Source organism: Xyrauchen texanus, chromosome 2 (genome assembly GCF_025860055.1).
Source record: "Xyrauchen texanus isolate HMW12.3.18 chromosome 2, RBS_HiC_50CHRs, whole genome shotgun sequence".
Classification (NCBI taxonomy): domain Eukaryota; kingdom Metazoa; phylum Chordata; class Actinopteri; order Cypriniformes; family Catostomidae; genus Xyrauchen; species Xyrauchen texanus.
Window position 1 is genome coordinate 13,247,436 of NC_068277.1, and position 72,089 is coordinate 13,319,524.

Genomic DNA, 72,089 nt, shown 5'->3' on the forward strand with positions numbered 1-72,089 from the left:
GCGACAGTGAGAGGAGTGAGAGGAAAAACTTACTCGCCGGTTCCGGTAACCGGACAAAGCATTAAAGCAATATTTTAATAAACTTAAACACAAAGAAACACAAACATAAAAGCATACAGGGCAGCTGCCTGTAGCTTTTTATCTCCCAAACTATCACATCTCTTTGCACTTATCCCTCTTCTCGGCTGATTAGCCCAATTGTGGGCTGGGTGTGCATAGTCATGGCCCAGCCTCGCCCTCCTCCTTGTCACAAATGGGGAGGATCATTGTTTAAAGGTGAAGTGTGTTATTTCCTTTCAAGTCAGTCACTTCGACACTCCATCAGTGGCTGATGCTATAGGAACTCCTCTCATGAGTACCGATCTATGAAACCCTATAAAATCACAGCAATTACACATTGCCAAGTGGCATTTGTTGTTCCGGCCCCACGCACATGTATCGCATCATATAAAACTGCCACATCATCAGAATTTTAATCAAGAAGTGGATTATCTTACTACTCTCCATATACTTCGGTAGACAGTGTTTCCTTTAAACATTGATTGCACTGTGTTGCTTTGTGTGTTTTTCTTTTAGTGAAAACTCGTCCACCTTGGGATGGAGGAGCGGCTGTCGTCCACCAGGGGTTGGAAGAGTGGCTGAGGACCAGTCGACAGCGTGTCCGGGGCTGGCGAGACTGTCTCTCTCTCCTCCCTCTGCTTTCTTCTCTCTTTCTCTCTCTATTCCCCCATCCATCCTCTCCCTTTCCTGTTCCCACTTCCAGGCACGTGTGGGTCAGACCCGGAGACCATCCTGACGTGCCAAAGCTCCCTCCCAACAAATGGGGGGTAGGTCACAGCCCAATTAATTCCCCGGCCTGAGTATGGCAATGGGTGTATTTGGCGAGCAGGGTGGGGCAGAGCGAGGCCAGGAAGATAAGTAGTGAATGAGTTCCACCTGTGTGCCGCACCGGACTCGCATTTCAGTGAGGGGCGGTGGGAATATTTAAGGAGAGGAGACAGAGAGAGACCCATGGACGGCAGGGAAGCAGTGTGTTTGGTTTGTCTTTTAAATTGTATAATAAATGTTTACGTGTTTGTCAAGCTGGTCCCAGCTTCCTCCTTCCCATGCATTGAACTTCGTTACATTAACCAAGAAAGTTCAGAGGCAATGACAAACCCTAAGACATTGTTTCTTTTGTTCAGTTTTGTTTGTTTTTTTCGTGGGGAGGTGAGGTTCAGCCTTTGATATATTTAAAATTAAAATGCTAACAATCTAGATTTGTGTGGTTTTATTTACTTGTGGCTATCGCTGTGCTCTGGGTTGAATCTATAAGGGCTTAACACATTCCATTATTTCATCAAGTCTTGATTACTGCTGTGAAGATTCTCCCTCTCTTTTAGATAATCTGATGCTCTTAAATGAAAGCCTTTTCATTGTTCTACACTTTCTCATTTTCCTCTATTGTGCTCAGTAGACCCTTTACAAAAGTGGCTCATCAGAGTGAATACTCATATTGTATAACACCAGTACTTCTCTCAAATCTGAAACTGTTTTCATGAGTAAAGATAAGCAACTGATTTAGTATCTGGCTGTTCATCAATACTAGAATGTATTTAGAGCTGTGGTTTGAACTGGTGGGTCCCAACCCAAAAATGGGCTGTAAATCTGTTCTGATAGGGTCACCTAAGACAGCAGGGAAAACAAAGCTAAAAGTAAATAATAAAATGCAACTAACCATATAATCAGGTATAGTTAGGACAGCAAACTAAATAGGCCAATACATTTTTAAAAGGGGGTGGAAATCTCTTTCTATATTTTGTTGTTGATGTCAAAGGCTTTGCTTCCAATTGTAACTTTACTGTATTGTGGCTCAATTTCTTTCTTTCTTGCCAACATGGACAAGTGGCATGCATGCCCTCACCCTCAAAAAATAATAATAATAATAATATATATATATATTAGCATGAATATATATATATATATATATATATATATATATAGTATATATATATATATATATATATATATATATATATATATATGTATATATATATATATATATATATATATATATATATATATTCATGCTGTTTAACCAGAGGGAACTGGCCCCAACAGAGAGCCTGGATTCTCCCAAGGTTATTTTTCTCCACTAATCAACATCTTATGGAGTTTTGTGTTCCTTGCCACAGTTGCCTTCAGCTTGCTTATAGGGGTTCTAAATACAATTATTATTTAATTATTTAATCTCTATAAACATTTTCTAGACATTATAGATATTCAAGTTTCATTTTTGTTTTTTATGCAATGTTAAGCAAGTAAATGTATGAATTTTTCTCATATACCTGTTTTTCTAAATGTATTTACAGTGAGAAAAACACACATCCAAACCGAGAGGATCAAACGAAAGAAAATATATATAATATTGATGAATAGACTAAAAGATTAATCCCAGGATTTAAATTCCAACATTCCCTACACATTTAAAATTAATCTTTGCTCAGCTCTTACTCCAACAATAATACAGTGTCAAATTAATCTGGCAACATTTCAACATAAATGGGAGAGGCAAAATGCTCAATCAAGATGCCACATTAGTTGCGAATGTTACATCATTGCAAGCGTTCATTCTCTTCTTGCTGTCATCTAAGAGTTAGGACTACCCAGCTCACTAGCATCAATAAAGAGGACAAGAAAAAAAGTTGTCAAACATTCTCCATACAAAAGTGTATTTATCTTACCTGATGGACCATTAGAAAGGCAAGGTATTCATTTGTAAATTAAATTTGCCAACCAAATTAATGAGGGGAGGACTTTATGGATGAATACTGACTGTGGAGACTCCAAGTCGGGCATAAATAAACACAGAGAGGGCTGGAGAGGAAGAGCACTTTAGAAGTGGGAGAGAAGACCCTGTATTGAATTGTACAACAGGATAGTGTTGCTGAAGACACTTTGAAACTGTAGCATGCCGAACTACCAGCTGCTACTTAAAGGAATATTCCAGGTTCAATACAAGTTATTCCGAGTTTACATTACATGATTTTAAGCCTGATTTTCTCTTGCCGACAGTTTTGTGGAGATCGCCAACAAAAGCCTGAAATCATGGCCAAATCAGAGCTCGCTGTCGGATCGCAATCCGATCGCAATGTATGAATTATCAAAGATGCAATTTGAGAGAATTGCTGACACGTCGCCGATGTCAGTGAGATTTTTATAATGTTAAATATCTGGACCAGTCTGTGACTCCAAATCGTGCAGTGTGAAATATGTTTTGACTGAATACAACTGCAGCATTGACCTACAGCCAATGAGAGAGCAAGAAACAGGGCACGGGAAGTTTCAGTGGGAGGAGTCCTGATGTACCTGCAACAGAACATCAACTAGCATGGCTGAGGTATCAAGAAAGTCTCATTGGACCGAAGAAATGGAGGAAACATTAGTGGAACTTTGGCAGGAGCACCAGTGCCTATTTAATGTTCCCTCTGAACTGTACCACAACAGTGTGGAGAAAAAGAAGAGTTGGAGAGAAATTGCCAATTCCCTTGGACATTCATGTAAGCAAAAAGGTTAGCTACTTTTTCATATTCTAAACAAAAAAAACTATGCCTTGAGGCGATTAAAAAAAACACATAAAATTCTGAAATGCATAACATATGATCATGCATTTGTTTTCGTATCTCGTATCACTTCTCGCGTGCACTCTGTTGTTGAAACGTAATTTGGAGTCCAGGCAGAGTTGTCGGGGATTCGTCAATAGTGAAATGTCTTGAAATGTGTTCACCCCTGTCGTGGATTTGTCGTGTAATTTGAAAACTCTTCGACTTCAGTGACAAGACAGACAGTTTTGTAATATGAATGGTACCACGATCCGACGTCTTTGAAAGTTTTGTAGTGTGTAGGAGCCATTAGGTGGCCAGAGAAGATTTTTGCAATAATTGCTGTGTGAAATCTTATTGATAAAGAATGATTAGCCTTAAAAAAATCATACATATATTTATATAATTTGAAAGCCCTTGTTCTTCTCTTCAATATGGTATTTACAGTTCAGGTGTGTGATGTTATATGAATATGATATTCTGGCATAGAATGGAATTTTCCGAATTTTGGGCTCAGGTAGGAAAAAGTTAGGGTGTTACAATGCCATTTTGATCAGGAAGTTGTTCTAGGGCAAGTAGGTTGGATGTTATTCCATGAACTGGGCCGATATCAATCTCTGTCACATGATCTTCTCTGATATATTCCCCTTCCAATTGAGCAGAGAGTGAACTCAACCTCCTTCTCCATCTTGCCTGATAGCAGCATGCTTCATTGACTGTCTGCATCTCTGCTGACACTGAAGCCTTGCTCCCCAAACAAACGTTAAGGGTAAACAAGGAGGAAGAATTACATTTCTCAACCAGGAACATGAGCAACAAGATAACGTTGAGTGCTCAGTAATGTGTAATTTTTTTTCTTTACCTCATTCATTGCAGTACCTGTTCTACTTTGAGTCCATTACGGCCAGTGCAATAGCTGTGTGGCAACTCTGATCAAAAGCAATTAATCTCCTATTAAGAGAAATGGCTCTAAGCTACGAGTGTGCCTAGAAAGAGTGGTCTTCCATATAAACTATTTATGAGGACATTTAAAAAGCAAATAAGGAGGGATACATCATAGCGTGGAGCTGATTAAGGAACTGGGAGCTCAGCCTGAGGCTATCAGATCCGAACACAACTACCACTGGGTCTTTTTCCCAGCATTCTTCGACGACGGCAAAACAGCCAATCAGTGCTTTCCACTTCATTAAGAAACCACCAGGAAAGATGGCTGAAATCAACACGCTTATGCCAAATTGTTTAATTATAGATGATTTATCACCAAACTGTCTTTTTCTAAGTGTAAACCCTCTTCCCGCCGTGTGCTGCGATTGGCACATCACCTTCAAAAGCTAATTTACATTGAAATGAGAATTGCTGCTAATTCCTCTCATACATTCTGACACTACAACTCAGCACGCAACCAGGACCGGCCTGGATGCATTTACCTGATTAGCACGGCCCCTGCATACAGCAACTTCTTTATTATTACTGTGTTAATAGATGTTTTATCTAATTTACATTTATGCATTTATGCATTTGTCATTTTACAGTGCACTTATTACAGGGACAATCCGTAATGCAGAGCAACCTATAGTTAAGTGCCTTGCTCAAGGACACATTGGTGGTTGCTGTGGGGATCGGACAGGCAACCATCTTCTTACCAGTTCTGTGCTTTAGCCCACTATGCCACTACCACTTTCACTTCTCACAGAGTTTTCTTATAAAGATTAGTAGGATGCAGCCTAAAGCAAATACACTAAACTCCTGCCTCTTTACCACCACTGTGAAGAGGAAAATCGACTCAATATAATAGCTTTAATTATAATAATGTAGTTTATATGGATGTACTATAGTGACGCACAAACTTTTAAACAACGGTGAAGGAAATAAGCATCCGTAAACATTGATGGGAAAGAAGGACGTCAATCATTACATATTACCCTAAATATTTATTGTGCTACTTTGACAGTTCAAACCAGTCTGGCCATTCTCTGTTCATCTCTCTCATCAACAAGGCGTTTCCATCCACAGAACTGGATGTTTTTTGTTTTGGCACCATTCTGAGTAAATTCTAGAGTGATGGCTAGACGACTGTGTCAGAGCATATCCAAAATGGCAGGTCATGTGGGGTGTTTCCAGTATGCAATGGTTAGTATCTACTAAAAGTGGTGTAGCCGCAGACCAGTCAGAGTGCCCATGTCCACCGCAAAAAGTGGGCAGTTAGCACATGAGCATCACAACTGGACAATGGAGCAATGGAAGAAGGTGGCCTGGTCTGATGAATCAATCAATCAATCAATCAATCAATCAATCAATCTATCTATCTATCTATCTATCTATCTATCTATCTATCGACTCAATATAATATATATATATATATATATATATATATATATATATATATATATATATATATATATATATATATATATATACTGGCGGCCAAATGTTTGGAATAATGTAGAGATTTTGCTCTTATGGAAATACATTTTTACTCTTATTCACCAAAGTGGCATTCAACTGATTACAATGTATAGTCAGGACATTAACAATGTGAATAATTACTATTACAATTTGAAAACAATGTTCAGAACTTATTAAACTACTTCAAAGAGTCCTATTCAAAAAATCATTCACATGCAGCACTGACACCTTTGCAGATCCTTGGCATTCTAGCTGTCAGTTTGTCCAGTGATATTTCACCCCACGCTTTCTGTAACAAACTGTCTTGTCGGGAACTCTTCACACACCTTACAGACTAGTTGATCCTACAAAAGCTCAATGGGTTAAGATCCATAACACTCTTTTCCAATATCTGTTGTAAAAATGTCTGTTTCTATGCCCACTCTAACCTTTGATTTTTGTTTTTCTGTTTCAAAAGTGGCATTTTATTTGCAATTCTTCCCATAAGGTCTGCACCCCTGAGTCTTCTCTTTACTGTTGTACATGAAACTGGTGTTGAGCGGGTAGATATATATACAGAGAGAGAGAGAGAGAGAGAGAGAGAGAGAGAGAGAGAGAGAGAATAATTGGTCGCAACCTTGCATCACTTGCTGAGATCTACACATCTAGAAATGTTAACAGGGCTACAAAGATTATAAAAGATCATTCCCACCCCACTTATGGCTTGTTCCAAATGCTTCGGTCTGGCATATATTTCAAGGCTGTTCAAACCAGGACCAATAGACATTTACACAGCTTCTTGCCCAGTACTGTATCCTTACTCAACTAAAGCCTCTACAGATAAATGTTTTGATAATATATTATTCTCTTTTTACACAAACACACACACACACACACACATGAATATGCGCACACACACATGCACGCACACACGCACGCACGCACGCACACACACCCAAGCACTTTAATCACTTCATCTATCCTTATGCACATATGTGATAGTATATGTATTGTGTATATTGTGTATATGGTACTGTAATTGGAATATTGTGATGTCTTGGTGTCTGTAACTATCTTCTGTTACATGCTGAGCAGATGCCAAACTTGACCAAAGTAAATTCCTGTTCTGCACAAGTACTGACGAGTAAAATAGATTCAGATTAAGGTTCAGATGAAGCTTTGTCCCAGACCAAGACTTTCAATATTAAACTATGAAAATCCATTAGAACAATATAAATAATTCAATTTTTAAAACAATGATACTCCAAAACAAACAAAATAAATATTCAATATTAACTGTGAGTAAACCATTTCTTTATTTCTTTTTTCAAAAGAGTCAGTGAAGCTTGAAACTAAATATAGGACAAATTATGTTTGACGAAACAAAGAAACATAAAAGTAAACATCACTTGTGAACCGAATAAAAAAAAAGAGTAAAAGGAGTTTCCAGGGCTAAAAGTGGCTGAAGTTGAAAAAACACTGATGGATGGATGGATGGATGGATGGATGGATGGATGGATGGATGGATGGATGGATGGATGGATGGAGATGAAACCCATTGAAGTTGTCTGGTGCAGTGCATGAAAAACAAAGATTAAAGAGGTAGAAAATATCTGAATATTAAAAGGCCTCCACATGCTCAAAATGTGAAGAAAATGGGTCTTATCAAAGGGAAAAGAGAATCGCAGCACAATGGGGCCAAAAAGAGAAGCCCTGATGGAAATGGGAAAACAATAATGAGAGAATTAAATATAGCCAGCAGATGAAAAATAATAACATATCGACAAGTAGCACATTATAGGTGCATAATACCCTGATTCCTGATATTGATCAGGGCATGTGCTCAGTTCTAGCGTTTTGCCGGGACCCCCAGTGAGAGGGAGATTGCTTCAGATTTTGGCCACGTTGTTTATATAGCTTTATTTTGGCCTGCGGGAGCCAAATCACCTGAACATTGTATGATCTGCATTCTTCACACGATGGAAGTGGGGGTCAACATAGTTTAAAAATTGCACAATTGCATTAGTGCTTAAAAGGGCAAAAGATACCAACATCATACCAACAAACTTCCAGAAAGGCTTATACAAACAATACAATGTGAACTTCAGATGACTGCACCCAAGTAGACAAAAACAGACTATTGTGATAACATATTCATTGATTATGCACACACAACACCACACAAAAGCAACATCCATAACAGTATTTTGTATGGATTTCATACCATGAAAAGCCAGTTATAAGCAAGCTGTTTGCAGTGAATGCTCTTTTTCCTTTGTCTCTACTTGGACTTTATACACTGTAAACCTGTAATGCTATATCATGTATTGTGTAGGTTATTTTCTCTCCAGCAATGCATTCAAGAGAAAAGGACAATTCAAGTGAGTCTGATGTATGGTGTCAGTGGGACTATACTAGAGTGTGAAACTGTCACCATGTATATAAGTGTAGTGTGTTAACAACAGCCTCTTCTTTTGCCCAGAGACTGTAGGACCCATGATGGAATATGACATATGAGTAATTCCAAAGCGAGCATATGAAGACTGGATTAGATTAGCATTGGGTGGAAAACAGGTGGGCTTTTATTGGCTACGTGATAATGTCAGTCTCAGACATAGTCTGTGTCACACTCTGCAAACACAAAGGACCAGGAGCTTAGTGATTCATACTAAGAAATTTGAGTAACAGTAGCTTGTCATGAGCAACACATGACTGGAAGTGTATGCAGATGTAATGTATATAGTTGTGCGGTGGTAATAGCTTCTATTCAAGGGGCTTGGGTTATTGATGCCCGACTTGAGTAGTGCTAAGCCAAAAATGGCAGCTGTTTAGTGGGCAAAATTGATCTAAACTCAGCGAGAATTGTGGCAGTGTTTGCCAAGAAAGGGACATGCAGACTTGTGTGGTCATTGTTGTTTGTGGATGCGTATCAGGCATAAATAATTAATAAGTGTATGGAGTTAAAAAAATTAATTAAAAAAATAACTACAAATTAATGTCAGCCGACTTAATTAAAATTTTCAAACAATAATGAACATTCTGTTATCATTTACTAGCTCTTTTTCCATTGAACACAGAAAAATGATCTAGCTGCTCTTTTCCCTACAATAAAAGGGAATGGGGACTGATTCACTTTCATTGTATGGAACAGAGCAGCTTGGACTTTACGCTAAAACATCTCCTTTGGTTTCCACTGAATAAAAAAGCCATATGGGGTTGGAAAAACATAAGTGTGAGTAAATTATTACAGTATTTCATTTTTGAGTGAACTATCTCTTTAAATACTGAGGTTTGTCCTATGTTTACAGTGAAGTACAGTTTTCATCTGTGGACCCAGAAGGGTAGGAATGAATGACAGATGTTTACAATATAACAAAGAATTACAATTAGGCTCAGAGAGGAGTGTAGCTCAGTCATGATCCTCACTGAACTGTCATATGGGACTATTTGTAAATAATCAAGGCACAGCACCAGAAACATATTGGTTTCCATTATTATGAAATATGTGGGATTCCACAAAAACAAGTGATTTTTAGAGGCAGCCAAATTTGAATCACATGAACAATATGTTGGAATTCTAGACTAGAAGTTCTGCTCTGTAGATTTATTGTGAGGCTTTCAACGCATACAGCGTTTTTAAAGCACCTTGAGGAATATTAAATATGTATATGCACTTGTTGGCATGAGATGTACATTGGCCGCCAAAAGTATTTGATCACTTAAGCCACACTAACAAATGTATAAATTTTATTGTATAAAATGAGTTCAGCTACTCTCAAGTTCACACATATGACAGAGTAACCAAAGTAGATAATCACATGACCAACAGAAGATCAAAGAATCACAGATTAGCCTCTTTCTTTACTAGAAAGCATACAAACTTCAAAGCTTCATGGCTTACAGTGTTGTAGAAAAGTGGAGTAAATTATAAATGTTAATTTATTACATTATTATTAGTATTTATTCATGTTAAATTAACATGAATAAAATAAAAATGATAATAGTTATATATAATTCATTTAAACAGAAGCCCTAAAGTATGACATCATCTCATGTGGCTTATATCTGTTGGTTTTTCATTTGTACGGTATTTTAAAGCAACATCATAAGAGTTGTTTTACTAATGTGATCTGGCCATTGGCACAAGGCAGAAGGCCATTCGATTTGTTAGCTAGTGCTATGGCATTCATATAAATTTTAAGTAGGGCTGAGTACCGATAAAGTTTCCCCAATTTGATACGTTTCAGATTCAGAAGCTCTTACTCGATTCTGATATGATTTGATTCGATTCTGATTCATTTGACTATACTGAAATTCAATTAGACTGACCATTTTGCTCACATATAAAAGTAATTATCTCTCAGCTAATGTTTTTAACCAGATGCTATTTAGCAGAGATGGGCCATGGATATAGAAAGGAAGTCCCACCTTACAGGTAAAAGAGCCAATCACCTTTTAGATACAGACATCGCCTGTCAATCAACTCGAGAACGTGCTTGTGCATTAGCAATACAAGCAGGTAAAATTTTATGTTTTTAGCATAATCGGAGGTAAAGACACACATTTTATGATTCCAATGTTGTCAGATTATACTGCTGATTTAAAATATATTCTTTGATTGTATTCTTGACCAACCGTTTTGGAGATTTCAGTCTTCCCTCATTTAAGTTGATAGGAGCTGCACTTTCATGACTGGAAATAGCTGCCCGGGAGCATTCCAAGATGGCTGTCAGAAGACTTGCTAGAAAGACTTTGTTCTAACTTGCACATTACGAAAACATCAACTTTGATAACAACAGGGCCCATACTATGCAGTTCAATTGCTATTTATCTAACAGATTTTATTATGAACATAACCATAACAAAAGTAAACTAGAAGAATTAATACCAGAATTGTTCGATTGAACAACAGAATTGCATTCTAACCAATCCTATTCCATACATGCCAATAGAAGCAGTTACTAACCCTATAATCCAAAACAACTCATCATAATGCCCTCTATTTATCCCATAGAGATGCTGTGCACATAGAACTTTGCTGCTTCTGTCTTAAGTAGCAATACATTTATCAGCTGATGCCTTCCAGTGCTGCTGCCTGTGCATTTACAGCGCTTAGAAACTATATTTTTAGGCCAAGTAAAGAGGAGATTGAAAATTGAGTCAAGGAGAGAGGCAGAATAGAGGAGAATGAGTGTACTAAGCTGGACTGACAGACTCCATTGTAAGAAGAGCCAGTACCAGGGAGCGGAGGAGAGGAGAGGCTGTACCTTTCATCCTTCCAAAGAACAGACAGGGATAAGGTTTCTATAGAGGACATACGCGAGATGCAGTATGCAGTATTCTGCTAGCGCATTAGGCAGAAGCCACGGTGACTCTGCAAAGACAGCTATGAGTCTCTTGTAGGAGTGTGCATTAAGCAGAAATTTGATAGCCTAAATAAACTTGACAGAGCACATTCAGTTTGCATTAAATTGGATTTGCCCAATTTGTCTTCTTTTCATTCTTTTTTAAGAGAATCAAAATCCTGTGCTCGGCTGCTTTTGAGAAAGGCAGCTGAAACCAAAGAAACATACTGTGGAGTTTGTTTTTTGGCTAAGAGAAACTATGCTAAAGACAGGAAGAGCTGCATGGTGGGGTTCTTTACACTAAGTGTAAATAGCAGCAAAAATAATATTTTTTGCACTTTGAGTTAGATACTATTTGCACTCCTAATTAAATACTAACATGTAGCATCACTGCAGTGTGTTTATTTAGAGTCCCACAGACAGCCTACACCAACCCCTACCTCTAAACCTAAACCTAACCTTACCTTAAAATGTTTTACCATGGTTTTATTAACCATATCAGTGTATCTTGTTATAAAATAATAGTAATCACAAAATTAAACATGACTACCATTTAAACACCAAATTTCTGTGAGGCAATCTTTATATTAATTCTTATTTATTAGTATAAGGAAATACTAAGAGTGGAGACAGGAAACAGGATGGGAAAAAGTGGGAAAAATGGGCAACTGAACCTGGGTCATCCACATGAAAAATGCACATCCACACCGTCTTTATATACTACACAAATACACTGACACAAGGGAGTGAAGTTTGACTTCAATTTCTGTGTTTCCACAGACTGCCGTGTGGCAGGTGATATTTACACCTGGTGCAAATTACGTTATTACACGTCTCTCTCTAAAATACTTGATTCTGATTGGTCAGTCACAGTATTCTGCAGTGAAATAATTTTTAGAGCGATAAACTTTATAATTAAACGTTATCCCGGGCAAACTATTTCCTTCATAGCTGTGCTAGTTTAATTTCTCTCGTATCACACTCTCTCTTTCCTCTCACATAATAAAATACAATCAATAGAATAACATTATGTCATGTCTATTTATTAATTTATTTCGTATGTAGCTATGTAGTTTGTTTAAAAAATAAAATGAAAAGAAATTATAACGTGGCTCACTGAACACGCTCGTTGTGCCAGTTTCCAGTAATGAACACTTGCGGTGCTAAAACAACAATGACTATTATTCCCATTCACAAACATCCTATGTAAATGGACAGATTATCAATTCATAAACACTTATCTCCCTCTTCCTCATACAATGAAAACTTATGAGAGAAAAAGCACATGAATTTGAAGACGATACACTTTAACGTTTGCATTACATAACAACTAAACTTAGAAGACTGTACAAGTACCTGTATAATCAAATTGCATAGCTAAATTGATACAGTGTTGCACTTGCAATACCAAGGACCAAAAGACCACGTATGTCAACATGTGAGACGAAAGTGTTGTAGAAGCACCACAAAATGATGTGGTTGCTTTAGCAATTTAGTTTTTTAAATCCATCGGTTAGGGTAGAGAGGTAGATTTGTTTTACTTAAAAGTCAATAGAGTACCTAACTGTGGCAGGGCGGAGGGTGGGGCCGGGTCGTGATTCTACACACCCGGTCCCTTATCAGGCTAATAAGGGATAAAGGCCGACTGTGGAGGATGGTGCGGGAGAGAGAGATCGTTTATGGACATGTCCGTCATGTGTAACGCAGTTCAATGGAAAAGAGGAGGCGAGAACCGCCTTGTCAATATAAATAATATTTGAATGATTACCTTAAACAAAAGACAAACACACACACATGACGGACATGTCCGTAAACGATCTCTCTCTCCCGCACCATCCTCCGCAGTCGGCCTTTATCCCTCTCGGAGGCTTGATTAGCCTGATAAGGGACCGGGAGTGTAGAATCACAACCCGGCCCCGCCCTCCACCCTGCCACACTAACCCTAATCTAATCCATCTGTTTGGGGGAAAATTGAACTTGCTTTTGTTGCTACTCAGTTGGAACTGCCACAATACACGTAAGAACCAGGCTTGCGCCGTGGGCTTTGAGACAAAGCATCAAAGTTTTTAATACACATTATTAAACGCTGTTCCCAAAACACATTATAAGGGTGAGTGTAATGTCGCGGAAATGTTATAGACATAAATTGTTGCCTTAGAACCCACCAGTCAATGGAAACAATTATGTCATAGTGGTAGACTTCAAGACCAAATTGTTTTAAATTGAGGACAGTGATATTGCTCATATCACACAAATAAAATATCATCATATATTGAGCCAAGCATGTTTACGTTAATGAAATCATACAATGATCCATAGTGACACAAGAGCTTGTTTTGACATAAAACAAAAAGAAAAAGCAAAGATTGCAAGTTACTAGTTTCACTACGTCACTCTTTTCACAGTTCAGAAACACTTGAATGGACAGCAGCAATTAACTAATATGACCATGAAAGACAACAATCTTAACATAAATGCACCAGGCAAATATATTGTAAACACGGCAGTCATCCCTTAATATATATATTTTTTTAAACAGACACTGCGCCAAATCCACGTAGGTCATCGATGCATACACTATATCAATTTGAGTGCTTAGTAATGCATTAGTTATGTGAAATTAAACATGTTGACCCAAAACAAAAATCTAGTCTATTAGATAGCATGACTGAAGGAAGGAGCTTCTGGTTGGCTTACTCGTTTAGGTAAGCATGCTTACCTTGGTCATTGGTAGTAGCAGGGGTGATTCAGTTTGAATTAACATATAATGTTGAATGAAAGGTTGGTAAACAATGCTTTGAATCAGAAGTCAGGGAAAGCATAACATAAAGTACTTATACCTGAGGGTGCAAAAGTGAATGAATAAATAACTGTCTGTGCTGCTCAACTGAGATGAAAGATGACGAATTTGAACGAAAACAGTAGTTTATATTAACAATTGTATTTAAATATTTCATAGTGTCATTTTTCTTTTCACTCTTCTGTTATGTAAGCACCGTTTACCATGCTTACATGGTCAGCACGTCCTTGGTAAGAATCCACGTAATATAATTTTGCAAAAATATCACCACTGTCATGTAATTTTAATTTGCTATAACGACTGACTTACTGTATATTTCTACTGTTATGATTCATGATGACTGCTTAATGTTACAGTAGGTGACCTTAGAAGGCTTCTACAGTAAGGTTCATTGTATGACACCGTTTTGACAAGAAAGATGGATTTCAAATGCAGGAGGGATTCTCCCCAGGACCCCTCGTGTCAATTATGTTAAGGTGGTGTTAAGAGCAGCATGAGGTATGTAGACTAGGACATTTTTATTTTTAGAATTTTAAAAATCCATTTATCACAGTACGAGTGTGAACAAATTCACTCTGTAACACCAACAGTAGGCCTAGTGCTGCTAAATGCATAAGTGGTGATAATGACTGCTTTAAAGCTACACACAACTTTCAAAAAGGAATACCTTAAGGCCACATATAGGCCACATGCTGCCCCACATCTAAGACCAAAAAAACCCTCAAAAGCAGTGTAGTGCGTTAAAGGGATAGTTCACTTAAAAAATGAAAATTCTGTGATAATTTACTCGATGACCATTTGATCATTAATTATCATACGTGATGTGACTATTTCACTAAATCCGAAATTTTGTGATAACTATACACAAACATGTCAAATAGTAGCATTATTTTTAATAATAATTTTGGTTGTACCTTGCTGTCTGAATCATCACAGCAACAACACAGTGCACTGTGACTTTCTGTCCAGGCCAGAGACAGCGCTCGACACTCTGGAGAAGTGCGCGCGCACACACACACACACACACACCAGGCAGGTTCTTCCATTCAAACAGCTTGACAGAGTGCAGAACACAGGGTCTTCAAAGCTATTTTCAACATGGCGTATTAAAAACGTGATGGTTATAGGGAGTATCCGGTCAAGCCAACCGCGGTTTAAACATTTAACTAATTCTTTGATTGAGTCAGCCAGCGAGTGTTTACATAATGACAAAATGTGAGGCATTATATTTTGATTATGCCATTTTTTTTACTTTTTGTAACTACGTTATAACAGCCTATTATAAAAAATATGCGAGACACTGGAACAACGAGATGCAATGCAGCAGCCAAAGATGTCTGTCTGAGATATGTGTGCATAGATATGCAAATATAAATGTCTATATACTTGTCACCATTAACGTTAACTGCATATTTGTTTCATAGAATGAAAGTGAATGGTGACTGAGAGTACCATGCTGCCTATCTCCTTTTATGTTCCACAAAGAAAGGACATGTTCATACTAATGTGTTTTCCGCATAGAGGTTTATGCCTCTCATCCACTCTAGAATGCCGTTTTCTCTACCAAAAATGGTGAAATTACAAAATGCTCTTTAGTAGTTTAGATAGTTTGGAAAACAATCATTTGAAAGACGAATCAACATTCTACAACTTCCTTTACATAAAAAAAGTGCTGTTGGTGGTACACAAGTTTCGTGAAATCGGTCTTATTTAGAGCCAATAACCTGCACAGTTGAATTGGCCATGTGACTAATTTAGCTTGGTCTTTTATAATTAGAGTAAGTTACTATACCTATATTGTTGCAAAAAACAATTTCTACATGGCTCATTGTATGTATCATGGCAGTTTCCTGGTGAAACAAACATTAGAGGTGCTACAACAAAAAATACTCTTATTCATTTTCACAAAATTCACTAGTACAATGGCATTTTATCAGGTCGTAAATACTTACTTTTCGACCTGTTCTTCACACAATGCCATATTATGACATCCAAAAATCCAAAGAGCATGGATTTTATTTTTAATGTAAGGAATTAATTTTAACATTTACATTTACAAGCTTTTTCAAGTGTGATCAAATAGCACAACTGAGCATTGCATTTACAATCCACTGGACTGGATTACGAGTCCTGAGGATCAAGCGAGTCGGCACATGAGATGAAAGTTTCATAAAAGCACCATGAAATTACATGGTTGTTTCAGCAATTGTGTTTTTGATGTCACATTTGCTTTTTATGACACTATCGGTTAGGTTCGAGGTTTAGTGTAGGGAAGTATGTTTTGTTTATTTTACACTCGCTTTTAAGCACCACACAGTGGGCATTTGACCTCGGAACTGACCCAATGCGTGAATTAACCATGTAAGACATTTAGCAAACATTTCGCCAGAGTCATGTAATTTTCAGTAGATCAAACTGGATTAATTACTTTAAAGCCACAGGAAATAGAGGCCCTGACCATGCTGATTGGCTGATGACACATAAAGAACACACTCAGTCTCAAGCCCCTTCACTGGCAAATATCCAGGCGATGCATGGGCTGCGATGTCAATGGTATCAGAAACATAAACATGTCCATTACATGCTGTTAAGTCCTTTTGAAAGGCCGTCAATGGAGAAAGATGCGTTTTGGATGCATAATGGTGTAGTTACGGCATCTACCATCAGGGGAAAACTACCAAAGCTTAACCTAGAGCCCAAATAAAATTGTAATACCATGGTACTTTCATATATATACCATGGTACTGAATGATTACCATACTGCAATCATATTATTGCATTGGGTCCAAACACCAAGGTAATTTCATTGTTTTATTTTATTACTTTTTAGTGTTGTACTAATTCATTAAATGTAAATGTAAATACATCGTGAATTAAAAATTACATGCAAATTCGAACACCAAGAAATTCAACAAGCATGTATGGAAATTTTCACCATTCTTCTATAATGAAACCCAAAAACTGCATGAGAGAGGAGATGTGGTTTTGATTATCCCTAACAGAATGTAACGTATTCCGTTAATATCAAAAGAGCCTGAACGCATCATTAACACATTTAAAAGCTTAATCGTAACTCCTGTAGTAAACCTCAGCCAGGAACATTCAATAGATTTATACATCATCAGCCCCCACATAGTGCATGTCCAAAAGATTAGCAGGGCGAGGGACCAATAATTTTAAAAAGGTCATCATGATTATTCGAATCAGTCTGGATGGTCTTGAAGAATACCCAATTTTTGAGAGCACTTGCATTTACAGTAAGTTAGCATTTGATAGTTCAATGAAAAAGGACAATGCTTTTAAATGATCAAGCTCGTCCAAGCTTTAGAATTTAGAATTGATCGATGCATTTACCTGTGTGCCAGCTGTGATATCAGGCCAGTGCTTCTAAACAGTGTGGACCTACTTGACTTTCACTGTTTGTCTAATAGATAAATTAACTTTCAAACTAAATCATTAGCTATCTTTAAAAATACCTCTTAATTTCATAGCACCAACATTTCTTGCTCTAATGTGACCACATAATGCACAAAATAAATCATCATGGAAAAGAAAGAAACAATACTGCGATACAAAGAGTACAAATATCTCCCTAAGCACATTTATGGAAAAAGAACAGGCATAAAACAGATTGTATTGTTATGGGCAATAATACTAAGATATAAACCAGCATATGTTTAGCTTGCGAAAATCTACAGGTATTTCAATATTAACAACATAGTGTATTTCACAAAGATAACATGGCAACCTTGAAAGAGGTCTGCTGAGGAACAGCAGAGTGTAAGCCACCTGTCTGTACTCAGCTCCAAGATTTTACAGCTTTGTGGCCATATGCTGCTATAAAAACAACACAAGCAACATACAAGAAATGCTTCCTGCCCTTTCATCCTTACTTAAATCTCTGGACGGCATCATCTGAAAGCAGTTTAGTATCTGTGAGTAATAGGTCAAGAGGCTAATGGTTGAAAATTCAGACGTTTAATGCAGGCACAACAAAAGTTGTGCTGCTTTCATGAGCTCACTATGAGGCATGAGCAGCCGATGTTCTCATGTTTCACTTGAGGTAACTGACACTGGATCAGTCAAACAGAAAAGAGTTCAAACCATATAGATCAAAATAGTGTTCAAATTTCAAAAATATTTAAGAAAATAGAACAAAACTATGTGAATAATGAATACCTTATTATAAAAAATATATAACGAGGGAAATGAGACTAATATAAAATATTGACAAAAATGATAATACCTTTTCGAAATATATGGGCTCCTTTATTGGTAACTTTGTCAATAAATTTAGCCTATTTTGATTGATCCCACCTCAGTGACTCTCTGAAAAAAAAAGAGTTTGTGCATGATGAGTATATTGATATCCTGCAGCTTTTGTCATTTCGTTTATTCTTGTGTGCATTATGTATTATTGTGTTGTTCATTCTTAATTGGAAAAAATTCCAATTTTTAACATAGCACTTTAACAACAACAATAATAATTATTATTTATTTATAAATTAAACTAAAATATGTATTAATATATGCAAAATATTAATTACAGTATAAATTATAAATATTGTAATATTTTCTGATACTTATAAGAAATATACAAATAATAATAATAATAATAATAATACAATTAGACGAATTATTATGATTATTATTAATATGTATTTACAAAATATTTAAGTATTTTATAATTATCAGTAAATAAACAAAATATATTTTAACATTGTGATGAGGAGGAGGGAGTGGCCGGGCCGTTAGGTGCATGGCCGGCGCTGAGTCACCTTATCAGCCGGGAGAGGGATAAAGATGAGCCGGGGGCACCAGTTCGAGAGAGAGAGAGAGAGAGAGAGATACACACACGTGGCTGCTGTGTGTGTGCATCTATGTGTTTTATGTTATGTTCAGTTCTTTCATATCATTCAAGTTATGTTGACTGTTCTGCCGGTTCCCGCCTCCTCCTTGCCCATCTTTACCCATTACAAATATTTCGTTAAAATTCTACTTACATTTACAGATATTGTTTTTTTCTTTGTTGCAAAAAACAATTGGCGGAGGCGTGGCCGTGCACCGTGCTATAGAGAGTGAAGCAGGGGAGATGAGTGGCGGATGATTTCCACCTGTGCTTAACACCTGTCTTGTGATTCAGTGAGGCATGTTGGGGGCTTTTATGGAGAGGAGACAGCGGCAGTGAAGAGAGAGAGCCCAGCTGAGAAGCTGCATGTGTGTTGGCCGCTGCCGCTTGCATTCATACTGTTTTTGTTAAAATAAAAAGACATTCCTGTGTTGGAATCACCGTCTCCCACTTCCTTATTCCCTGAACCACAGGATCTTACCTCAATGGTGCCGAAACCGAAGTAGATAAGTCGTCATGTAGTCCTCGCTATTGGCAGACATCATCAAAACCCTCGCTGGTCCATTTGCCTTCGCCCGACAGCTCCAGGATGCCTGCCAGAGGTGGTCGTTAGCAGAGGACCGTGATGCTGGAGAATGCAGTCCGCCTGGCTGAGGACCACTTGACGGCATATCTGGGAGATGGCCAAGCTTTTTCTCTCTATCCTGCTGTCTCTTCCCCTCCCCTACCTCACCCTGTTCCCGTCCCTGCTCCCCGGAGACGGGGATTTATTTATTCCCCTGAAACCCCAGGGGTTTCCGGGCACCTCTATCCCACCTTCTGTGTCTCCTTCCCTTTTCAGTCAGGTTGGAGAACCTGTGGCTACAGGAGTGGGTGGAAAGTCTGGGCCGGTGTGCTGGTGCTGCAGAGTGCCAGGCCACTTCCAGGACCAATGTTCGGCAATGGATGTGGGGGTGTCGGTCCCCTAAAGCGCCGCATACCACCCCCGACCGAGCAGGGATGTACCAAATACCTGTGAGTATTCAAGGGGGTACATACCAAGCCTTGGTGGATTCAGGTTATAATCAGACCTTGATTCACCAATGCTTGGTTCAAAGGGAGTCTTTGGGAATAGCACGTAGGGTGAAGGTGAGGTGTGTGCATGGGGACATTCATGAATATCCCTTAGTGCCCATGGCCATTCAATTTCAAGGACAAAAATAGAGGTGGTGGTTAGTCCTCGTCTCACCCATCCTCTGATTTTGGGTACAGATTAGCCGGCATTTCAGTAGTTATTAGGGGGATTATGATGGGTCCTGCACCACTCTGTCTTTGAGTGTGGTTTACGATTCACTGGCTGGGGAAGCGGAGCAGGGGCCTTTTGCATCAGGATGACGCAAGGGAGGGGTATGTCCCGGCTACCCCAGCCCTTAGAGGATTCCCTGCTGGGGACACTGACATCATGCACAGAATGAGCAGTATGGCTGGTGGCATTGTCATGCTGGAGGATCATGTCAGGATGAGCCTGCAGGAAGGGTACCATATAAGAAAGAAGGATGTCTTCCCTGTAACACACAGCATTGAGATTGCCTGCAATGACAACAAGCTCAGTCCGATGTGACACATAGCCCCAGACCATAACGGACCCTCCACCTCCAAACAGGCTTCAGTATAATGCTCATTCCTTTGACGATAAACGCGAGTCTGACCATCGCACCTGGTGAGACAAAACCGTGAATCGTCAGTGAAGAGCACTTTTTGCCAGTCCTGTCTGGTCCGGTGAAGGTGGGTTTGTGCCCATAGGCGACACTGTTGCCAGTGATGTCTGGTAAGGACCTACCTTACAACAGGCCTACAAGCCCTCAGTCCAGCCTCTCTCAGCCTATTGCGGACAGTCTGAGCACTGATGGAGGGATTGTGGGTTCCTGGTGAATCTCGGGCAGTTGTTGTTGCTGTGATAGGTGTGATATTCAGATTTACCGATGCTGTGCAGGTCTTGTTACACCTAGTCTTCCACTGGCCACATCTGCAGTCCTCATGCCTCCATGCAGCATGCCTAAGGCACATTCACGCAGATGAGCAGGGACTCTGGGCATATTTATTTTGGTGTTTTTCAGAGTCAGTAGAAAGGTCACTTTAGTGTCCTAAGTTTTTATAACTGTAACCTTAATTGCCTACCTTCTGTAAGCTGTTAGTGTCTTAATGACCGTTCCACAGGTGCATGTTCATTCATTGTTTATGGTTCATTGAACAAGCATGGAAAACTTTGTTTAAACCCTTTACAGTAAAGATATGTAAAGTTCTTTGGATTTTTACAAAATTATCTTTAAAATACAGTTTCCTGAAAAAGGGACGTTTCTTTTTTGCTGAGTTTATAATTTAATGAAGTCCAAGCAATGTCACTTTGTGTGATAGTCTACAATATATCTTTAACAAGTATATTTGGTGATGTGCAAAGATGCTTCACTCAATAAATGTATCTTTAAAGTGTGAGAATCACCTTTGCAAGCAGTATTTTATTTCCGAGGTTCTCTGCATTATGCAGTGTATACAGGTACAGTATGCAAAGAAATGCAAAGAAACTTAATAATACATTTTAATGTGCTGCTCAAAAAATAAAAGGTTTCCTGATCTATCAAATGACCATCTTATAATATCTTAATATATAGGTATAATATATTATATATATATATATACACATTTAAATTCATTTAATATCTACAGTTCCCTGTGAAATACACTGTGAGGAGATACAGGGGAGTGACTTAATTACATCAGAGTTGTCACTTTACTAACAGCTGACTGGTTCAGCATCAGTTTGCGATCTGTAACCCAGAATAAATTCTGCTACGGAGCAGGTCAGCCGTGTGGCATAAGTTGCTCTGTCGATGAACAGCGGTAAACAACGACCCAACTTCTTGAGCCCGAAAGTTTGTTTAAACTAAACTCAAAATAGCTTCAAGCTTCAGAAACCAGCTTCATGCAACAAGCCTCTGAACATGGCACTTTAACAACACTTTAATATTATTATTAATATTATTATTATTCAGTTATTTATAAAGTATTAGATTATTTTTAACACAAAAAATTAATTAATTAAAAATATTATATTATTATAATATTATAATAAATGAATTATTATTATAGGCCCATTAATAAGTGATGTAGGTATGCTATGCATTGTGTACTGCAATAATACACTTTTGAATTTAATACTCCATAGACATTACACTCTGTCAGAATGTGTCACTTGCCATCTAGATCAACATTAGCCCTGAAAACACATATAATGTTAATATCCTCTCTATCACGATTTCAAAGCAAATTTATGGGCAGGTGCAGCACCATGAAATCACATTAGACCAACTCTTCCATTTTTAGATGAACCAGTGGAAAGTTGGATGAAGAACCACATTTTACAGGATTAAACACACACACACACACACACACACACACACACACACACACACACACACACACACACACACACAGTTGTATAAAGTATCCATTTGTCATACTTGAGTAAAAGTAAAGATACCTTAATGGAAATTGACTCAAGTCAAATTTAAAGTAGCTCATGAGAAAACAACTTTAGTAAAAGTATTGATGTAACTGATATTCAATTTACTTAAGTACCAAATGTACAAGTAAATTGCATAAATTATAGAACAGTTCATTAAACCCATGGCAATATATTTGATTGTTGGTGTTGTATTATTTACTTGCCCCTCATGCCATCCCAGATGTGTATGACTTTCTTTCATCTGCAGAACACATACAAACATTTTAGGAGAATATTTCAGCGTTATAGGTCAATTAAATTCATGTGAATGGTGGCCAGACATTTCAAGCTACAAAAAGCACATTAAGGGATCATAAAGTTATCCATACTACTGCAGTGGTTAAATCAATGTCCTCTGAAGCAGTTCATTTGGATTTGAGTGAGAGCAAACCACATTGTAACTAATTTTCACTGTATTTCTTGCCATTGCAATCTTTAGGCACGATCATGATTTCAAGCTTGATTTCACTCTCTAGTACTTGACGCATGTGCAGAGCTTTAGATGGCACTATAGGAAGTGTAATCGAGCTTGAAATACTGAACGCCAAGGAGATTGCTAATGTTAAGATTTATAGTCGAAAAAGGTGTTACATTTTGGTCTATTCCCACCCAAAACAATTGGATCTGTTCAGAAGACATTGGTGAAACCACTGGAGTCTTATGGATTAATGAGTTTTTTAAGGTCTGGAGAGCAAAAAACTACATGAAATCGGATTTTTCAGAATCCGATTCAAAATACATCAGGAGCTGGTTTCAAATGCGATTGAAATCAGATTTTTTTCAGATGTGTCTGTCCAGAAGCTCTGGCTGCTCAATTTGGATTTCAAATGGTCTTTTGCATCACTCTTAACGCGTCACACAACGATGGCGTCAAAAATCGGTGACTGCAGCATGGAACATCGCAACATTTACCAGTCTCCTCCATCGCTGAGTTTTTTCTTGTGCGATGGAGGAGTTCTGCACAGCGACTGGACAGGGTGCTTTTTGGAGAGCGAGATTTTTCCTGTATCTGTTTTGAAAGCATCATCACGTGGGAATGCCATGTCATTACCAAAGCAACCCATGCAGATAATGTAAGAACGCGAAAATCTGATTTGAGAAAAAATCTGATTTGTCTGCAGTATGAACATAACCTTAGTGAACAAAACAGAGACTTGTAGTGGTGGGCTCTTTTCATTTGGGCCAATAAGCAACAACCTGACAACCACCTAGAACACCCTGTCAACTGCAGAGAAATGTGCAAAAAAAAAACACAGAAAACAACTTTGCAAAAGCTTAGTAACAACCTGGCAAACATATACTGTAGCAGTGTGCCAAAACACACATCAGATCACATTGACAACTGCATAGCATGCCCTAGCAATCCACATACTGTTGCATAAATGTACTACAAAGCAAATATAACATTTTAGCAACCACCAGAAAAATCGTTTTGCTTCGGCAAAGAAAATTATTGTTAATTTTACATATGGGGCAGTGGTGGCTCAGGGTTACTGACCAGAAGGTCGGGGGTTCAAGCCCCAGCACCACCAAGATGCCACAGTTGGGCCCTTGAGCAAGGCCCTTAACTCCAGGTTGCTCTGGGGGGATTGTCCCTGAAATAAGTGCACTGTAAGTCGCTTTGGATAAAAGCGTCTGCCAAATGCATAAATGTAAATGTAAATGTACATAATAAAAATTAGAAAAGATATCACATAAAAAAAATTAGAGCATCAAAACATGACGGTAGCTATTTTTGGAAAATTACATAATAATGTCTCCTACTTCCAGTTCAGCATGAAAACTTTCACCAGGAAACAGTAGACATCTCATACACATTGTGATGATAATGTTGAGGCTTTTTAAAAGTTGATGGGCCGCAAGACCTGGTAGTCAAGGGCCCCTGGGCACTGGCCCCATTGGCCCGGTCCGTAATTCACCTATGCACACACACACATATATATATATATATATATATATATATATATATATATATATATATATATATATGATTCAATAGAACAATCATGGCAATCGTGACTTAAGTCAAGCCAGCTTCCAGTGGGGGAATACAGTCCCTCTCCAAAGGTATTTAGTCTTCATATTGTGGCATGTCCATCCACACTACTCTGGGGAATGCACACACAGACATGGTTAATAGGCTCTGTTAATGAGCCAGACCTTTATTATCAATCTTGTGAGCGGACCTCCAGTTTATGAGAATAGCACACTGTGGAACGTTCTGGAGAAAACTTGCTATAATTGTTATGTACATATATGGAATGAGCGTCCACAGAGGAACAGTGCTGTTCTCAGCATGAGAACAAGTGTCCTTGTAATATGGCGAGGGCTGCTAATTTAAACACACCCTTGCACTACACAGACTCGATTTCAGGTATGTTCTACAGGGGGAATGCCCTCTTTGTCCTCAATCACCTGGTGAAAATACTAACAGCTGACTTGCTTCTGAACTCCACTATGGCTATAAATCATGCTTCACCTCTAGAAGATTTGTCTATACACCCTCCTTTCCATTCTGTGCATCCATCTATAGATGTATAATGACAGGTTTATTGACATTTTAACTCTAAAATCAGTTTCAAACATTGCCCATAAAGAGGGACTTGCTTTGACATCATGATGAATAGCATGTCATCATAATTATCAGCAGCAGATTGGAAGAGGTTAATAGCCACATATGACCTATTAAACAAAGGCATGATTGATTAACATTAGATTATTTGCACCTAATGCTTCACTTTGAACCCAAGTCATTGTAACACAGAATTTTCAGCTGAAAATGCTTAAAATAAGCCCTGATCGAGGCTCTACCTCAATGAACATACTTCATCACTCAAATAAAGCCTCACACAAATTGGAAAGGAAATGCAGTTTCACTTGAAATGCATTACCTTATGCTGAAAGACAGTCTCCTACACAACAAATCAGCTCTCCTTGCTTATGAACAAGAAAACAAGTGCAACCGTAGGTGCCTCTTTAGCACTGCTGCCAAAGTGATGGAACATTTATCAGTAAATATCTTCTTTTCCACATTTTGCTGCAGTAGCCTAAGGATTTCATAGCCTAATGATGGTTTTTGTTTTTCCATTACATGGAAAAGAAATGCAATGAAATGTAATGGTGACTGAGGCTTTTCTATTCCATGGAATAGATAAAGTCATATTGGTTTGGAACAACATGAAGTTGAGTAAACGATTAAATAATTTTCATTTTTGGGTGAACTATCCTTTTAACTTTTGCTGCAAATCCCATCTGATATAAGAACTTGTCAACCAATGAGAATCTTAATAGAGGTGGATGCAGTTTTTTGGCAAACCAATTCGCTGTACTCCTTGGGTTCAAACTGACACGGCTCTTTCCACACCCTAAAGACAGACCTTACACATTAGTATCCATCAAATACTCCATCACGGCTTTCTCTAAGTTGTTAGTGCCCTTAATGGACAAGTAATATAACAACTCAAACCTTATATTGATGTCAGTTTGTGCATATCAGCAATGAGTCATCCATTTCAAACATTTAAAAGCAGAGGGGTCCAGGCTCGGACTTTATGGTCTTAGTATGTCTTTTGGGAATATGATTTGAAAACATTAAATCCTTTTCACTGCTATGTTTATGACACCCAATGGTATCTGTCGGTTCGACAATATGAAACTACACAGCTGTCAAAAATGGAAGTCTGTTTCCAGTGCTGGGTGGATTACTTGTGAATAGTAATCAGATACTGATTACAAATTACATGACAAAAAATGCAATCAGTAACGTAATATCATAGATTACATTTTTGGGGTATTCTAATAGGATTATTTTTTGTATTACTTACAACCTAATTCTATTTTATTTTATGTCACCTGAATATGAGTAGGATAATAATTTTAACATAAAAGTACAAAGAGGAAGAAAATGTATTCCATTCTTTATTACAAACAAAAAGAGCCTCACAAAAAGAGCTCCTTATGACATTTTTTTAAAAGTGCATTAAACATTGCATGAATGAAATAAACATTAAATCTAACAGCAATGACAGTGCATGGCCAAAGTTTATAATTCAAAACACTGAGATATCAAGTTCATTTTAAGTGCATAAACAATAGCAGCAATACAAACATTAATGACCATCAACAGCAATGACATGGCGAAGCTTTCATCTAAAAACACTGAAACACTTTAAATCCTTACTGCTTACTGTTAGTCCATCGCCTATACCAAAGTAGAGGTTCAAGATATTATCTTATGAACAGCAAGAATATTCTAAAAGAGCAGAATATTTAAAAAAGTTCCACCAAGTCACACAAGGAATGATTATGTCAAGTTGTATGTCAAGTTTTATGCAATGGACTCCAAAAGTAGAACGATAGGCGTTGTTCCATATTGCTGCACATTTTGCAGTTGAACTATGGGGTACCCTGCGGGTAGGACCCTTAGAGATACCATTCACTAGATCCTTTGAAGCAATTAAGTTCAATGTGTGAGCTGCACACCATTGGTGAGGTAGTATGAAATAATAATAACAAAAAAAAAACATATCTAGTTAATATTAAGTGCATAAAACCATAAAAACATTACACAAACAAACAGTAATGAACCTGAAATCAACATCCTCAGCTGAGGTGTTACCTTACTGTTATAACATAAAAGGAGCACATGTTCAAAATGTTCATCTGTGAGACTATTGCACTTAATATTAAATCATATTAAATAATATGATTATATTTATATGAAAATGATCAATACATTTGTCATATTCCCTGTTGTCTTTTGTTTTTGTACTTTTATGTTGAAATTCTTGTTAGTTTACGAGAGGTTCTCTCGTATTGCGTAAGCTAGCTTATGCTACGGGAAAGATTAATCTTTTCTGAGATATTGAAGCCAAAAAATTATCCTTAATTTTGTATCCATTGTCAACGCAGTGCAGCAACTGCATACCTTGAGCGGGCTAGCTAGCGAGCTCATAGGTTGCTCTGCAGCAACTGCTGCAGCCTATAGACGAACTTGAGTGAACTTGCGTCCAATGACAGGCGCCCGCGCCGTCACTGTATCAAAGCCCGCCAAAATGGGCGTGGCTAGAGTGCATATAAGCGTAAGTTCGTAGGCTGGAACCCTGATTTTCATCTATTCAGCGAAGCTCTTCGCATCTCTGAACTGCAGAAGCCGCGTCGCCGTTCGAGGGGCATCTAGTAAGCTTGGACAGCGCTCGAAGAAGCCGGCCGTCTTCGCCACCTTCAGCCGTCCTGCGAGCTACGCCATCCGGCGACATATCCTTTTAGAGCAAGCTAGTTCCTCAGCGAACTTCACAAAAAGAGCAACGAGCGTCTTTTTAAAGATGCCTCGCACCACCTGCGCCTCATGCCACGCCCTCTCAGCGCCGGAGACCGCCACCTCATCTGCGCTCTCTGCCTGGGACTGGAACATGCAGAGCTCGCCCTCGCTGACGGCGGATGCGACCTCTGCGAGGAGCTTCTGATGTCGACCCTGCGGGCTCCACTCGAAGCACTCAAAACCGAAGCCGCCGCGCCGCCTTTCGCATCTGCTCTGCATTCCATGGCCGTTTTACAGATCCTCCAAGCGGACCTTCTCCGAGAATGGGATGAGAAAGGCAGGCACCCAGAGGCTGTTTCAGATCTAAGGAGCGCGACGGATCTCGCCCTTCGCGCCACCAAAGCTGCAGCTCAAGCCCTAGGGAAGTGCATGGCCGCGCTGACTGTGACCGAGAGACACCTATGGCTAACGCTAGCCGATATGCGAGAAGCTGAGCGCTCCACGTTCCTCAACGCGCCGCTCTCTCCGTCCGGTCTCTTCGGTTCCGCGGTGAGTGGCATTGTTGACCATTTCTCGGAAGTCCAGAAAGCCACCCAAGCCATGAATCTCTTCCTGCCTTGTCGCGCTAGCTCCTCTGCAGGCCGCCCACGTGACCAGCCTCCTGCACGAGCCTCTTCACAGCGCCCAGCTCAGCAAAGCCAGACTTCTCAGCGTTGACAGGGCGGCCGCCCTAGAACGCGCTCAGACAGCCGCCGCAGACTGCCGCCCCCCACGGGCCTCGGCCTAAGATTGCGCTGAAACCTGAGCAACCGAAGTCCTCCTAGCTTTGTTAAGGAAACGACGGCTCAGTCCCGCCACGGCCGGACCACCGTCAAAGCTTCGCCCCCTGTCGGTCCCCTTCTCTCAGGCTACTGCAGTGGTGGATTCAGCAGCCAACAAGCCGGTGATACTGCCCGCTTGCCTGCACTCAAATGCCGTTTTCACAGCGAACAAAATAAATTTTGTGAAAAGCAAACATGCCTTATGTGTAGAAAATGTGCCCACAATCCAGTGTTCACCCCTACACACAAGCATTACACTTCCCGTGTACCTATCAGAGCCCACTCACATAAAGCAGGCACAGCCAGCTCGAGTGTTAGAGTCAATAAACGCGCCCACAAATCCGTGCGCGCGCCCTTTCTCTGCCCGCTCTGTCACACGGCCAGCAAACACCTCTCTGTATGTAAGTCCCATGCCCGTGACTATGCTCGCAAGCATCACTTCACAGATGTGACTCTTTCCCCATTCACCTCAATCGGGAAGTCACTCACAGAACAGCCTGTCCCTGCTGTCTGCGAAGCAGTCATGCATAAGCACAGTAAGCCGCCACACATTCTGTTCAGCTCGCTGTGTGCGGCAATCAGGGCTGACTTGGCAATTCACCCTCTAGCATTACGCTTCAAAGCATGGAAAGCTATCCCAGGGATATCCAAATGGGTGTTAAGCACAATAAAACAGGGCTATTTGCTACAGTTCGATCGCCGCCTCCCCGCTTCAGAGCACGGCTCGAAACTACTGTGAACACGGAAGCAGCCTGCATGCTTCGCTCAGAAATAGCAAACCTTCTGTGCAAAAGGGCCATAGAGAGAGTGCCACCTTCTCTGAGCGAAGTCGGGGTTTTACAGCCGTTATTTTCTTGTCCCCAAGAAAGACGGCGGCCTCAGACCAATATTAGATCTCAGGGTTTTGAACAAGGTGCTCGCAAAAAGACCGCTCAAAATGCTTACAATCAGGAAACTCCTCGCGCATGTGCGCCAGGGGACTGGTTTATTTCTCTCGATCTGAAAGATGCCTACTTTCAGATTCAGATAAATCCCGTCACAGGCCATTCTTGAGATTCGCCTCGACGGCCAGGTTTATCAATACACCATCCTTCCGCTCGCCTGTCTTTAGCACCTCGTACTTTCACGAAGCGCATGGATGCGGCGCCGCACTCCTCGCGGAGTCAGGGCTTGCGAATTCTGAACTATTTGGACGATTGGCTGATTTTGGCACAGTCACATACAGAGCTTCTGTCTCACAGGACAGTTCTCCTCAGTCATCTGAACAGTTTGGGTCTTGCAGTCAATTGGACCAAGAGCTCACTACAGCCCAGTCAGGCAATTTCCTTCCTTGGAATAGAACTAGACTCCATGGCAATGACGGCTCGCTTATCTACACAGCGCGCACGCCGTGTTCAGCGACTAGCCGCGTCCTTTCAGATGAACAGCCTCACGCCTCTGAAAAAATTTCAGAGAATGCTAGGTTACATGGCCTCAGCCGCAGCAGTACTTCAGCTGGGTTTACTGTGCATGCGTCTGCTTCAGCATTGGCTAAACACCAGCGCTCGCCGGGCTTGGGCCACGGGCCGCCAGCCGATCAGAGTGACTCAGACCTGTATCTCAGCTCTGCAGCCCTGGGCAGTGGCCGAATGGTATCAGCGGGAGTGACGATGGGAGCTGTATCCCGCTGAAAGTCATCTCGACAGACGCGCCCAACACGGGTTGGGGCGCGGTCCGCGAGGGCTCTCCGGTTTTTGGCCTATGGTCAGTTCAGGAAAAGCTCCTTCACATAAATTGTCTGGAAATGATAGCGGTCGAAGCACGCCGCGGCGCTTCCTCCCAGTCATTCAGGGTCACCACGCCCTGGTCCGCTCGACAACAGATCTGTGGTATCCTATCTAAACCGCCAGGGCGGTGTCAGATCCAGGAACCTCTTCCATCTGACAAAACGCATACTGAGTTGGTCCCAGTGCCACCTGCGCCGCTGAGGGCGACGCGACGTGCCAGGCCACCTGAACGACGGCCCAGACAGACTGTCCAGAGACAATATTTCCCCAGGGAATGGTCCCTGCACGCTCAAACAGTCCAGAAGTTATGGAGCATATTCGGCAGAGCAGAGATAGACCTCTTTGCGTCAGAAGAGAACACTCACTGCCCAGTATTTTTCTCGAAAAGCGAGGACGTGCTGGCCCAGGACTGGCCCAACCGCCCGCTTTACGCCTTCCCTCCCATCTCGCTATTGCCACAGGTAATGCAGAGGATCAGGGAAACGCGCCACTCGGTGCTCCTCATAGCCCCGCGCTGGGAGAATCAGACATGGTTCCCGGAGCTTACGCAGCTGTCACTGACAGCCCCGTGGCCCATTCCAGTGAGAGCAGATCTCCTCTCTCAAGCTCACGGCACGATCTGGCATCCCCACCCAGAGCGCTGGGCGCTGCACGCGTGGGTGATCAACGACTACCCGTCGCATTGCCAGAAGGAGTAATAAACACTATCATACACGCTAGAGCCCCTTCCACGAGAAGACTCTATGTGTCCAAATGGTCTGTGTTTTCAAAATGGTGCACCGACAGAGACCTGGACCCACGGACATGTGGGGTGTCGCCGCTGCTCGTGTTTTTACAAGAGCTGCTGGATAAGGGCAGATCCCCATCCACGCCAAAGTGTACGTGGCGGCCGTCGCGGCGCTCGCTGAACCCCTGCACGGCCAGTCACTGGGAATAAAACGAGCTGGTCATCCGCTTCCTCAGGGGAGCTAGAAGGATGAACCCCCGTGCTCCCCATCGGTTCCTATCTGGGATCTTTCCGTAGTTCTCGGCTATGAAAGCCCCCTTTCGAACCGCTTCAATCCGTGGATTTGAAATACCTTTCACTCAAAACCGCTTTTCTGACTGCCCTGTCATCAGTTAAACGTGTGGGAGACCTTCACGCTGTCTGTCAGCGCATGCGTGTCTTGAGTTTGGACCAAGTGACTCCAAGGTCATTTTAAAGCCTAGACACAGCTATGTCCCCAAAGTGATCGGTACTCCTTTCAGAGCACAAATCATTTCCCTATCGGCGCTGCCAGCATCCGATAGCGAAGGTGACGCCAATCTCCTTTGCCCAGTCAGAGCACTGAGATTGTATACTGCGCGCCCGCCTCTTTCAGACGCTCTGAGCAGCTTTTCGCTTCGCTCGAGGGCGCACCAAGGGTTTCGCGCTCGAAACAGACACTGCCTAGGTGGCTAGTGGACGCTATTGCTGCCGCGTGACGCGTCAAAGACCTACCATGCCCGTTAGGCATTAGGGCTCACTCCACTAGAGGCATGGCCTCCTCGTGGGCATGGTCCAGCGGGATTTCCATTCATGACATATGTGTGGCAGCGGGCTGGGCTTCCCTCCACCTTTGTCAGATTTTACAATCTGGAAGTGCCCGCCCTGCAGGCGAAACTACTAGCGGTTTAATACGCTACAGCTCCCCTGGTGAGCTGCACTGATGCGACACATTCCACACAGACCGGCACCGCCGCTCTGTCTTTTCCTTCCCACTATGTGCTTATGTATTACACACACACTGGCCCGCACTCTTGCTGGCCAAATATTATTCCCCCACTCACAAGGGCTCCCCCGGGTCCCCCCACCCCCGGGGCTCATGCAGTGGATGCTTGGCGTGCACAGCATTGACAATGGATTCCCGTAGCGTAAGCTAGCTTACGCAATACGAGAGAACCTCTCGTAAGAGAACGAATCGGTTACCTTACGTAACCTCGGTTCTCTCTAGAAGAGGGAACGAGTATTGCGTAGCCGGCCGTGCTCGCACCACGAGCAATTTTCGCTTCATTCAATGAAAACCAGGGTTCCAGCCTACGAACTTACGCTTATATGCACTCTAGCCACGCCCATTTTGGCGGGCTTTGATACAGTGACGGCGCTGGCTTCGTCATTGGACGCAAGTTCACTCAAGTTCGTCTATAGGCTGCAGCAGTTGCCGCAGAGCAACCTATGAGCTCGCTAGCTAGCCCGCTCAAGGTATGCAGTTGCTGCACTGCGTTGACAATGGATACAAAATTAAGGATAATTTTTTGGCTTCAATATCTCAGAAAAGATGAATCTTTCCCATAGCGTAAGCTAGCTTACGCAATACTCGTTCCCTCTTCTAGAGAGAACCGAGGTTACGTAAGGTAACCGATTCGTTTTATTCCTTGATTGGTTCTCCCTGATTATTTCCCATTCCCTGATTGTTTCCCCAGGTGTTCCTCATTCCCTTGTTTGTTCTCTTGTGTATTTAAGCCCTTGGTTTCCTTGTGTCAGTTCTTGCATGTTTAGCTTTCATGTTCTGTGCTTGGTTCCCAGTGTTTTGCTTTTCCTTTTGCTCCGGGTTAACTTGTTTGTTTTTCAGTTTAATAAAGCTGCGTTTAGATTCTTATTCCTTGCCTGCCTCGTCACAACATTATTGACAATTTACTGCCATTGCCTTGTTAATATGTATTCATTTAACCTAAAAAAATAACTGTAGTCTGATTATGAGTATTTTAAAATGTAATTTAATCCAATCCAGATTACATGTAATAATTTACTACCCAGTACTGCCTCTCTCAAATACGTTGAGCAATGGCTGACAAAGAGGCCATGATATACTGTGTATATAGACCATTGGGTATAATCTGATTACAAAGTATTAGTTACTGTAATCTGACATTTTTAGTCGAGATGTAGTGTAATACACTACATTATACATTATTGTAATCAGATTACAGTTACTGACTTTCAATTAATTATGCCTACATTACTTAGGTTACACAAATAAAAACAAAAACAAATGCATGCACAATGCATTCAAATGTACATCTGTTTGCATTTCTGTGACAGCTGAAGGGCGTGCTGAAGCACCCCCTAACAAGTCATTGTAAAAGATAAACAGGTGTCTGACTTGTTTGCAACAATGAAAAAGATGGAAATACATGTATGAACATTATTTGGAATAATTCATTATAATTTATAATTTCACTGAACAGAAAAAGAGAAACCTTTTTATGAAAAGTGCTTTAGAAAGTCAAGTGATTAGCAATGTGATTACTTTTTTGAAGAAGTAATCGTTAAAGCAATCTGAATAACATTTTAGACAAGTAATTTGCTTAACACTGAACTTAACGCTGATCATGACTAAAGGAAAATATTTTATGGTAGTTATAATGGCTTTTTAAAGATGTATTAAAGATACGCAGCAAAGCTTTGGCATAAAATGAAACCACTAAATGAGTGGACGCTCATATTCATGCCTAAAATTGAGCACCTGGCTCAATTTTAGGGATTGCAGAAATGACCTTACAGGGACTGGTTAAGGACATCTGGCACTTGGCTCTGTTAAATATTCTCTACGTTAAATTAAAAGGTGCAGAAAGGAACTTAAAGGTAAATAATTAGCAATGTGATTACTTTTTTGAAGAAGTATTCAGTAAAGAAATCTAATTAACATTCTAGGGAAGTAATTAGTAATTTGTAGTAGAATACTTTTTTTTTTTTTGGTAATTTACCCAACACTGATCATGACTGAATGGATGTTTTGGTAGTTATAATGGATTTCTAGATATTTTGTGTTAGTTTATTAAAGATAAGCAGCAAAGTTTTGGTATAAAATTAGCTATCAAACCACTAAATGAGTAGACGTTCTTATTCTTGACTCAATTTGAGCCCCTGGCTCAGTTTTAGGGATTGCAGCAATGACCTTACAAGGATTGGTTAAGGACATCGGGCACCCAGCTCTGTTAAATTTCCTCTAAGTTTAATTAAAAAGTGCAGAAAGGGCCCTCGTTGGCAACATGGACTCCTGCAGACTGATACAAACCTTCACTACCTGTTTTCCTACTTCCTACAGATCCCAATGTAGCATCTTTGTCTCAAGCACAGGAAGCTCTCAGGAGCAGCATGTGATCTAGGAGGGTCTCTCATTACTACTTATCTCACTGCATCAGCTGCGACAACCAGGAGCCTGCTGTGAATTCCTTGATATGTAAAACTTGTAACCTGTCAAAACCAGAGCCAAGATGGCGTCCACTGGTCCGGACAGCCAGGCAGGCAGTTTCTTGAGCTTTTATTGAGAGTGGCAGCAGCTGGGACGCAGTATAAGAAAGTGAGAGTGAGAACCGCAAGGGTGCATTTGTGTCATAGCCCCAGGGGGATTTTCTGCATCCAGAGCAATTACAGCTGATGTGACACATTCAGAACCCCTCTGGGATTGACAAAAGCAACAAAATGACTTAAAAAAAAGGCCTGAAAAATGGCCAAAAATTCATGCAATTTCATCTCGCTACAACTTTGACACCCACTGTATGCACTGCTACCCTTATAAACCTAGTGTATCCCCAGAGACATAAAGTTTGGCAATCGCAAGGAGCGCAACAAATCTTTGACGAGTGGGAACATAAGTCGTAAGTAATGACTATATCGCATGCTTTTGAAACTTACATGACAAACGTAACCACTGGTTGGCCGTATGCTATAAATGTCTCTGAAAGCCCTCAAGGAACATGGGGGACAAGACAGATGTTACATTAATGCTGCTATAACACACACACACACACACTAACACAACTGAGTGAGTGAATGACAAAGACGACTCTTTCAGAGAGGTAGCATTAGTGTTGCCTCCAGCAAACTCCACAATAGCTTCACTTCCATAAATGGTCCACAAGTGAGTTAATTCCTAATGACTTCATAAACTTTCACAGCTTGTATAGACACTTACACAAACACACACTTGCACTCACTGTGTATTTGGGTAGTTGACATAAAATACTTTAGGAATGTTGACATGTCCAGTGGTGTGACATGCTATGCTGCATCTTAACTATTCATGCACAACAGCATTTTCCAATAATTTTTATAAATGTTATGCATTTTATATTAAGAGATTACATATGAAATATTCATACTTTAAAAAACATATATACTTGTCACACCACAGAACCATTTAAAAGGAACTAAAAGCAAAAAAAAAAAAAGACTTCAAAAGAAATTCTGACCAATTACAGGACCTAAAATACACACTTTCCTCCTTTAAAAGTTCATATACACTCACTGAGCACTTTATAAGAAACACCTGTACACATATTTATTCATGTGATTATCTAATCTGCCAATCATGTGGTATACAGGTCAGCAGCTTCAGTTAATATTCACATCAACCATCAGCATGGGGAAAATGTGATCTCATTGATTTTAACCTTGGCATTATTGTTGGTCCTGGTTATAGTATTTCTGTAACTGCTGATCTCCTGGGATTTTCACACAGAACAGTTGGTAGTATTTACTCAGAATGGTGACAAAAACAAAAAACATCCAGTGAGAGATAGTTCTGGGGATGGAAATGCCTTGTTGATCTGAGAGGTCAATGGAGAATGGCCAGACTGGTTTGAGCTGACAGAAAGGCTACGGTAACTCTGTTAACCACTCTGTACAATTGTAGAGAGTAGAATAGCATCTTAGAATGCACAACACGTCAAACCTTGAGGCGGATGGGATACAACAGTAGAAAACCACATCGGGCACATTATTGGGCCATAGTGTTCCTAATAAAGTGCTCAGTGACTGTAAAAGTGTGTTATTATGTCTATGTTCAAATGCTTTCTCATGTCCCAGTTTAATACGCATTGTCAACTGTATACAAGCCATGTTGTTTTCACCTAAACGTGTAGTACTAGTTATGAGGCAGCAATTTATTTTTTAAATTTCATATTGATTACGGTTTTAGCATTTCCTTTTTCTCTACACAGAATATAAATTGACACATGAATTCCTGTGAAGTTCATTTTTTACATTAATATAATTTATATTGTTTTTATTTTATTTTATTACAGAAAACTCACCGTCTTCCATTGGTTGAACAATCAGCTTCAGCATGTACAACCAATTAAAGTCAGTGAGCTTTATGGGATCTCTTTTAAAACTTTGTTTGCCATTACATTTGGTGATGCTAGAGGCACTGAAAGTACACATATCAGCTTTAACTTGCAATGTTAATGTTGACTTGAAGTTCATGTCCATATCATACATCAACTACGCATGTGTTTTTGACTTACTGTAGTTGATCCTCTGAGTTGCAGTTTCACTCACCTTTGAACCTCCCCAGGACTTGTACAGAAGCATTCAGGCTTTTAGTATGAAAAGCTTTAATGACCCCTTGACCTTTGAGACATCACGAAACACAGGGAGCTTTCTATAATAGGCACAAAGACCCTGAACTACACCTTAACGTGAACCTTCACCTAGGGGGTGAATGCGTTTGCTCTGTGGGATTTCTGACCTACATACACACACCCCCAACCCCCCATCATGTAAAGAAGTATGCAAGGTTCAAGAGGGCAGATGCACTTGCTTTGTCTCCACCTGGCAAGCATTTCTGACCCAAAAATAAATGTGTGCTGTGTATTAGGAACAAATAGACCTTCAGGAGAAAAATATATATATAAACTTCAGTGGAGGCATGTTTCAGTGTGAGATCTTTTGTGATATACAGTGCTGGCCAAAAATATTGGCACCCTTGGTAAATATGAGAAAAGAAGGCTGTGACAAATATATCCTTATTGTTTATACTTTTGGTCTTTCATTCAAAATATTATTCTCCTATAATGCTAATGAGGTTGGAGAACACATGGTAAGTGATCTGAGACCATTCCTCCATACATAATCTCTCCAGATCCTTCAAAGTCAGAGGTCCAGGCTGGTGGACTCTCCTCTTCAGTTCACCACACAGGTTTTCTATGGGGTTCAGGTCAGGGGACTAGAATCGCCATGGCAGAACCTTGATTTTGTGGTCAGTGAACTATTTTCGTGTTGATTTTGATGTGTACTTTAGATTATTGTGCTGCTGGAATATCCACCCACAGCCCATTTTAAGCTTTCTGGCAGATTTTTTTATCTGTTGGTATTTGAAAGAGTCCATGATGCCATGTATCCGAACAAGATGTCCAGGACCTCTGGCATAAAAACAGCCCCACAACATTAAAAATCCACCACCATATTTAATCATGGGCATGAGGTACTTTTCCATATGGCTACCTCTCTGTGTGCACCAAACTCATCTCTGGTGCTTAAAACCAAAGCTCTATTTTTGTTTTGTCTGACAACAAAACTGATCCCATTTGAAGTTCTAGTAGTGTCTGGCAAACTGAAGATGCTTGAGTTTGTTGTTGAATGAGAGCAGAGTGAAGTAGGTGATGTCTGATTGTAGTTTTGGTGAGTTTCTGACCCCAAGACCCAACTAATTCCTGCAATTCTCCAGTTGTGTTCCTTGGGGAATTTTGGTCATTCGAACCATCCTCTGCACCATGCGTGGAGACAATATGGACACACGATTCGTAACATCTCCAGTTGATCGGCACTACTTAATTATTGCCATGATAGTTATCTATCATATCATCCATATTATCCATATCAAAAACTGAATGTTCTGTGGATGAAAACACCTTGTTGATGAGAGAAGTCAACAGAGAAGTCTACGATAACTCAGATAATCGCTCTGTACAATAGTGGTGAGAAGGGTAGCACCTTGGAATGCTATTCTGAGATGCAGGCAGGAACTGTTTGGCGAGGGGGACCTACACAATATTAGGTAGGTGGTTTTAATGTTGTGGCTGTTCAGTGTGTGTGTGTGTGTGTGTGTGTGTGTGTGTGTGTGTGTGTATATATATATATAAAGTTAGCATATATTCAGTTTAAGCAGGTAGAAATTATATGATGTACCAAAAGTTTGTTTGTATGTAATTTGCAATCAACCCCCTTCAAATTGCATACCTGATTGTTGTATTGTTAAAAATTATGCTTAACATATTAATTATATTAAAGTATACTTTACAGGAATGCATATGTTGGTTTCTATTCCGTGAAGAGAAAAAAATGTGTATTCGTTAACATTAGTTAACAATGTACAACACTTTTACAACACTTATTAATGTTAGTTAATATTAAGTTCAACATAAATTACAACATTTTTAACCTGAAATGTTGCATACATTAATATTAGTTTATGCATTATGAAAAACACCAAACGTAAAAACTATGAACAAATGTAAATATATAAATTAACATTAACCAAGATGAATAATTTTTTAAGTCCAGCTGAAAAAAATCAGTCTAGTTGTATCAAATTTTTATTAAGTGATCTATTATATTATTGAGCTTTAAGTGAAATCTGTATTAATCTGAGAACAGAAAGAACTCAAAATTTTGTTTATAATGAATTTCTTATACAATGCATTTAGTTGTTTACTTCATGCAATATTTCTTATCAGCAGAATTATCTACACCCAAGCAAATTAAACGATATATTACACTTTTTATATAATGGTATTTCTGTTATACATAAATGTGTATGTTGTCATACAAAAATCCATGCAACATTTATGGTCAATTGGTGTGACCTTACAGGTCAATTATGTGGTCAGGGGTTGTGTAAACCTACCCAGCTGTATCGACCATGCACAGGGGTTAAACTGACAGACTGACCCCAAATGCAATGAGCTAGCAAATGTATTATACAACAAAAATAGAGTCATGCATACCAGAAATATCAATATCACTGTAACGAGGAGGAGGGCGTGGCCAGGCCGAGAGGATTCACGCCCGGCACTGAGTTGCCCAATCAGTGATAAAAGGAGGAGCCAGGGACGCCAGAGAGAGAGAGAGAGAGAGAGAGACGAACGCAGCAGTGTTTTGTGTGTGCGCTTTTATGTTTCAGTTCAGTGTTTTGTGTTGAATTAAAGTATTTTTGATTGTTAATTAGGAGTCTTGTCTGCCACAATCTCAAATTCTTATAATGTGTCAGGAATGGCAAATAAAGTGTCTCAAGAGCTGTTTTGGGTCAACTAAAAAGACATCAGCTCTGTAAATTTAATACTTTATAGAATAATGTTGATATTTCTGTTCTCTGACAACCAGCATTTCTTCTAACAGAACATCTTCCCTGCTTAGTTGATCTGTGATAGTCATAAATAAATAATTTTCCATTTTCATTTCCTTTCTGATCTCAAAGGAAAATGAATGTTAATGGCTTTAGGAATTTCCATCAATAGTTCTTCTTCATGAAACGTGTATTTTCCTCTCTCACTCTCTCTATACTCAAGACAAGCAAATTAATTCAGAAATGCTTTGAATGAAATGAGGGAAGAAATAAATGGGAAGTGGCTCTATACAGTTAAATCAACATGAGAAACACAGGTCCCATCTCTGTTTCTTCTTACAAAGAGACCTGTAGTTCTGCCTCCCCAGAGACTCGGCAACATCTTCATTTTGACTGGTATCTAATGTAGCGTGAAAATTCAATCCTCTATTTCAGTACAGAAACGTGTGAAAGCTATCAGATGAAGAAATAAAACTTTGCCATTCTAATCTGAGTCCATACATACAGTATGTGAGGGTAATAAGTCACTGTCTTACTAATGTAAAATATGGCTGTGTTAAAATTATTAATGGCAAATGATGTGTTAATTGTAGCTCAATATGTGTTGACAGCCAGTTGTGTCTCATGTCATAACAGTGTGGAAGTAATTAATCTGTTTCAATATTTGTTGTATCATCTCTTTGAAATATGAAAAATAAAATATAAAAATATATTCTATTCTTTTTTTTTTTGAAAACGTAAATCTATCTGGGAATTTTGTAGATCCATTTGTGATAAACACATGTCCTGTGTCTTGAAAGACCACTGCATCTAAAAAAATGTGAATATTTTGGAAACATTCTTTTTTGTTATTTTTTATAATTTTATACAAATAGTGGAACTTTCATATATTCTAGATTCATTACACAAAGTGAAATATTTCAAGCCATTTTTTTGTAATCATGATGATTACGACTTACAGCTCTTTGAAATAAAAAATCCAGTATCTCAAAATATTTGAATAGAGAATGTATTATACAGAAATGTCGACCTTCTGAAAAGTATGTTAATTTATACACTAAATACTTAGTCGGGGCTCCTTTTGCATAAATTACTCCATCAGTGCAGCATACATGGAGGCAATCAGCCTGTGGCACTGCTGAGTTGTAACGGAAGCCCAGGTTGCTTTGATAGCGGCCTTCAGCTCGTCTGTATTGTTGGGTCTGGAGTCTCTCATTTTCCTCTTGACAATACCCCAAAGATTCTCTATGGGGTTCAGGTCAGGCGAGTTGACTGGCCAATCAAGCACGGTAATACCATGGTCAGTAAACCAGTTACTAGTAGTTTTGGCACTGTGGGCAGTTGCTAAGTCCTGCTGGAAAAGGAAATCAGCATCACCATAAAGCTTGTCAGCAGATGGAAGCATGAAGTGCTCTAAAATCTCCTGGTAAACGGCTGCATTGACTCTCGACTTAAGAAATCACAGTGGACCAACACCAGCAGATGACATGGCACCCCAAATCATCACTGACAGTGGAAACTTCACAATGGACTTCAAGCAACTTGAATTCTGTGCCTCTCCACTCTTCCTCAAGAGTCTGGGACCTTGAATTCCAAATGAAAGGCAAAATTTACTTTCATCTGACAAGAGGACTTTGGACCACTGAGCAATAATTATTTGCAGCAATTTGTGCAAAAGGACCCCCAACCAAGTATTGAGCACATAAATTAACATACTTTTCAGAAGGTCGCCATTTCTGTATTCTAAATTCTTTATTCTAATATTTTTAGATACTGTATTTTTGATTTTCATGAGCTGTAAGCCGTAATCATCAAGATTACAACAAAAAAAGGCTTGAAATATTTAACTTTATGTAATGAATCTAGAATATTCCACCTTTATAGAATGACATTACAGAAAAACTTTTCCACACACCTGTATGTAATAACGTTTGAGGAAACACCCATGCATTTAAATTGTCTTTAATTTTTTCACTGAAGAAACATTGGGAAAAAACTCTTTCAAAATGTAGCAGACAAAAAACTACAGAAAACCCAAGTTGTGTGCAGCTTTATATAATGCATACCATTGAACAGACTTTAAGTCTATATCCTGTCTAGTTTTTATAGGATAAACATTTGGAGAATATACAATTATGCAACTGAATAAACAATTACAAATTACTTCTGTGGAAAGCTAATTGCTCTTATCCACACGCCAACTTCTCCTTTTATAATTCAAAAGTGCACTTCTTCTTCAATCATTACCTGTGCTTACAATGCTTTTCCTACCTACTTTCCTATCTGTCAACTAGCCATCAGATCTTGCTCAATGTGGCCAATTATGAATATAGTTTTAGTCTCCATTCTCCTAGTTCAAGTGCAGATTTTCTGGGAGGGGCATGTGATGGAAGATTTGAAAACTGACGATGACCTTTGACCTGATATCCCCTGACAACCTTAAGTTCCAGATGGAGAGGAAGTGCTGGAAGGTTCCTCAGCTCCACGCTCCGTACCCTCACCTTATTACATCAACAGCTTGTGTTTCAAGGGCTCTTCCAGCAGAGCTTGACCTCATTTGGCAGACTAGCTTTGCCTCAATGGGCCTTATGAAATGTTGCTTCTACTGTGATATGAACGAAAAACAAAGGAATTATGGATATGTATTATAGTATTACTAACTTCCTCACAAGGATGAAACTGTACATATTGACACTAAACAAACTGCGCTTCTCGACAGCCACCTACTCACCCTCATGTTGTTCCAAATCAGTATGACTGATTGACTTAAGTGGGATACGAAAACAAAAAAAAGAGAGATGTTAGGCAGATTGTTAGACTCAGTCACCCTTCACTTTCATAACATCTTTTTAATATACCATCAACATGAATGGTGAATGAGCCTAACATCTCCTTTCGTGTTCCTCAAAAGAAATAAAGCCATACAGGTTTAGAACAACATGATGGTGAGTAAATGATAACTGAATTTTCATTTGGGGTGAACTGACCCTTTAATTTTACAAACAGCTTTGGGGCAAATACTTGAAAACCCACATACAGCGGCAAGAACAATTATGCTAACATTTTGGAATTAGCTGGCCTTCTGCATTAATTGGCATTAAATTCACAAGTATAGACAACGCAGAATGTGCTTAAGTTAACAACACACAAACAATTATAATTTGTCATGCCTTCATTTAACACATCCCATTAAATATTCAGTTCTGTGGGAGAAGTAAGTGAACCCCTAGGCCTAGGCTAAAGACGTCAACAAACGCTAATCGACCCATCTCTAAGCTCCACCCCCTTGGTTACGGTTGCTCACTCTGACAAGTTCTACAGAATTTCCCATAGGAATGAATGGGAGATTGCCATGAACTGTGCAGTTTTTGGCTAAATGTTTTCATAAATGAAATGGATAATATTAGTATGTTAGCAGGAATGAAAAGTTACTTTATAACACATATTTATCTGACTTTTTTTGTTACAGAAATTGTAAAATTACACAGTAATTTGATTACAAATTTGATTGGAAAAAGCAAGCAATTGTCAGAGAAATGGCAGCGGGGCAACAGATGCTAAGACAGGATTGGTCAGAAATGCTTTTAAGGCACGGCTTGGCGAAGGGTCAGCTAGAGTCAGCAATTGGCAAACCTGGCACCTGGCATCTGATTAATGAAAAGAGATTAGAGAGTGGGTTAGAGCTACATTGACCTATAAAAGCACTGAGTAGTTTGCTACTCACAAGAAGCATCTGCTGACGTGGATCAAGCCTCGAAAAAAAAGGTCAGAAGATCTACGATCAAGAATTGTTGCTTTGCATAAAGCTGGAATGGGTTACAAAGTCGTCTTGAAGAGCTCAGATATTTATCTGTCCACAGTAAGACAAACTATCTATAAATGGAGAAGATTTAGAGCAGTGGCTACTCTCCCTAGAAGCGGCCATCCAGCCAAGATAACTCAAACGGCACAGCACAGAATGCTCAATTAAATAAAAAAGAACCCTAGAGTGAAAGCTAAAGACTTGAAGGAATCATTGGAACTGCTTAACATCTCTGTTCATGAGTCTACTTTATGGAAAACATTAAACAAGAACACCACGAAGGATGCTGCTGCTTTCCAACAAAAACATAGCTGTGCAACTGAAGTTTTCCAAAGTTTTGTGGACTGATGAATAAAAGGCTGAATTGGTTGGCAAGAACATGCAGCATTACATATGGCATAAAAAGGGCACCCTATATCAACATGAAAACATCATCTCAACGGTGAAGTACAGTGGCGGGAGTATCACGATTTGGTGCTGCTTTGCAGCTTCGAGGCTTGGACCACTTCCCATCATCGAGGGAAAATTGTCGACCAATTATTAAATCCAAGGGTTCACTTACTTTTTCCACAGCACTGTGAATGTTTAATGGAGTGTGTTCAATAAAGACATGAAAGATTATCATTTTTGTGTGTTGTTAGAATACACACATTGTGTTCTTCTATACTTGTGACTTTGATGAACCAGAGATCACATTTTATGACCAATTAATGCAGAAAACCAGCTAATTCCAAAGGGTAAACATAGTTTTTCTTGACACTGTTTATAGAAAATGGCAGTTGCATTAACACACAAGCTAATATGCATACAACTATGTAGCCTACTACTGTTTCTTTTCAGCTCTGCTAAACTGTGCTTTAGTAAAAAAAAATCTTTCATCAAGAAAAATACCTGGTGCAAAATATAGATCCCTCAGTTATTTTTTATGAGTACCTTAAAAGGAGACGTTTTGAATATCAATACGACAACATGGCAGACTCAGAATATCATAAATTAGTCAAGAGTGTTTGCTCTAGCTGAATAGCAAACGCTCTAGCTGAAAAGTTAAATGGGCTGACAGATAGCTTGGAAAAAAATGACAAAATAATTTGACTCATTTGGTTGAGCACTTTACACAGTTTTAGCTCTCCATTTAGTCTCATCATTTGTGTTGCAAACATAAGTCTTGAAACCCAAACTTGGACCAAACTAATGCAAATTCAGTGACAACAGACTAAGATATTGCCACCTATTTGAAATGGCATTGGCAAATTTACTTGGCACTGCTGTATAAATACCTGAGTTTATTGTCCCAAAACAAATAGATTTTGTTTTGGGTCATGTCAGTTCCTGCATTAAACAAAACAGGCTAGACATGAGTCATGAAAGACAAAAGCAGAAAAGAGTAGATTAATCCAGTTGAAATTGATTTCTTCAGCTTCTCTCTGCTCAGCATAGAGCCAGTCAAACAGGATTTACCTTCACTACTGCGAAAGCCCATCTGTCTAGAGTACATCCTGTCTAAAAGGACCATACGTCCCTCTGACGCAAACGTACCTATTGAGCATCAATACTCTACACCAGTGGTAGTTTTTTCTTTTCAACAGAGGAGAAGCAGAGCAATGTTTCTTCGAAAGGATGCTCAAACTACTACTCATAACAGTGAAATTATTTATTTGCTATATTTAAAAATGGCAATAGGCAAAAGATAGGATTATGAAAGCTAAAATGATTGTGTCATGATAGATTGCAAAACACTCTGCACTCGACAGTGGTGCTTTAACATTTCAAACACAATTAGTCACAATATTGGTTTGTTACCAAGTCCTGCCAATTTCAGAGCTCTACCAATCATCTTAGATGGCAGGCTTCCAGGCAGGACAAAACATTTTAATTGAAAGCCTAATGTTCTATAAACAATCAGATACTTTTTCCAAGAAAGGAACCCAAAATGATGTGTTAAGTGCCTTTTGTCCAATGAATATCTGTATTTGCTCCATTGAATTCAATGGTACAAGTATGCGTGCTTCATTAGGGCTCTATTGACCATGCGTCCATTCACTTCAATTAACAAAAAATTTAGAAAAAAGCAGATATTTAAAAATTGTATTCCCTAAATTTCTGAACTGCACAGAAGAGTGAAATGTTATATATATATATATATATATATATATATATATATATATATATATATATATATATATATATATGATTTGTACAAATGTTAAACATGACACATTTCTGAGTGTTTTCTTTCATTCTATAATTCTAAAGCAATTGCCTATGCTTTACATGAACTGGTCTATTTACACCCTGAATACCTGCAGCTGTGTGTATAAAAGTGTCTACAATTGCAAATTGTGCAAATATATATATATATATATATATATATATATATATATATATATATATATACAAAAGTTAGTTCCAGTCCTCAAATCTGATTGGACGAGAGACATTCCTTGAGCACTGATGGTCTGACACCATCAGCACTCGGATGCTTCACTGTGTATATCACTCCGCTTGTGTTTGTCATCCTAAACTAAAGTCTAAGATCTGTGCATTCGTGTTAAGAGCTAATGTAGGCTATGTGTTTCTTTTTACATCTTTTTTGACATTATGTATGTTAGCCAGCAGGTGGTGGCAAAAGATTATTTTTGTGTGTAATATGAGCCAGTTGGTGACGTGAAGTGAATCCATTAGTCAATGTTTACATAGAACAGCACTCTGTGATCGCTCGTATTACTAATACATTACTAAAGCTAGGAAATAGCTTTAAATGGCTTTAAACTAACAACTTCAGCGTTAAGGTTCATCACAGCTGAGAGACCCAACAGACTGATTAATTACAGAATTCAAGGTGCATACCTATTACCGGGGATTCCACATTGGATACATACTGTTTAAAACGGCGGAGGACATTGCGGTTTCTATAGGAATGACTCTTGAGCACTGACTCCCATGAAATAGAAAGGAATACTCCAGCTTGGGCAGCTATTTTGCCACTGAGAAAGCTGACCTCCAGAAAGCTGAAAGCATCTCTGCTTCAGTGTGGCAAACAGGTGATCGCACATGCTCCATCGCTCTCTCTCCCGCTCTCTCTCTCTCACTCTCTCTCACAACACACACACACACACACACATCCATCCATCCTTGTTTATCCAATAACTTCTTCGAAACAGCAGAAAAGCTGTGATACTACTTCTGAAGTGACAATTGTGCTATAAATCAGCACTGCTGGGATTATCTACGGCACGAGGCCGAATCACAGCAGTGCTGATGTAGGGCAATATCGCACTCTTGCTCGTGTGATATTGATTAAATATATATATACACACACAGTGCATTCAGAAAGTATTCATACCCTTTCAATTTGTTCACTTTTTATGTTGCATCTTAGGCTAGAATGCTTTAAAATATGTATTTTTTTTTCAATCAATCTGTCTACATACCCCATAATGACAAAGCAAAAACCAGATTTTGTATAACTTTGCAAATTTATTAAAAAGAAAAAAACTGAAATATCACACTGGCATAAGAATTCAGACCCTTTGCTATGACACTTGAAATTTAGCTCAGGTGCATCCCATTTCTCTGGATCATCTTTGAGATGTATCTACACTTTAACTGGAGTCCACCTGTGGCAAATTCAATTCATTTGGCATGGTTTGGAAAGGCACACATATGTCTAAATAAGGTCTCATAGCTGAAAATGCATATCAGAGCAAAATCCAAGTGAGCGTGAGTTCAAAGGAACTGCCTGCAGAACTCAGAGACAGGATTGTGTTGAGGCAAAGATCTGGGGAAGGCTACAAAAATGTTTTGGCTGCATTGACCTCCATAATTCTTATATGGAAGAATGCTGGAACAACCAGGACTCTTCCTAGAGCTGGCCACCCGGCCAAACTGAGCAATCGGGGTAGAAGGGCCTTGGTAAGAGAGGTGACCAAGAACCCAATGGTAACTCTGGTTGAGGTCCAGAGATCATGTGTGGAGATGGGAGAAACTTGCAGAAGGACAACCATCACTTCAACACTTCACCGATCTGGGCTTTGTGGCCAGACGGAAGCCTCTTCTCATTGCAAGAATGCAAAAATCATCTAAAGGAGTCTAAGACTGTGAGAAAAATTATTCTCTGGTTTGATTAAATGAAGATTGATGCAGTTCCAAGCATCATGTCTGGAGGAAACCAGGCACCGCTCATCACCTGCGCAATATCATCCCAATGGTGAAGCATGGTGGTGGTAGCATCATGCTGTGGGGTGTTTTTCAGCAGCAGGGACTGGGGGATTGGTCATGGTTGAAGGAAAGCTGAAACAGAAAAATACAGAGACATCCTTAATGAAAACCTGGCCCAGAGCATTAAGGACCTCAGACTGGGCCGAAGGTTCACCTTCCAACAGGACAATGAGCCTAAGCACACTCCCAAGACAACGCAAGTGTGGCTTAGGGACAACTCTGTGAATGTCCTCGAGTGGCCCAGCCAGAGCCCAATCGAGCATCTCAGGAGAGACCTTAAAATCGCTGTCCACTGATGGTCCCCATCCAACCTGACAGACCTTGAGAGTCAGAAAATCCCCAAATCCAAGTGTACAAAGCTTGTTGCATCATACCCAAAAAGACTTGTAATCGCTGACAAAGGTGCTTCAACTAATTACTGAGTTATGGGTTTAAATACTTATGTCAATGTGATATTTCATTTTTTATTTATTTTATTTTTTTAATAATTTAAAGCATTTTATCAAAAGGCTGCAACATAACAAAATGAAAAAATAAATGAAGGAGGGGTCTGAATACTTTCTGAATTCACTGTATATGGTCTACATGTGCACTGCCACTAAATGAGCAACAGCATTTTTTTACAAGTACAAAGATATTCTGAAACAATAAAAGCAAATGAGCAAGGCCTCTGAAGAACTATGCACATTATACTGTAAGTTTCAAAGAAGTGGCATTTGAAGCATTTCATTATCACTGGAGAACAGATCCCCTATCAAGTACAATAAATGTTTGGCAAAAACAACACCTAAGCAAACAATTCTGGTAACTTTGAAGCATAAATTTGACATTTTCTTAAGTACTATAGTGTAGCATAAATGGCCTATGGACTAAAAAAATCTCTAGACGATTTTCAAATTACAGCACTAGTTTTTCATGTTCAGTCATTTGTGTACAGGGAGAAGAAAAGTGGAGAGAGAACACATCTCTGAGGAGCACCAGTGCTAATAAAGAGGGTCCCGAATGTGAGATTCCTCAGTCTCACTAGCTGCAACCTATCGGGGGTGGGGGGCTCCAGGAGGTGTTAGTGTGTGTGAAGTGAAGATCAGAGTTTTCCTGCAAACCATGGTTTATCTTTATTGAATGATAAAAATGCCCTAGTAATGATGCACATATCTTCTCATAACCTGATATATGATGTCACATTATCTGTGAGCTCATCCAGGTCTGTGGCTGCAGCCTCAAAAACACTCCAGTCAGTGCAGTCAAAGCAGGCTTGTAGTTCCAGCTCTGCTTCATTAGTCCATCTCTTTACAGTCCTTACTACAGGCTTAGCTGATTTTAGTTTCTGCTTCCAAGTCAGGAGAAGATGAACCAGAGAGTGATTAGAGAGTCCTAAAGCTGCACGTGGGACAGAGCGATATGCATACTTTACAGTGGTGTAGCAGTGATCCAGTATATTTCTGTCTCTGGTGGGGCATGTAATGTGCTGTTTGTATTTTGGCAGATCAAGGGTGAGGTTAGCTTTATTAAAATCTCCCAGAATAATAATAAGTGAGTCCAGGTGTTGGTGCTCTGAGTCTGCGATGTGATCAGCCACCTGTTGCAACGCTGCGTTCACACACGCTTGTGGCGGGATATTAACACACCAGAATAAACAAGGAAAACTCCTGCAGCGAGTAGAAAGGCTTACAGTTGATGAAGAGCGCTTCCAAATTAGGACAGCACATCTTTTTCAATGCTGTTACATCTGTACACCAACATTCGTTGATAACATTCAATGTAAATGCATGTTTCCCCTGATGATTCCGCAATGTGATCCGCTCTAAACAGCCTGGCAGATGAAACACACTGTCTGGGATGGCTTCATTCAGCCAGGTTTCTGTGGAGCATAGAGCAACGGAGTTAGAAAAGTCCTTATTTGTTTGAGTGAGTAGAAGCAGTTAGTCCATTTTGTTGGCGAGGGAGCGGACATTCGGCAGATTAATTCCTGGCAGCGGAGTCCTAAAGCCTCGTTGACAAAGTCATTTGGATCGCTTGTAGAGCACCGCATCATGTCCAACTAAGATGTCTAATAAAACATCAGAATAATCAAACAACAGCAAGAAATTATCAGGTATGCTCTGCCAAACATTCAGCAGTTCATCCCTGGTGAAACTGATCAGGAAGGAGTGAAAATAAAACATGAAAAACAAACAAAAGTACCAAAATGCTAGAGAGATCCACACCGAAGCAGCCATCTGCAGGGCCATCTTAGAGGCTAACAAACCATAAAATTATGCATTTATTTTGAAATTTTATGTTATTTTGATCTTATTTAAATGTACATTTCTCAATTTTACCATTAATTTGCATATACAAATAAGCACATTTATGAATTGTTAGTAGAGTAAACACTACCCTTCTATAAGTTAAACCATGAAGAAAATATGAGAATTTGACATATACTGGAGGCAGTCTGCTACCATCTGTTGAACAAAATACAAATAACATGACTTGAAAATCATGTTGTTACAATAATAGCCAGTATAAAGCCGCAGGGTATCTTGAAGAGTACAGCATTTCGCCATGGTACTGCTACAGAATGAACCATGAGCAAGGTTCAACAAAGCCACATTTATTTAGAGCTGTAGGATGTCTTTGTTTCCATAACAGAAAGATTATGTGTTTGTCTGGAAGGTGTGGCACCTGCATCTAAGTGTAAACTTTCCCACAGTGGAAAAGGTATACTTTCGTACATTGGGGTACCTCAGAATTAGTTTTTTGATCTTTGTTCTGTGTGTCTGTGTGTGTCTGCGTGCATGCATGTGTGTGTTCTGCGTTCTCCCTTATGGTTGTGTTAGTCTCACACAATTATTTATGTGAGTGTGTGTGTATAGGGATGCCACGGTGTGAGTTACTGATGGTTAGATACTGATAGTGTGATACTATAGCTGGTGATGCTGTGCCAGGGCCGTCAACGTTGGCTCAGCGCGAGGATGATGCAGATGAGGGAATTCTTGTTCTCAGGGGCTTCCCTGAGTGGGATTTCCCTCTGGAGCAGTCGCATGACGAGTCCCTCAATCACTCCTTCGACCAAGTGAAAGTAATTGATGGTCAACAGCTCCAGCCCGGTGTTGCGCTAACATACCTATGTTTCTATTATTAAAGAGTGGTTGTATCGAGTTATGCAGGACACTCAAACCAAAGAAAATACAGCTCAGCTGTTAGTACCAAAGAGCCGTCGGGAAAAACTCTTCCAGGCGGCTCGCTATAATCCAGTGGCTGGCCACATAGGCCACAAAAAGACTTTGAACCATATAACGGCCCGGTTCTTTTGGCTGGGCATTCACGGGGACATTCGCAAGTGGTGTGTGGCGTGCCGTGCATGTCAGTTGGTGAATCCTCCGGCCACCCCAAAAGCATCATTGCTCCCGCTGCCGTTGATTGAGATCCCCTTCGACAGAATTGCCATGGATCTTGTTGGGCCATTAGAGCAAACTGCACATGGCAGTTATTATTTCTGGTGGATTATGCAACGCGATATCCGGAAGCAGTGTCCCTATGCAACATCTTAGCATGTAGTGTTGCGTAGGCACTCTTCAAAATTATCTCCTGAGTGGGGATTCCAAAGGAAATCCTCACAGATCAAGGCACAAAATTCATGTCACATACACTTCGTGAACTATATGAATTATTTGGCATGAAGTCGATTCGCACCAGCATTAATCACTGATTTAATAAGACCTTAAAAACATGATTTGTAAGTTCGTACACGAGGATGCTAAAAACTGGGATAAGTGGCTCGAAGCCCTGGTGTTTGCAGTATGAGAGGTCCAACAAGCATCCACCAGGTTTTCCCCGTTTGAGTTACTGTATGGGCGCCGACTGCGTGGTGTGCATGATGTCATATGTAGGATGTCTTTGGGAGGAAGCTTGGGAGGAAGGACCTTCGAATAGTAAAAATCAATATGTTCTTGACCTTAGAGCAAAACTCCACACTTTGGGGCAGATAACACTGGAGAATTTGCTCCAAGAGCAAGAACGTCAACACCGACTGTACGACAGGGGCACTCGGCTATGGGAATTCGCACGGGGAGATAAAGTGCTTGTATCGCTGCCCACCTCGAGCTCCAAATGACTTGCCAAGTGGCAAGGACCCTTTGAGGTCACATGATGAGTCGGATATCTCGATTATGAAGTTATGTGAACGGATAGGAGGGGGGAATGTTAAACCTACCATCTCAACCTCCTCAAACCATGAAGGGAGGCGGTACCTGTAGCCTTGGCGATGGTAGTTCCGGAGAGGGTGGAGCTCGGGCCGGAGGTTTCTCCAAAATCAAGTTCATTCACCCTGGTCCCTTGCAGAGACCACCTCTCACCGTCGCAGATTACAGATATTGCTCAGTTGCAAGAGGAATTTGCAGATGTGTTTTCACCCCTACCTGGTCGCACGTACCTCAAAGAGCACCACATCGAGACCACCCCGGAGGTGGTTTTTCGTAGTCGCCCCTATCGCCTTCCTGAACACAAGAAAAATAATTTCAGGAAGAATTAGAGGCAATGCTCAAAATGGGTGTAATACAAGAGTCGCGCAGCGATTGGGCCAGCCAGGCAGTTCTGGTACTGAAGAGCGACGGCTCGGTCCGCTTCGGTTGACTACTGGAAAGTGAACGCGGTGTCCAAATTTGACGCTTATCCAATGCAGCGAATTGAAGAGTTACTTGATCGGTTGGGCGCGGCTCAATTTTACTCAACGCTGGACTTAACACAGAGTTGTTGGCAAATCCTTGTAACACCAATGTTCCGAGAAAATTGTTTTTACATTATTAAATTAATTTGTGACTCTTCAATTCGGTTTGTTCGGAGCCCCGGCCACGTTTCAGTGCCTTATGGACAAGGTCCAAAGACCGCATATGGCATATGCTGCCACATATCTAGATGACATCATCATTTACAGTAATGATTGAAGCGGCATATGCAACATCTGAGGGCTGTCCTGAGAGCACCGAGACAGGTGGGATTCACGGCCAACCTGAAGAAGTGTGCAATTTGGCGGGTGGATGTTAGGTATCTGGGGTTCCACTTGAGTCACAGGCAGGTGCGTCCACAGGTTCACAAAACTGCAATGATCACAGCACCCAAGACCAAAAAGGGGGTAAGGCAGTTTATGGGGCTGGCTGTCTACTAACGAAGGAATGAGCCTAGCTATTCTGATGTCACCAGCCCACTGAATGAGCTACCTAAAAACGGGCTCCTGATCCGGCCCAGTGGACAGAGTCATGCCAACAAGACTTCCTTAAGGTAATGTCCGCACTTTGTGAGGGACCGCTTTTACATCCACCTGATTTCTCTCACCCTTTTATTTTGCAGACTGATGCATCTGACAGGGGGCTCAGCACGGTGCTCTCACAGGAGATGGGAGGGGAGGAATGGCCAGTGCTTTTTATTAGTCGCAAACTCTCCTTCAGGGAGATAAAAAATATAGTACAATCGAGAAGGAGTGTCTTGCGATAAAGTGGGCTGTTCTCACCCTCTGCTACTACCTGCTCTGATCACGCTCCACTGCAGTGGCTCCACCACATTAAGGATACTAATACGCAGATCACCCGTTGGTATCTGGCTCTCCAGCCCTTTAAATTAAAGGTGGTCCACAGACAGACACAGCTGGTTTTATCTGACTGCAGATAAGTCAGCAGTGGGGTGTGGTCATGTGTTGGTCTTCCGAAAAGGGAGAGCGGTAAGGCTCATCACCTGGCTCATAATTAACTCTAACACCTGTCTCTCATTATAGTGATTGTGGAGGGAGACTTAAAAGGCCTGCCAGAGCATCAGAGGGGGAGAGAGTGACCAGAAAGCTACATCAGACAGAGCTTTCTGAGTTTTTTTGATGTTCATAATGACAGTCCCCATCGTGTGTGTGAAACAATACTGTTAATAAAAGAACTGACCTTGAACCTGCTTCGTTGTCTCCCCACTAAAAAGAGCTTTTCTACAACTTTACTAATAATATTCATGATACTCATTCTAAATCTGGAGAAATGCTGCACCCTCTCCACCTCTGTGATGCTGCATTATATTAGTTTTGTATGTTAATGTAGAAGCCAAAATATTTGGAAATACGTGAATCAGAAAAAAAAGTTATCCTGGAAAGTGTTTAAAAGTGCACATTATGCAGTAGAGATCAGGCAAAATGTAATTACTGAAACATGCCTGTTGACATTGTAACTGAAATGTTCCCAAATGAATTTATATTGAATAGAATCAAAATTGGAATCTAATTGAATTAAATAGGGAAATTAAACTGGGAAATCGGTGCCAATACCCAGCCCTAGAAATATTATTTGATGTTGATTTAATTTTATTGGTAACGGCCTTCAGTATCTCATTATTCAAACTGAATTAATTGATTTAAATATTGGGCAGAGAGTCATTTTATAAGGTTAGAAAAAATTGCCCTTACAAAGAAAAAAAAAAGCCTAAAACAATAGAAATACATTCCATTGGGCAAATATTGCCACCTAATGGAAAAGTTAATTTCTGACCCTGGTTATGACAAGTCAACTCACTTGTACTGCTGTTTTGCCGTCTTTCTTTAGCTGGAGATGGAGTGGTTGAATTTCTACATGCATTCACAGCATCATCAATATTCTGTATTAATGCTGTAGCAGTTCATTTAGATAATTTATGTCCAAAGCAGAACATATTGCTCTTAGTTAACCATTTCACAATATCCAAACATCTGTGAAATAAAAATTTGAGTAATAAAGGCACTATAATAAATATTTAAATTGCCTAAAAAACATTTTTCTTACGATGGGGTACCTGGAGGAACCATTGACGAGTTCTTACAGTAACTTTTAAGGATTCCACTAAGCACTTAAGCCATATACTGTGAGTTTCGCAGAACTCGCAGTATATGGCCCTTTTTGAGAGGGTGCCTTGAGGTTCTCCTGAGGATTCTGCCAATGTGGCAATCTAAGGAACCCAATAGACAGCCTTGAGTATCTTTTCATTCTTGCATTGCACGAAAACTGTACCATGGGAAGCAACTCAGTACTTGTTTGTAAGGAAATATACAACCAAAGTGTCCTTTAAATGACAAAAGAATTAGTAAACAGTAGTTGTATACTAAGAGTAAAAATTATTTGCTATGTAAATAAACTGACACATTTTTAACATTTTCAGCCGCAGGCCGTGCATTTTAAGTCTAGGCCTTCAGTGTGAATCATGCCATTAAGAAAACACAGTTTAACAATGAATAAAACACTATGCCTATCATACATTAAGTGGCAGTCAACTAATAATACCAACTGACATTTAAACACGTCCACGCATGAAAGCCAATACTTGAAATAACACTTAATGCTCAAGCAAGCCTAATTTTAACTGCAGCATGACAGTTTTGTGAAATGAACGTCAAAAATCATAATTTTTCATACGAATCTACAAAGGAGGTCTATAATACCTGGAAAAATCTATCTAATAATATTTGCAATTTAAATGTAGCTTGCAATAAAGTTCATTTTGTTAGGGTCCACGTTTATGCTGCATTCCATTCAATTTGGATGTGGGATATTCCTTATTGATTCCTGCATTTCATTCCCCGATATTCGGAAGATGACGTTTAAGAAAACAAAACTGCAATGCTCCCGTTAGCTTAGCAGGTGTTTGACTCTCATTAGAGATGTCTCCTAGCAACCCAACTGATAAACAATACTGCAGTGCTAGCATTTGTGCATCAGGTGTACGATTACCAAAATAGATTATAAGGTTTTATACAGTTGTTTCTGCAGGCGTTTGTTAAAAAAGCTTTAATATCATGTAATGTGGAAATTAACTAATTTATCAATACTACTTAATGAAGTGAATGTTTATCACTTTGCATATCTCCCTGAGTGCAGACATGTTTGTGTGACGTCATCTCGGTGAAATCGTTGAGAATTTCTTCACGAGCCTACAACTTTCCAAGTTTAATGGAACACAGCACTACTTTTCAATTGCACTGACAGCCAGTTCAAACACTGACAAAATATTTAAAACCGTATATGATTGCATACAATGGTTCATCCTGAAAATTATAGGATGAGCACATGTGTAATTGAGACACTTAGCAAAATATGGCAAAAAAGAAAAAACATAATTCATCAAAAGAAACCTGGTGTATAAAACATGAAAATGTAGTATAAATTATGTATATTGTTGTTGGATTTCATTAATGGAAACAGCACAACTAAATGAGTTAACGTCAAAATGTACCCCATATTCTGCATGACACTGCCATCATTTGAGCTAATTGAAGAGAGCTGGGGAAATACTCAAAAGGGGGATGGGGGAAAGAGAGTGCAATGAAAGGTAGAAATGAGGGCTTACATCAAGAGGTGGTCAGTAATGATAAGCACCTCATATTCATTCAACAACCTAAGAGAAGAGAGCTATACACCTAAGAAGAGAGACAAGAGGTATGCATATTGTCATATTACAGTAACTAACCTTGCAAAGGCACTCTCCCACCCCCTTTCCCTCTATCCCTCTATCCCCCATAGCCAATTCCTCATTAATGAGGCTCTTTGACTGGGTCTGGAAGGTGGGGTTGGGCTGTGCTTCTCCAGCACACGCAGGGCTGTTTTCTTGCATTGTTAATCCCATTAGCCCTCCAGCAACTACTTTAATATTTAACATTCTTGATTTTGCAAGCTCCTTTTTGCTCCATTGCTCCCTTTCTATTTCTCCCCATTCATCTCAGCCAAATCGAGTCGTACAATTAAACGAAGTGTTCCAAAAAACGAATCATTGGCTAATCAATCTTAAGCTCCAAATAAACTGGCTTTCACTGTGAGGTGGAAAGGAGATTGGGGGGTAATAATTGCTGTACTTTAAGTGTGAAACTCAGATTAGTGGGCAAGGACATTCAGTATATTTATATGCACTTTCAAGTTTGAGTTCCCACCTTAAATCTGAAATCTAAATCTAACATAGTGGCATAAATAAGCCAATGTGAATTGAAAAATGCCACAGCTGAAGCAACCATGTAATTTTGTGGTGATCCTATGACACTTTAACTCATATGCTCTTGAGGACCCAAACCGTGGTCTTTTGCATCACATGTGCAACTAGGGTTGGGCGATGTCCCCTAAATTGGCAGTTGACGATGTTGACAGTAAAACATCGCGATGGACGATGATATCGTCGGTGGGGTGGGGTGGGGGGGTTATATAATTTCATATAATTTTCAAAAATTATATGAAAAATTATAATTTCGTTATTTTACTAACCCAACTAATGACTCGTCGGCGCTTTATCAGTAGGTTGCACGACACGTGAAGCATTTTTTTTAGCTTTCACTTAAGAAGAGTTGTGCACTTTTTATTTTAATATATCTCTTTCCATAAATAATATTTTCCACATAAAAACTATAATTTCGTTATTTTACTATCCCAACTGACTCATCCGCGCTTTCCAATAGGTTGCACGTAAGGGGGAAAAATATTTCTTCCACTTAAGAAGAGTTGTGCACTTTTAAGCACTTTTTATTTTAATATATCTCTTTACATAGATATTTTTTTTCTACTGAAAAACTATAATTTTTTTATTTTACTAGCCCAACAAATTAGTACTCATCCGGGCTTTTTAATTGGCCTATATTAGCCTAAGAAAAAAAGTCGATCTTTGGGTAGCCTTCTTGCGAAGAGAGCAGCCACAGCCACGCTCACTGATGAGCATAAGGTCGAGGCAGAAATGACCATGTACCTGCAGGAAATGGCCATTGATGGGGAAGAGGACCCGCTGACTTGGTGGAAAAGCGAGCGACAAAAGGTTTCCGTTCATGGCAAGATTAGCACGGAAATATCTGTGTGCTACCAGTACTCCATCAGAGCGGGTCTTCAGCACAGCGGGTAGTGTAGTTACTCCAATCCGCAGCTTATTATAACCAGATAAAGTGAATATGTTGGTATTTCTGGCCAGAAACATCGAAATTTAAACATGGTCTATGGTGAAAGATATTAGACTTCTTTACGCATTTTTCAGCCATCCGTTCTGGAGCTATTCGATATTGCATATTATTTTTTAAACGTTCATTTGTGTAGTTCATATGACCACTTTACAATATTTCAATAACATAATTTATTTTGTAGCCTGTGCTGAAGTTAATTGTGCTGCTAATTATAAGTGAAATGTTAATGCCGAGTTTCGGTCTGAGTGTTGTTCCCGTTTTCTTGTTCTTATTTGTTGTTCTTATATGTTTTAATAAATGTGTGTTATTCATATTCACCTTGTTTCTTTCATTTGATTTGACATTATGGATTTATGGCCAAGGAAATTTTTCTTTAAATGTATTAACCAGACAAAAGTTATTTGACGTTCGCTGGTCTGGGTTTATCTTAAACTGCCGCTTCAGTGTATACAAGAGCTATGTGACAATGAGCAAGATTTTCTGAGACACTACAACTACTAATAATGAATTAATAAAGGCTATTTTCTTGTAGCCTACAACATAAAATACTTTAATCTAAATGTACAGTGTAAGACATGTAAAAAAAAGACGAAGCTAACAATGTCAAGATCAATATTTGTGTAGCCTGCCTGACACGGTATTTTCACAGACTAACACGTCACGTCTCTGGCATATACTACAGTATTTAAAATAGCATATATGCATTAGTTATATTCTCAATTTAATTTACAGAGCAATCCCTGCAAAGTTTTTAGGTTAACTATAGAAGAGACTAGGATTAGTGAGTCACACTAGCAAGACTCGCAAAAGGGGGCGTGGCATCACGATGGTGGCTCTACATCGTGATGTTGGTCAGCCAACACCATGGACGATGATATCGTCCATCGGCACAACCCTATGTGCAACGCTTTATCTGTTGAGCTACCACGCAATTTGATCGTGCTTGAACGAGCTTGCAAATGCAATTATGTAATTACAAGTCATGCAATATAGTAGGGATGTCCATTACCAGTATCGGTATCTGGTCCGGTACCATACTCATGAACTGGTTCTTGTAAAATGCTCCGATACCAAAAACCGATACATCTGGCCATCTCTTGTGCTCATTTCACCAGGAAACTGCCATGCACAATGAGCCACGTAAAATTCATTTTGCAAAATTGTAAGTTTAGTAACAACCTGTCTATGCTGATTGTGTCTTGTAGTATATTACTTTACAATAATCCCTTTAAATTATCCTCTGAAAGAATATGAAGTCTGAATCTCCATGGTAACAACCATGTAACCTCCTCTCATAAAGTCCTACTCTGGTATGTGTCGTTATACTGTATATTTGTTGTGGTTATAGATGGGAGGGTGTGAATGCATCCATGCAGCACCCTGATTTATTAAGGCTTTTGCATGTAAAAAAAAATGGGGTAATCGACACTGGCGGCACCGCATTAAAATATGACCCACACAATAGTGCTGGAGACATTTTCATTTAACCATGAAAACAAATCGGACTGCACTGAGCAGAAAATAAATTCTGACTTGTAAGTAAATACATGTAATTGAAGCAGTAGACTGTTGAAAATGCATCAAGAGCAGGGCCCCTTTTATTATGAGGATATTTATCTTATCCCACAAACAAAAAAGCCATAGAAATGAGGAGGCTGAGGGAGTGGGGAAGGGGATTGTATGTGGAGATGTTTGTATGCGTGTAAGTATTGTATGAGATGCATGCCTCTATTTGAGAATGTTAGTGAATGTCTGCATGACAGTAGATACCTCATTATAATTACACCTTTAATTTGTGTCTCTGTATCACAGCACTGACATCAGCACACAAAAGGGACTATGGGTGAAGATTCAAGAAAATGTATGTGTTTGTGAGGAGGAGCTGAATATAACTACATTACTACAAATACTGACATGACGTTCTCCTGTCTTTTCCTATTCTTAATTCCATGACATTTAATAGGAATATTTCATGAACATTCAAGGGTTACTAAAGCATCACTCCAAGGGCAAATGGTTTGCAAACACAACCAGGTCTTCAAACACTCATTTAACCAATTAGGAAACAGTTGCTATTAAAAGAGGTTAGAAACATTGCAGAATATTCCTCCCCCACAGCAAACTGGCTTAATACACACAACAGTGCTGTATAATTTCTGCTACAATAATACGGATGACTTAATTCTACCACCTTAAAACTGAATGCACAAAAAAAAAAAAAAAAAAGGCAAATCTAAGATTATTGAGGTTTTTAAACTTCTTGAATGTATTTTTATTTGCCGGTTAAATATATTATATATAATTTCTCTATATACTATAAATATTTTATATTACGTTAGTCAGCACTAGTGTTGGGGAAACTGTGATTACATTTTATTTTGGAACTAGCGGTTAAACTACAGTCCAGCTACTATTCAAAAAAAGTAGTTAAAAAAAGAAGTACATTGATTTTTATAAAACTACACTGAAGCTATTTAAAGAAGAAAATATTTATGCATATACATTACATATACCAATGGGATGATATTATTTAATTCGGCAAACAGAAGTGATAGTAAGTTATATAGATTTGGTATATTTAATTAGGGTGACTTTCCCTTATGGAAATTATGGTTTTAATTCAGTAACCATAGATTCACCATATTTGTAGTAAAACCTCAAAACCACAAAATTAACCATGGTTACTACAGTCATTGTTACTACAATATTACTAGTAAAACCATTTTTTATAACAGTTAAACAAAAAGGATGACAACATTACATTTAACGTAAATGTATAAACTACTAAAATAAAAAACACTTTATTTTATATCGCTGGATTAAAATATAGTGACAAACAGTAGCAATAAACTAAATATTCTGCTTCAAAAAAGAAGGCAAACTCCCCTTAAGGCTGCACAGGGCTGTGATTCTAAATGACAACGCCCCCAAAGTTGTTGACCTGGGGTGGATTCTGCGGCGCCTCATGGCGCCCCGCCGCAAGATACCGCCCATGCCTATATCCACCCCTGTTCACAAATGTTGCATTTTGTGATGCTACAGCACCACTCATTGGAAACTTTAACTTGTTACTTGAAAAGCTACACAATTATGAAAATACAATATTTTTTGTCACACTACTGAAAAATATATTTACGTTAGTAGCGTCACATTTAGTTACCTACTCTACAACACTGAACAGCATTGACAATAGATACAGCCCCAGCAATGATTCATAGAAGTGCTTTCTTTAACATACTAAATTGGAGAAGTGGTCCCTTTTTCATTTCATTACAATTATAGTAATCGGTAAATTTGCTTATTCAATAGTTGTTTTTTTATTTGTATTTTATTTTATTTACAAAATGTAATGATCATTTGTCAGTTAACTTCAATGTAAAAAGTTCTGCTTAGCCATGACTTACATCATAGCCACATATTTGATAGGAATACTTGAAGCAAGGATGGAAGGCAAGGGCAGGGCAGTGCAGGAAAGGAAATACATTTGCATTAACTCTAAGAGTTAGTGTTTGGAACTGTCTGCTGAAGAAAGTCAAAATTTAGACGGGCTTGACAACTGTTTAAGCATCATTATTTTGGTACATTATGACACCACTGGTACCTAGTGTTCCTATAAACATCAGTCAGACAGAATGGCATAATTTCATTTTGTTTGGAATAAATAAAAGTGTCTTCCCTCAGAGTGATTACATGCCCTCAAAATCTTTCTGCTTGACTCCCACTTTGATGAAACGGCAGGCACTTAATGATGCAGTTGATTTTTACCGCTTGAAGATCAGAGGGGAGAAGTGCAGCTCGATTTCTGAGAAGAATCAGCCCCACATCACCCGCTCCTCTAACACATGGACAAGAAAACAGCTATGAATAAGTCATATAGCCTTCTGCAGGAGAGAATCTGTGAGGAGCTAATTACAACAGCTTCCATTAATGGGAGAACAGAAAGTTTTCTGCAGAGTTCATTTTATAAAATCCTGCTGTAAACTCAGTAATTATGGATTTTCTCATTATTTTTTGTTCAGCGAGACAGGAATAGAGGAGTCTATATTACTGAATTAGCGAATCGTCTTGGGAGTGATAAAGAAGCAAGTGCAGTTAAGGATAGCATGCATAGCATGCAGAAAGTGTTTAAATGTAAGAAATGTTTAATAATCAAATTAAAAGGGGGGGCCTGGGTAGCTCAGCATGTACTGATGCTGACTACCATCCCTGGAGTCGCGAGTTTGAATCCAGGATGTGCTGAGTGACACCAGCTAGGTGTCCTAAGCAACCAAATTGGCCTGATTGCTAGGGAGGGTACAGTCACATGGTTAACCACTTTGTGGTCACGATTAGAGGTTCTCGCTCTCAATGGGTCATGTGTTAAATTGTGCATGGATTGTGGAGAGTAGCATGAGCCTCCACGGTGTCATGCACAAAAAGCCATGTGATAAGATGCGCAGATTGACGGTCTCAGAAGCCACCACGAGGACCTGCTAAGCATTGGGCATTCCAAATTGGGAGAAAAGGGGATAAAAATAAATAAATAAATATAAAAAGAATCAAATGAAAAGAATCAGAGTTACATGACTGACCAACAAGTTCATGACGTCAGTGATCTAATTTAATACAATGCATTAAAAAATTTGGTAACATTTGTTCCATTTGTTAGCATTAGTTAACAACAGTTACATGAACTAACAATAAACAATACTTTTACAGCATTTATTAATCTTGTTTAATGTTAATTTCAACATATAGTAATATGTTTTTAAAATCAAAAGTTGTATATGTTAACATTAATTAACACACTATCAACTAACAATGAACAATTTTATTTTTATTAACTAACATTAACAAATAATACTATCACAGTAAATACTACTAATAAATACTATCATAGTTTGCCCACTGCAAGAACCAAGGAAAAGAGGGCAGGACTCAAAAATGCAGATAATGTAAATGTATTAATCAAATAAAAGTGACAACAAAAAAGGAAACAGAAAAACAAAACCTCCACAAGAGGAAAAAACAACACAGTCCAGGACGACTAAAAAACAGGATGGGCTGGAGCAAAACTGGAAAATAAAACGGGAGCCGCTACTGACAGGACAGATTGGATCAGGAAACAAGACAAACTGGCCCAGGACAGCACACATGAGGTAACTAAAATAGGGTGAGAAATCAAACAGGTTAACTGTTGAGAGGTGGGGCAAATTAACTAATAATGAACAGACAAGGAGGCAGGGTTTGACACAAGACTGAGAGACACGTGGCAATACAGAACAAAAGAAAGTCATGCACTCTCACAGACACAACACCAGAATGATGTTGCATATCACCAGAATATAACATTACATCAGAAGATTATAATCTGTAATCAAAAGCTACAAGACATAACCAGGTGTGTCACAGACAGCACAGAAGAGCAGAGCCAATAGTACTGTCCATTTCCATACATTCCTTGACTCAGATCTACCTCCACAGGAATCGCTGTATCTCGACCCGACAGATATAAAGACATTGCACATTGGAATATATCCAAGGAAACAATTAACAACAAAACCAACATTTTCAAGCACTTGATGTGCTGGATTACTGGTGCAGGATTACTGGTGGCCAGAGGTGGAAAGTAACGAATTACAACTACACTTGTTACAGTACTTGAGTACATTTTTCACATTGTATTCTACTTTATTTATAAAGTATATTAAGTATAAATAAATAATAGAACTTTTACTTGAGTGAACACGTTTATCCACTGATCAAACATCACTTGTTTTTAAGGCAGGCAATGTTTTAACTGTGTCAAACCTTAACACAATGTAGTTTGACATACAGTAGTTGTAAGGATATCTTGTTTACTTGCTACTATATGTCTAAAACAAACTTTTTAAATACCTTAGAAAGACACAATGCCAATAGTGTCAGAAATAAATGGGGATATGGGGCAAAAAGGCCAACAAAATTGACTATCAAAATATGGGGGCAATAAATGCCCAAGCAACGAGTTCCCATTTTTTTATAAATTAGATCTGATATAGTTACAATTACATACAGTACATATGATCTTCTTTTGACTTTTCACTGAACATAATTTTTTTTTCCCACCGTCCGGTTCCTCACACATCACGTGCACAGACGGGCTCTCCGATTCTATCAATCCACATCAGTTCGGTAATGCACTCCCATATTAAATTCCATAACCGTTTTCCCCTCTTGCTCAAAATAATAACAGTTGATAACAGTTTGCTTAATAATCTCATTCCATATCTGAATAATTGCTGCAATATCACAGAGGATACATTTCGTCCTCTATGATATTGCATTATATTAGTTTTGCACTGTATGGTAACTTAATAGCCAAAATACTTGGACATACGTGAATAAGAATAAACCTGAAATTGGAATGTGTTTCAGTGACAATGCTCATTATGTAGTTTAGAGATGATTTAGAGACATTTAGAAAGTTACAAATGGCTATTTCTATTTAAATAAATGTTGTATCCTTAAACTGTTCTGTTAATCCTCTTGCAGCGATGCAGGTCTTTGGCATTTAGAAGCTGCAAGTTTAGAACCTGTGAGGAATCTGTTTCTCAAACTAGAGACTGTGATTTATTTGTGTTTTTGTTGTACATCTGGCCATCCAATTCCCTCTCTATCCTGGTTAGAGAAAAAAATTTCAAAACAGTAATGCGGAATAGGCTTCATCTCTCTAAAACAATAGATTTTAGGTGATAATAGAATTTCAGGAGAAATGTGTTTCTTTTTAAAAAAACAAATTTGACTTGTAAGTGTAAAGCAACTTGTAAGAACACAATACCTCAGCAAATGGGGAAAACCCCACTGTATTGTGATTTTGGCATGGTAGCGAAACCATTTTCAATTGTTCTAATAAAAATAAAAATGTCTTGAGTACCAAATTAGCACTTTAGAATGCTTTTGTAAGGAATAGGTGACACATTATATGTTTGCCATCATGAGTAAAGAAAAAATGGAATAAATACAACTTAAAACAATTATTTCAAACCATAATAATAAATTGCAATTGATGATTTTGGCAGAAGTTTTGATCAATGGTTATAGGAAGCTTCAATTTCTTTCAAGAAAGAAAGTGTCTGTTATAAATCAGACGAGGGCAGAGGAGGAGTGAGGATCTAAATGCAGTTCTTTTTAATGAAGGAACAAACGGTGAACAGGACAACTAAAAATAAAACAACACAGGGAATAAACAAAACATCCACGAGGGGGAAAACAAAGTATAAACATGAAAAACATCCACGGAGGGCACGGGCAGGAACACAATCAAGGACAACCATAACATTCAACGACCGACAACGAATGAACAAACAACAGGGTTTAAATACACAAGGGATGATGATTAAATTACAAACAGGTGAGAATAATGACACTGGCAGTGATGAGGGCAGAGGATTATGGGAAGTGTAGTTCGGGACAGGTGACGGGAGAAACACTGAGCAGACAACGGGGAATCGTGACAATGTCTTTGTGTTCTAAAAATGGAAGAGTATATACTATACTATAGATAATACAATTTTCATGAAGTAACTTGTATTGTAATTATTTGTCATTTTTTGGCAAACTACTTATTTACTCTTAATTGAGTCATAATATTTTTCAGTACTTCTACTTGTACTCAAGTGAATTATTTTTTCAGTAGTAGTACTTTTACTTAATTATTTTTTCCATCACTGCTGTTGGCACAGTAGGACATAATTTGTTATTAATACAAAAACACTGGAAGGAACCCCTGGTTCTTTTGCAAGACGAACATAAATGAGGCCAAAAATGTTTTGGCATCTTTAATAGGTATATAATTATCTTTAATATAGTACATATGAACATAATAAGAATGATTATAGCTACTAATGCAATTAAGTAAAAAAGATTAATTTAAATGGATGTCATGTACAGTGTTTAACATATTTTTGCCCTAATTTCTGAAAAAAAGTAATGCTGGGAAAAAGGTACTATTAATTAGTGGCCTAATGAGAAATTGTATGGTTTGCTACAGTAGAGAGCACATAAAGAGACACCGTCATCTCTAATTTAACATGGCGGGCCGGCAGAAGACCATCTGCTGTTCAAGAAACTGTTCAAAGTCACAATTATCTTTTTGTAAGCACTTTACTGAGAAAAACAAAAGCAAATTAATTAAGCTGCAAACAAAATCCACATAAGAGGAAGTGTAATAAAAAAGGCAAATCACCAAAGACAAACATGAGAAATTTGATTCTGTGTGCATGAAAATAAAAGGAGCTATCTGGTCCACTCAATTGTTTACAAACATCAGGGTGAGGGAGCCACATAATAAAATTAAGGAAGTCATTATGTTTTCAGTGGACCATAGAGACTCTGTCATCATCAGTGCACCAAAGTTTCTGTTCAACTTATTTCCTAAATTGCTTTCCTCCTCTATAAGTTTAACTCATACCCCACCTTGTTTTTCCTCTGCACATGGAAAAATAGCTGTGTATGATTCAAAACGACAGATCATTGAACTATTTATCTTCTGGCTAAATCCCTAAACAGTTAAATTCATCCAAAATTCTCTGTTAAAGTGATAGTTCACCCAAAGAAAAAAACCCACAAAAGAAAGTAAGTCATAGGGTTTTGGAATGACACAAGGATGAGAAAATCGTGCTAATATTTTCATTTTTGGGTTAATTATCCATTTAATTTCCTCAGATGATCAAGAAACCAATCCCATCATTCTCAGATCATGTTTAAAGCCTCTGATAGCTTTTTAAGAAGAAAAATTATCTTTTTTTAAAACTCTTTTTATTTCAGTTGCTTGAACTATCTCTCTGTATATATCTATCTCTCTGCATATATCTATCTCTCTGCATATATCTATCTCTCTGCCAGCCATTTATTTGTATAAATTATTCAAGGTTCCAGAACCACCAATTAAAGCAAAGATTAAATGAATCTTTCTTCCCTTTGCTCAAAAAGTTCTTTAACTAAACCAAAGCTAAAAATCGGAAACAGGTTTCTGCCAAGAAAGCTTGCATGCAGTATTTCCATAACAGCTGAATATCAATGGTGCCATTTTTAATTAAAGCAATAATGGCTTATAAAACGGCAACACAAGAACTATGATAAAAGACACAGAACATTATCTATGTATATCAAATCTTAATCATTGTAATCAAGATTTACATTTATTATTAACAATTTTTAGAAAAACATTTCTTCCACCAATAATATACTATAGTTCACTGACCTAACAGTGATAATGTGTGGTTACAGGTGTGTATTTATAGTCATTTTACATTTATATCATTGAAACTTAGTCAAATCAGGATTATACAATTATTTTGATAACATTTTTCAATAATGTTTTATACAGGTCAATAACATGACACACAAGTTTTTATCCAGTGTGTGTGTGTGTGTGAGTGTGTGTGTGTGTGTGTGTGTGTGTGTGTGTGTGTGTGTGTGTGTGTGTGTGTGTGTGTGTGTGTGTGTGTGCAATGAACTCAGTAATTGAAAACATTTTCATCATAAAAGAGGTGTATTCAAGATGTGATTAGTTATATCAAAAATGTATCATGTTCAAATACCATAATAAGGAATATTCCTTCCATCTTGAAGTGCCACCGGTTTTCTCCAGGGGGCAATAAGCAGCGTATACAGACAGAGAATAAACCACACTTACCAAGAGCAGACAACACATGTCCTTGCGTTCAAACACAGCTTGACGGAGCGCAAATCCGAACGCAGGGATCTCAAGACAAATTTTTCTAAGTTTCAAACTTCATTTAACTTGATGCAGTGACCTAAAAATATTATGTTTATGATGTGATATATATGATATATATATATATATATGTATATATATATATATATATATATATATATATATATATTATACACTCACCTAAAGGATTATTAGGAACACCATACTAATACTGTGTTTGACCCCTTTCGCCTTCAGAACTGCCTTAATTCTACGTGGCATTGATTCAACAAAGTGCTGAAAGCATTCTTTAGAAATGTTGGCCCATATTGATAGGATAGCATCTTGCAGTTGATGGAGATTTGTGGGATGCACATCCAGGGCACGAAGCTCCTGTTCCACCACATCCCAAAGATGCTCTATTGGGTTGAGATCTGGTGACTGTGGGGGCCATTTTAGTACAGTGAACTCATTGTCATGTTCAAGAAACCAATTTGAAATGATTCGAGCTTTGTGACATGGTGCATTATCCTGCTGGAAGTAGCCATCAGAGGATGGGTACATGGTGGCCATAAAGGGATGGACATGGTCAGAAACAATGCTCAGGTAGGCCGTGGCATTTAAACGATGCCCAATTGGCACTAAGGGGCCTAAAGTGTGCCAAGAAAACATCCCCCACACCATTACACCACCACCACCAGCCTGCACAGTGGTAACAAGGCATGATGGATCCATGTTCTCATTCTGTTTACGCCAAATTCTGACTCTACCATCTGAATGTCTCAACAGAAATCGAGACTCATCAGACCAGGCAACATTTTTCCAGTCTTCAACTGTCCAATTTTGGTGAGCTCTTTTTCCTATTTGTAGTGGAGATGAGTGGTACCCGGTCTTCTGCTGTTGTAGCCCATCCGCCTCAAGGTTGTGCATGTTGTGGCTTCACAAATGCTTTGCTGCATACCTCGGTTGTAACGAGTGGTTATTTCAGGCAAAGTTGCTCTTCTATCAGCTTGAATCAGTCGGCCCATTCTCCTCTGACCTCTAGCATCAACAAGGCATTTTCGCCCACAGGACTGCCGCATACTGGATGTTTTTCCCTTTTCACACCATTCTTTGTGAACCCTAGAAATGGTTGTGCGTGAAAATCCCAGTAACTGAGCAGATTGTGAAATACTCAGACCGGCCCGTCTGGCACCAACAACCATGCCACGCTCAAAATTGCTTAAATCACCTTTCTTTCCCATTCTGACATTCAGTTTGGAGTTCAGGAGATTGTCTTGACCAGGACCACACCCCTAAATGCATTGAAGCAACTGCTATGTGATTGGTTGATTAGATAATTGCATTAATGAGAAATTGAACAGGTGTTCCTAATAATCCTTTAGGTGAGTGTATATATATATATATATATATATATATATATATATATATATATATATATATAAAAATACAATTAAAAAATATTCAGATAATTAAAATGAATTACATTCTTGTGGCAGAAGAGTTAACCATTGATAAGACAATACAAAAGTGGCTTTAGAATACAATATATTGTTTACTACCATATTATTCATCATAATTCAATCATTGGCATACAGTTCACAGCAATCCATTTCACAAGTGAATTTGTCAATCAGTTGGAGATTTATTATGAGGGCTTGTTTAAGGACCTGTCAATTTACACCTACGTCAGACATGCTTGTGTAGCGTCTCGGATGCGTTGCATCATAAACATAAATTTTTAGATCATTGTGTCAAGTTAAATATAGTTTAATACTTAGATCACATCTTGAGATCCCTTAGTTCGGATTTGCGCTCCATCAAGTGTTTTGAACGCAAGAACGTAACGAATGTTTGTGTTGTTCTGCTTCACAAGGGTGTTTTTCTTCACTGTTTAAACTGCACGTTGCCACACAGCTGAAGTTTCACTTACTGCCCTCTGGAGTAAACAGGTGGTAATACAAGTTTGCATTTCTCTGGAATCTTCCATATTATCTTTACATACAACGGGGACATTGCGATTAATGGCGTTCATTTTTTTAACACATTATTTTTAGTCAAATTAATTGCACTGAATTAACGTGCTAAATCGACAGCCCTAATATATATACATTATTTATAATTATTTATTATAAATAATAAATAATTTATTATTAATCATACCATATATTGAGGGGCCTGGGTAGCTCAGCGAGTAAAGACACTGACTATCACCTCTGAAGGCGTGAGTTCTAATCCAGGGTGTGCTGAGTGACTCCAGCCAAGTCTCCTAAGCAACCAAATTGTCCCGGTTGCTAGGAAAGGTAGAGTCACATGGGGTAACCTCCTCGTGATCGCTATAATGTGGTTCGCTCTCAGTGCGGCGCATGGTGAGTTGTGCTTGGATGCTGCGGAGAATAGCGTGAAGCATCCACATGCTCTATGTCTCTGCAGAATTGTGCTCAACAAGCCATGTGATAAGATGTGCGGATTGACGGTCTCAAATGCAGAGGCAACTGAGATTCATCCACCACCTGGATTGAGGCAAGTCACTACAACCCCACAAGGACTAAGAGTGCATTGGGAATTGGGCATTCCAAATTGAGGAGAAAATGTTGAGAGAAACAAATCATACCAAATATTGAATTATTGTTATTTGAAGGACCTTCTCAGTCATGTATGTGATTAATTCGATCAATTAATTGGCATACCGTGTAATTCATTCTATTTACATTTTGAATCAATTGACAGGCCAAGTATTTTATTATTATTGCTAAAAAAAATAAACATGAAACAATTATAAAAAAGTAAAAATATGATTCATATTTGAAAAACATTTGTCCACCAAATCAGACATGTGGTGTTACGAATATGTACTGTAGGTAGCCATTTTGTTGTCATGTGACAAGAAAAGAAACAGAGAGGACCTAATTAGACCCTCAATTTAATCTTTTTTTTTTCCATATCATTATATATCAATATTTTTGACATTTTAGTGAAAAGGCACATTTTGTTCAGGTCATCTAGTGTAACCCTGAGAAACCCATCTTGATATTCTTGATTCAAAAATGCATGATGCTTTTTTTTTAAATAAGTTGTTCAATTAAATGAAGTTGTGCACACTCTCATGTATTCATGGTGCAAGGAAAGTATTTTAATACCTTTTACAATATGGTTACACCCTATGACATTTTGAAGTCATTACATAATTTTTTCTTTTCTTTTTTCTTTTCGGGTGAAACCAATTGTAAAACCAATGATTGTTCTGTGTTAGTTCATGATATCTAATGCAATTAATGGTTAAACTGAACGACTAGAACCTTATTGTTTTACCTTTTTTTTTTTTGTTTATCGTCTGAAACGAAGAGTATGAACTAAAACCAGCTGGGCTTTGCAAGCAGACATATTCTATATGGCTGCAAAAGGTATTTCAGGTGATGTGGATGTGATACATATATGTGAATCTCTGGCACTAATTCATCACTGTTTCTTCCGTATGGAAGCAGTAAGCAGAGTTATCAGCAGAAAAAACTCTCCCTGTGTCTCCTTTGTCTCTTATCTACAACAGCAGCTCACAGGCAACCTACGACCTTAGCAGTACTACACATTTGACCTCCAACACACACAACAATCCTTCTGTGTGTGTATGCGAGAGAGAGAGAGAGAGAGAGAGAGAGAGAGAGAGAGAGAGAGAGAGAGAGAGAGAGAGAGTGTGACTAAAAGAGACCAAAAGACCGACAGAGGTATGCTGAGCAAGGAGGTAAAGCTAGATAGATTAATTATAAATGGCTGTCATTTCACCCTGGTAAAAGAAGTGTGAGGATAATGTGCTTTCAATATTAACCACTCTAGTGCCATTTTTTCCATATTCCACTAGTAATAATAGTCTTGATAAAGCCAAGAGGGGACCACATACACCACTTATGAATGAAGGGAAAAGAAGAAGTGCAAACTAATCGTCCTCATTAACGTGATTTATGAACCATAAATTTGTATTCATTCAGAACCCCCCTATGAATAATGGTGGAAATGGTGTCCTTTTTAATTCATTGATTTAACACACAAACTGCTACCAATAATACCATGGCATACAATGTGCTCAACAAAATATGTGTAACCACATTAGCTTTAAACAAGAATGCAAATCAAATGCAGTATTTTCCAGAATTAAATTTGTGAAATAGCTTCATGCATTTGATTTATTGAATCCCCTCTCCAGCATTAATATTACGCCTTGCTCTCATTCTCAATAATTGACAGTGGAAATGTATACCAAGGTAGTGCCACTGACTGTGTTATTGGGCAAAAGTCAATTGAACCCCACTGAGTGAAAACACTTCTGGTCACAATTATGATCCATTTGTGTTGCAGCAGTGGCCATACTTTTGAGTCTTACACTCTTGTAAAATCATCTCAATCACTATGGGTCGTGTTTTGTTCTCAAGAGTGGTAAATGCTCGCCAAATAAACACATGCTGAGAAATAGCTCAACTTAAGTTACGCAACTGGCCCAGTCTATTTGCCTATATGAAAGTGATCAACTCACAGTAGGGAATGAGAAAACAGTCAATTATTTGATCACATCCTCTTTTTTATTGACTGCCATTCTGTTAATTTCTCTTTTCAGTCACATTCACTTAAATGTGTTGCTTGCACTGAGAAGGAAAATCAGAAAATGGGCAGACTGGCCATAGGGAGAAGCAGGACTTTTCCGGTGGGACGAGCGTGTAACGGGCCGAACGAGCGGCGATAGTAGTCTGCAATTAAATATCCTCACATATTACTCACGGCAGATGCATACTTTTCCTCATTGGCCTACTTTGTTTAAATACATTATTTTATATATATTCCTTTTTTCTTTCGTTCTTTTTCATTCATCCTTTTTCTTTGTATCTCACACATACACAGTGACTCTTTCTTAATCAGCCTCACTAGTTTTCTCCTATCCTCTCCTCTCATTCTGTTCTCTATCTCTTGCTGTGTATTCAGTCTGCTGTCTGCTCCTCTGGCCTATCAGTGATTTATGTCATCCCCAGGTGAGCATGTTCACATAAGCATTAC